General features: G+C 42.8%; 3 protein-coding genes across 3 annotated transcripts in view; 2 read left to right on the forward strand and 1 right to left on the reverse strand.

The window, feature by feature from the left end:
- LOC310862944 (kinesin-like protein KIF21B) overlaps window positions 1-3,099 on the forward strand; it is a gene marked incomplete at its 3' end in the record, with an annotated part of 131,202 nt that extends 128,103 nt beyond the window's left edge. Inside the window, 2 exon segments of the mRNA XM_083771067.1 lie at window positions 2,158-2,289; window positions 3,010-3,099. Coding sequence (XP_083627193.1) covers window positions 2,158-2,289; window positions 3,010-3,099 — 222 coding nt within the window.
- A 25,547-nt stretch (window positions 3,100-28,646) lies between these two features.
- LOC310862945 (acidic mammalian chitinase-like) lies at window positions 28,647-34,977 on the reverse strand (the record flags this gene model as incomplete). Its single annotated transcript, XM_083771068.1, has 7 exons — window positions 28,647-28,876; window positions 29,596-29,737; window positions 30,958-31,077; window positions 31,988-32,173; window positions 32,313-32,439; window positions 33,233-33,357; window positions 34,837-34,977. 7 exons carry the CDS (start codon window positions 34,975-34,977, stop codon window positions 28,647-28,649), a joined length of 1,071 nt encoding a protein of 356 aa, XP_083627194.1.
- Window positions 34,978-70,540: 35,563 nt separating this feature from the next.
- LOC310863414 (copine-8-like) overlaps window positions 70,541-72,089 on the forward strand; it is a gene marked incomplete at both ends in the record, with an annotated part of 239,759 nt that continues 238,210 nt past the window's right edge. The window contains 1 exon segment of the mRNA XM_083771725.1: window positions 70,541-70,662. Coding sequence (XP_083627851.1) covers window positions 70,541-70,662 — 122 coding nt within the window.

A 72,089-nucleotide genomic window follows, 5' to 3' on the forward strand; every position in this document is an offset into this window, starting at 1 on the left:
TATGTCAGTGGTTCTCACAGGGTTAAAACCTCATGTTTCTATGTCAGTGGTTCTCACAGGGTTAAAACCTCATGTTTCTATGTCAGTGGTTCTCACAGGGTTAAAACCTCATGTTTCTATGTCAGTGGTTCTCACAGGGTTAAAACCTCATGTTTCTATGTCAGTGGTTCTCACAGGGTTAAAACCTCATGTTTCTATGTCAGTGGTTCTCACAGGGTTAAAACCTCATGTTTCTATGTCAGTGGTTCTCACAGGGTTAAAACCTCATGTTTCTATGTCAGTGGTTCTCACAGGGTTAAAACCTCATGTTTCTATGTCAGTGGTTCTCACAGGGTTAAAACCTCATGTTTCTATGTCAGTGGTTCTCACAGGGTTAAAACCTCATGTTTCTATGTCAGTGGTTCTCACAGGGTTAAAACCTCATGTTTCTATGTCAGTGGTTCTCACAGGGTTAAAACCTCATGTTTCTATGTCAGTGGTGCTCAACCTTTTTCATGTCAAGGACCCCCAAAAACATCTGGATTTGGTCGCCGACCCCCATCTGAAAATATGTTGTTCCATATATTCAAAGATTTGCGCCACATTTTCACGATTTTTGAAAAATAGCAGACCTATACAAGCTCGTAGCGTGGCACTCGGTGTCGTGCTATGAGCTTGTAGATCTGCTATTTTAACACAATGCTTAAAACACCAAAAGGGGTTCCTGTAAAGAATGGATTAACTGGTTAAACGTCTGATTTTAATGGCATGTCCTATAAAACCTCTGACTCATTACATGGGCCGCTCGACACACTTCATAAAGCCACTCCTTTATGATCGGGACGTGATAATAAGGCTGCTAGATTATGCTTGACAGATACTGTATAGAAAAAGCAAATTACAGCAATTTGGGTAATGTTGGCGTTTAAAATAAATCACTCTTGGCTTCCATTGTCTAATAATCCTTTAACCCATTCTGGGCGGGGAACCCTTTTGGTGTTCTGTTATATACTTTAGCTATTGAAAAATAGCAGATCTACAAGCTCATAGCACGGCACTGAGTGCCGCGCTACGAGCTTGTAGGTCTGCTATTTTTTGAAAAACCGCGGAAATGTGGCACAAATTTTGGAATATATATTCTTCAGAGCAAACGTTTTTAACTCCAATATTTGCTTCTGGGGAGGTGAGGTCCCTGGAACTACATATTTTCAGATGGGCGGTCGGCGGCCAAATACAGATATTTTTGGGGCTCCTTGGCCTGAAAATGATGATGAATAAGTTAATTTGCATTCATCTTTGGGTCATCATGGAACCATGGCAAAAATACACACTGACATGGAAAAGAAAACCATACTTCACTTTGTGGAAATAATGAGATTCCAAATGCAGTTCTCAGTTCTACTTTGGTGCTTTGAAGTGCTAAAGAACTGAAATGTCGCTGTTCCGATTTGGCCGAGAATGTCCTTATAAAACCGTCCGTCTGCTGCTCAGAGTGGCTCTCAGAGGGTGCTATCAAAGTCCCTAAAGCCAGAGCAGGGTCTATGCAGCACACAGTACTGTATAGAGCCATGGATGAGTGGAACAAACTGCCAGCTATATTCACAAAAGAAAAAACTAAATCAAGTTTCAAGAGACAATTTATTGAAGAGGCATCTTGAAACCCAAAAACGAAAACAAATGGAAACTAAATGAAAACTAAGCTACGATGACTAAACTAAGACTAAATATACTGACAATTTCGTAGACAAATAAAAACTAGACTAAAATGGTTAGGAAGGGACTAGTGGACAAGAGATCCAGTATCAAGTCATTTTACACTTGGTTGCATGCTGAAAATAAAGTGTAAAAACACTCATTACGACGGCATCAAGGCCCGCCAAAACACATTTAGTCGACTAAATCAACTGTAGATTTAGTCGACTAAAATCTTATGACATTTAGTCGACTAAAACTAGACTAACACTAAGACATTCCAGGTGACTAAATGTGACTTCAACTAAATGAAGTTTCAGTCCAAAGACTATGACTAAACTAAAATAGGAATTTGCTGCCAAAGACAACACTGTTTCCAAATCACCCGAATCACTGAATGCTCCTTTAACGTGATAACCCCCCCCCCCCCCCTCCTCTCTCTCCTCTCTCTCTCTCTCTCTCTCTCTCTCTCTCTCCCTCCCACAGCAAATCCCCAACGCCCACAAGGACTGGGTGTGTGCGCTGGCGTTCGTCCCCGGCCGTCCCATGCTGCTGAGCGGGTGTCGCGGCGGCGTGCTCAAGGTGTGGAACGTGGACAACTTCACGCCCATCGGAGAGGTCAGGGGTCACGACAGGCCCCATAAATGCCATCTGCACCAACTCCAGACACGTGTTCACCCGCGTCCAGGTAAACCAACGACGCAACGCAACGGTCTCGCCTCTTCTCTTAATGCCTTCTTTCTCCACTGTCCATTTCTGTCCTTGTCTGCCTTAACCTCTCGATGCCTCTCTCCTGCTTTTTGTCCCTGTGCCTCTTCTCTTCTCTTCTCTTCTCTTCTCTTCTCTTCTCTCTCTTCTCTTCTCTTCTCTTCTCTTCTCTTCTCTCTCTTCTCTTCTCTTCTCTTCTCTTCTCTTCTCTTCTCTGCTCTGCTCTGCTCTGCTCTGCTCTGCTCTGCTCTTCTCTTCTCTTCTCTTCTCTTCTCTTCTCTTCTCTTCTCTTCTCTTCTCTTCTCTTCTCTTCTCTTCTCTTCCTCTTCTCTTCTCTTCTCTTCTCTTCTCTTCTCTTCTCTTCTCTTCTCTACTCTGCTCTGCTCTGCTCTGCTCTGCTCTGCTCTTCTCTTCTCTTCTCTTCTCTTCTCTTCTCCTTCTCTTCTCTTCTCTTCTCTGCTCTTCTCTTCTCTTCTCTGCTCTGCTCTGCTCTGCTCTGCTCTGCTCTGCTCTGCTCTGCTCTTCTCTTCTCTTCTCTTCTCTTCTCTTCTCTTCTCTTCTCTGCTCTGCCCTGCCCTGCTCTGCTCTGCTCCTCCTCTCCTCTCCTCCTCCCTCCTCCAGTGACTGCAGAGTGAAGTTGTGGAGCTATGTTCGGGTTTAACCCCGTGTCTGCCGCGCCGCGTCCTGGCCATCAAGGGCCGCGCCACCAGCCTGCCTTGACCTCTGACCTCTGCTCCGCTCACCAACCCCACCCTCCTCCACACCCTCGGGTACTCTCTCTGTCTCCTCTCTCTCTCTCTCTCTCTCCTCTCTCTCTCTCTCTCTCTCTCTCTCTCTCACCAACCCCACCCTCCTCCACCCCTCGGGTACTCTCTCTCTCTCTCTCTGTCTCTCTCTCTCTCTCTCTCTCTCTCTCTCTCTCTCTCTCTCTCTCACCAACCTCCTCCACCCATAGGGTTCTCTCTCTCTCTCTCTCTCTCTCTCTCCTCTCTCTCTCTCTCTCTCTCTCTCTATCTCTCCTCTCTGTCTCTCTCTCTCTCTCTCTCTCTCACCACCCTCCTCCACCCATAGGGTACCCTCCTCTCTCTCTCTGTCTCTCTCTCTCTCTCTCTCTCTCTCTCTCTCTCTCTCTCTCTCTCTCTCTCTCTCTCTCTCCCACCCATCCAACTAACAACTAACTAACATGGGCCTTGATATGAAAAGGGATGAAAACCATTGACTTAATTTGACGCATCCATTGACGTCTTAATAGCCTTAATGGCGAGTTATTCTGGGTATTTTAACAGAGTTTTGGTCTGACTCAGAGTCACGTCGTAAAGTACTTACTGTCTGTGTGTCTGTCTGGTTTATAATAAATGTATCGCAAAGCTCCTAATAACGCAATTATGCTTCTTTGTACCTTTTCTGAAAGAGACTGCTCGTCATGGAGAGAACAGAATGGGCGTTTGATGTGTGTGTGTGTGTGTGCGTGTGTGTGTGTGTGTGTGTGCGTGTGAGACGGGGAACAGTGTGTTTGATCTTATTCCTTTGATGTGTACAATTGGATACAAGACATGCATTTATTTATGTATTTATATATATCTTTCTTCCGTGACAATCCTATTTTCCTCGTCTTTATGTATTTATTGCCTTTGGTTTTCCTTTTGTCTCGATTCTCATTTCCCCCACCCCCGACATCCATCATGTTCATGTACTTTTTATTTGCATTTGCATTTAGATCGCCAGAACTGTGTTTGAAAAACAAACAAATCATTCCAGGCCGCTTCACTCATATGGATATGAAGAATCAACTGACTGAGAGAAAACGCTATTGTTACTGCTGCTGAATTAGTTACATTTTCGCTATAGAAACAGACTGTATCATAATATGAGTGACTGACTGTCGCAAACGATACAGAGACACCTCCCGACAATATAACGACACAGAGACACCTCCCTGACAATAACGCAGAGACAGCTTGTTTATTTTTGACACAACGCTTATATGAAACGATTTTAAGGGGGCTCACCTCTCTATGGAGAAAAACAATTCTCCATAGACAAATGACTTCCGTGAACCAGGGGGGGATGAGAGAGTGACGTCAGGACTTTAGACCAGGGGATGAGGCGAGTGACGTCAGGACTTTAGAACCAGGGGATGAGCGAGTGACGTCAGGACTTTAGAACCAGGGGATGAGAGAGTGACGTCAGGACTTTAGAACAGGGGATGAGCGAGTGACGTCAGGACTTTAGAACCAGGGGATGAGCGAGTGACGTCAGGACTTTAGAACCAGGGGATGAGAGAGTGACGTCAGGACTTTAGAACCAGGGGATGAGAGAGTGATGTCAGGACTTTAGAACCAGGGATGAGAGAGTGATGTCAGGACTTTAGAACCAGGGGATGAGAGAGTGACGTCAGTGACTTTAGAACCAGGGATGAGAGAGTGACGTCAGGACTTTATAACCAGGGGATGAGCGAGTGACGTCAGGACTTTAGAACCAGGGGATGAGCGAGTGACGTCAGGACTTTAGAACCAGGGGATGAGAGAGTGACGTCAGAGACTTTAGAACCAGGGGATGAGAGAGTGACGTCAGGACTTTAGAACCAGGGGTGAGAGAGTGATGTCAGGACTTTGGCGCTCTATAGACTAGCTTTCAATCCTAATTTCTCTTGATTGTCTCCTACTGATTGTGATTTTTTTCTGCCTTAGCTTCTTACTATTTTTGTACGGAATTTCTGAATTATGTTCTTGCGTTGTTTTTTAAATTTGGCTGTTTTGTGTGCTGTTCACTTTTATTGTATCATTTTGTAAAGCACTTTGTAACGCTGTTTGAAAGGTGCTACATACAGTTAACCCATTTTGGTGTTAGCATTACGTTATGCTTTAGCTATTGAAAAATAGCAGATCTACAAGCTCGTAGCGCGCCACTCGGTGGCTGTCAGGATTTAAGACATTTTTTAGAATCTGGTCTCAGGTCAGAATGCCTTAAAGAACCACCATTCTTCTGTGTGTTAGAATCTGGTCTCAGGTCAGAATGGGTTAATATAATTATTATTATCCTTATCATCCATTATGCAGTGACATGACGGTGAAGATCTGGCAGGCCAAAGTGTGGAAGAAGAGGTGATGAAAGGAGAGCGTCTCTCTGCCACTACTGACCCCCGGAGACGCTGACCCCTGGAGACACTTGACCTCCGACCTCCACGCTGACCCCTCCACGGTCACCTCCGACCTCCACGCCACAGTCGCCGACGTCCTGAAGGCCACCACTACGGCGTCCTGAAGGCCACCAGTACGGAGGGGAGGTGGGGGGAGACACGTCGACACACTGGAGTGAAATCTTGCTAAAAACAAAAAGGCGAATGACTACTCAACTTTTTCTTCTTTTTTCTCCACTGCCAATCTGAAAGTGCCATTTTTCGATGCGATCATAATTGGACAGATTCCCCTCCTCCCCCCCCCCCCCCCCGCCCCTCCTTTAAATAATTAATAACAATTAGCTGTTGAAAAATATCAGATCTACAAGCTCGTAGCGCGCCACCAAGTGGCGCGCTACGAGCTTGTAGATCTGCTATTTTTTTTAAATCGAAGAACGACTGACATAGAAACATGGCTTTTTTCAGAAAACTGTCAGGATGTAGAAGAACATTTTTAGAATCTGATCTGAATTAAAAGTGGTATTATACCACTTTTTGTATACACTCGTATACCAAAGACCACTTTTTAGAGCTCGCCCATCCCTCCTTTTTGGGGCTGGCGGGGGGGGGGGGGGACAGGACAGGACGCCAGGGACAGAAAGTCCCGTCGTCATCAGTGTGGTGAACAATGACCCCCATGTACAGTTTGCTCAATTCGTTTTAAAATAGTCGTATATTGTTATTATTCATGTTGACGAAGGAAAAACGATCAGAACACGGAGAGGACTTCTTCTCTTCTTCTTCTGACGCGCTATCAATCAATCATCGGGCCGGTTCTGTTCTGTGTGTTTCTCCAGCCCAGGAAGGACCGCTTCATGGCGTTGTCGAGCATCATTCGTTCATCGGGCCGGGCCGGGCCGTTTCAGACATCAGAGGAGAGGACCATATTATTTATTAGTTTAAAATCTGCACTTTGGTGAATCACTCATTGGACCCTTGACTCATTGTGGGGGGGGGGGGGGTTTAGGGTTAGGTGGGGGGGGGGGGGGGGGTTTCTTTGTTTGTGTCACTGGAGTATAACATGTTTACCCTGCTGGTGTCTCTGCTGTATTATTATACAACGCTTACTGGTTTATTGACATTTTCACGACCGGCTGTGTGTTTGTTTGTTTGTTGGTTCTTGTAACCTCAAGCGGCCCCCCCCACAACCCCTCACCAACCCCCACAACCCCTCACAACCCCTCACCAACCCCCACCCCTCCGGAGGTCTCTTATATTCCATTCATCAAGTCCCCTTTTCCTTTTTTTCCTCCTACCTCAGTGTACACACACAACACCTGGTGCTTTGACATTTTGACGTGTGTGTGTGTGTGTGTGTGGTGTGGTGTCCGTTCATCTCTGGAATTGCGTCCGTCCGTCGTCTGTTTTCGCGCCGTGGTTTGTTGTTGACGACGCACCACTCCTCCTCCTCCTCTCCCTCCTCATCCTCCTCCTCCTCCTCCCTCCTCCACCTCCTCCTCCTCGTCCTCCTCCCTCTCCTCTTCCTCCTCCACCCTCTCCTCCCTCTCCTCCCTCTCCTCCTCCTCCTCCTCCCTCTCCTCCTCCTCCCTCTCCTCCCCCTCCTCCCTCTCCTCCTCCTCCCTCTCCTCCTCCTCCTCCTCCTCCTCCTCCCTCTCCTCCTCCTCCTCTCCTCCCTCTCCTCCTCCTCTCCTCTCCTCCTCCCACTCCTCCCCCCTCCTCCCTCTCCTCCTCCTCCCCTCTCCTCCTCCCTCTCCTCCTCCCTCTCCTCCTCCTCCTCCTCCTCCTCCTCCTCCTCCCTCTCCTCCTCCTCCTCCCCTCTCCTCCTCCTCCTCCCCTCTCCTCCTCCCTCTCCTCCTCCTCCTCCCTCCTCCTCCTCCTCCTCCTCCTCCTCCTCCTCCTCCTCCTCCTCCTCCTCCTCCTCCTCCTCCCTCTCCCCTCCTCTCCCTCCTCTCCCTCCTCCCTCTCCCCTCCTCCTCCTCCTCTTCCTCCTCTTCCATATCTGCTGACGGTGCGCTCGGGGGGAGAATAAATAAAAAGCCCCGGGCCGTTCCAACGATAATAACGGCGGGGTTGAAATAGCGCTGTGGTCTAAAGGCCCGTTGGGTCGGAGCGCTCGTATAGCTTGTCTGGTCTCGTCTCGTCCGTTGCTGACGTGTTTATCTCTGGACTGTGGAGTGAAGTGCTTACTGTAGCAGGAATAAGAAACACCCCCCTGGCTCTGCACGCACGCACGCACGCACACACATATGCACGTACACACACACACGCACACACAGACACACAGACCTCTCCCTACTGCCATTGTGAGACATCATGCTCCACCGGGGCTAAAGTGCCAGATATTATCTGTAAGATAGCACCAGGGTCCACACACACACACACACACACACACACACACACACACACACATACACGCACGCACACACATATTGGACACAGCCGGCGACATCACAACATCGAGCCGAGGTTTCTCCAAGCGTTGCGTGTTCTCCACGCACGCACGCGCACGAGCGCGCGCGCACACACACACACACACACACACACACACACCTCTCTCTCTCTCTCTCTCTCTCTCTCTCTCTGGGAGGCCAGTTTTAATTAGAGTTTATATGGTAGCCTCGCTTTTCTGTTTCATCCTTTTTTCATGAAATGCTTCTTTTCTACAACAGCCAACGAGACCTGCCTTTGTGTCGCTTACCTAAGACTGGAGCGGGTTATGGTGTGTGTGTGTGTGTGTGGCGACGCACGCACGCACGCACACATGCACGTGCACGGAGTAGACAGACGGCCACTATAACAGGCAACAGGAATAAGCCCATGCAGGACTTAAACGCCCAGGTCCATTATTATCTCTTGACATTCACCTCCTTTTATATAAATCCTTTTATATTGATTTCAATTTCAGTCTTTCAGCGCTTTTAAAGTGAAGGATCACCCGTAATTGATTGTTAAAGGAAAAAAACCCTTCCGTGCGTCTCCCAGTTATGTACTGTACTGTACTGTACTGTACTGTACTGTACTGTACTGTACTGTACTGTACTGTACTGTACTGTACTGTACTGTACGTACTGTACTGTACTGTACTGTACTGTACTGTACTGTACTGTACTGTACTGTACTGTACTGTACTGTACAGACAGACAGACAGACAGACAGACAGACAGACAGAGCTGCGTAATGGAGTGGAGACACCGCTCAAAACTGTTTGAACATGAAGACTGAAGATTATGCAAAAAAAACTATTGCGAATCATCTCAAATAATTGCGATTAGACGATGAAGTCATACACTTGACCTCACTGACCTCTAGTGAGGAGTTGGTCCCATAGCCTGAGAGTGACTGACTGACCTCTAGTGAGGAGTTGGTCCCATAGCCTGAGAGTGACTGACTGACCTCTCGTGAGGAGGTGGTCCCATAGCCTGAGAGTGACTGACTGACCTCTCGTGAGGAGGTGGTCCCATAGCCTGAGAGTGACTGACTGACCTCTAGTGAGGAGTTGGTCCCACAGCCTGAGAGTGACTGACTGACCTCTAGTGAGGAGTTGGTCCCAGCCTGACAGTGTCCTAGTGTCTGCTCTGTTCCTTTGTTTAATGATATTATTATAACCACTAGCATTTGTGACCAAATTTGACTGAGGGACTGCATTGGACTTTTTTGAATTTTAGTTTTTTTCACGTCATATGAAAGCAGGGAATCATGGCTTCAAATTGACATATTGGTTGTTCAGTTTGATCCACCAGTTTTAGAGATATGGCTTATAGGAGTAATGTCTGGCAGAGAAACAGAGTTGAGAAATCAGTCTTGAAAGGTTCACTTCTGTGGTCTAAGGTCTTTTACATTACACCTAGCTACATGTTTAAGCATTTATTTCATATTTACATGTCTTCTGTGGTCTCTAACATTACACCTATAGCTACATGTTTGGGCATTTATTTCATATTTACATGTCTTCTGTGGTCTCTAACATTACACCTATAGCTACATGTTTAAGCATTTATTTCATATTAACATGTCTTCTGTGGTCTCTAACATTACACCTAGCTACATGTTTGGACCTTTATTTCATATTTACATGTCAATTTCAGCTCTGACACTTATTTCAGACATGCTCTAGTTACTAGTATGTGAAGTGTCTGCCTGTGCTATTAACTCTTTTTTTTTTTTAAGGAAAAAAAAATCTCCTTTGGTGAAAAGCTGTAATTTGCACGATGGCAGTCTCTTGGTCAAATCTGGTCACATTTACTCTGAAGCTGTGCTTACTGTCCACTGCAGAACACCCATGTGACAATGTTCTGGGGGGGTCCTCCATTTCAAGTGTGTGTGCTTGTGTGTGCGTGTGCGTGTGTGTGTGTTATCAGTGCGTGCGTGCGTGTGTGTGTGTGTGTGTGTGTGTGTGGGGGGGGGGGGGGGGGGGGGGGGTTGAATTAATAACTCAGGTAGGGGTTGCAGGATAATTGTAGTCATACCCGTTTCGACAACTGGACCCTATGAATCTTTACGACTGGACCCTATGAATCTTTACGACTGGACCCTATGAATCTTTACGACTGGACCCTATGAATCTTTACCACTGGACCCTATGAATCTTTACGACTGGACCCTATGAATCTTTACGACTGGACCCTATGAATCTTTACGACTGGACCCTATGAATCTTTACGACTGGACCCTATGAATCTTTACCACTGGACCCTATGAATCTTTACGACTGGACCCTATGAATCTTTACGACTGGACCCTATGAATCTTTACGACTGGACCCTATATGAATCTTTACGACTGGACCCTATGAATCTTTACGACTGGACCCTATATGAATCTTTACGACTGGACCCTATGAATCTTTACGACTGGACCCTATGAATCTTTACGACTGGACCCTATGAATCTTTATGACTGGACCCTATGAATCTTTACGACTGGACCCTATGAATCTTTACCACTGGACCCTATGAATCTTTACGACTGGACCCTATGAATCTTTACTACTGGACCCTATGAATCTTTACTACTGGACCCTATGAATCTTTACGACTGGACCCTATGAATCTTTATGACTGGACCCTATGAATCTTTATGACTGGACCCTATGAATCTTTAGGACTGGACCCTATGAATCTTTACGACTGGACCCTATGAATCTTTACGACTGGACCCTATGAATCTTTACGACTGGACCCTATGAATCTTTACGACTGGACCCTATGAATCTTTATGACTGGACCCTATGAATCTTTACGACTGGACCCTATGAATCTTTACGACTGGACCCTATGAATCTTTACCACTGGACCCTATGAATCTTTATGACTGGACCCTATGAATCTTTACGACTGGACCCTATGAATCTTTACGACTGGACCCTATGAATCTTTACCACTGGACCCTATGAATCTTTACCACTGGACCCTATGAATCTTTACGACTGGACCCTATGAATCTTTATGACTGGACCCTATGAATCTTTAGGACTGGACCCTATGAATCTTTACGACTGGACCCTATGAATCTTTATGACTGGACCCTATGAATCTTTACGACTGGACCCTATGAATCTTTACGACTGGACCCTATGAATCTTTACCACTGGACCCTATGAATCTTTATGACTGGACCCTATGAATCTTTACGACTGGACCCTATGAATCTTTACGACTGGACCCTATGAATCTTTACCACTGGACCCTATGAATCTTTACGACTGGACCCTATGAATCTTTATGACTGGACCCTATGAATCTTTACCACTGGACCCTATGAATCTTTACCACTGGACCCTATGAATCTTTACGACTGGACCCTATGAATCTTTACCACTGGACCCTATGAATCTTTTGTATGTAGCTCATGAATTTGACCAAATGATTTGTGAAAGATTTTTTTTTTTCTTTCATGTTTTTCTTTGTTTTTTTTCCATTTGTAGAAAATGACTTGAAGGTACCAATTAATCTGCGTTCATTTCCTCCTGTATATCTTTGTTAATTTATCTTTGTCTATACTGCAGTTTTATGCACATATTTTTGTCTTAATATCATAACTATTTTGGCCCTATAAAACGGCGCTAAAATAAGGTCTCTGAGAAAAGATGCACTGAAATTGTATGACATGTGAAAATTGTTCTAAAAAAAATGTCTTCAGAGTAAAATGAGTGTGAATCTGATGATGTATGATATGTGTGGATTGACATAAAAAAATCATTGCCAGCCCATAAAACAATAACAGTGTGATCTTTTGTCCAAAAGTGGCATTTCAGCCCTCGCCTCTCTGAGGCTCTCCATGCAGACATGGCACATTTTCACCTACAATAATAATAATATAACATGTCCAAATAAAACACACGCTCAAAACGATGCACCTGAAGTCCTGACCCTGCCGTGCCATCAATCATCATTCAGTGTGTGAATTTAATTATATAAGGATTATTGTGGCCGTCTCAATTCTGTCAAATTCTGTGAAGTTCAATGGCTTTACACAGAATTATACCTGACGTTGTCTTAGCTCCAGGTGTGTGTGTGTGTGTGTGTGCATGCATGCATGCGTGCGTGCGTAATGTACTCTTGTCATAACATGAATGCAGGGTCAACAACTGTCATCTGTGCCTTTTATTGCACAGAGACTACAACTCCCATGATCCTTTTATTGCCCAGAGACTACAACTACCATGATCCTGTTATTGCACAGAGACTACAACTCCCATGATCCTTTTATTGCACAGAGACTACAACTCCCATGATCCTTTTATTGCACAGAGACTACAACTCCCATGATCCTTCAGCGACTGTAAAAGTGTGTACAGCGTTTGTTTTTCTATTGTCTGTTTTTAATTTTTTACATCGTGCATGTAAACCAAATCATGTAAAATAATATCTCTCGAGTGTAAAATAGTGTGATGTAAATATTTAATGACGGATCGACGGAATAAAAAAAGAAGGAAACTCGAAACACTTTCTGGAGTGTTTATTGTTGCACGCACGCACGCACGCACGCACGCGTGAATTAAAAGTAGTAGTAGTAGAATGAATAATTAAAAAAACGGCAGGTTACAAGACTTTTTTTTGTTGTTTTTCTTCTTTGCAATTATTTGTTTAGTCCAAAATATTGTGTGTGTTGTCATGATTTGTCACGACAAGAGTTGGCTTCGTACGACGCTTAAAAGGTCTTTAAATAAATACGTTTTGAAATGTCTATGAGGAAAAATGCATTGGGATTAATTTCCTGGGCCACTCGTCGTTCTGAAAGGGGGAGGGACTGCGATGCTCTATAGTGGTCCTCTGGAGTGAGTGTGGAACTATAGTGGGCCTCTGGAGTGAGTGTGGAACTATAGTGGCCCTCTGGAGTGAGTGTGGAACTATAGTGGCCCTCTGGAGTGAGTGTGGAACTATAGTGGCCGTCTGGAGTGAGTGTGGAACTATAGTGGCCCTCTGGAGTGAGTGTGGAACTATAGTGGCCCTCTGTAGTGAGTTTGGAACTAATAGTGTCCCTCTGGAGTGAGTATGGAACTATAGTGGCCCTCTGGAGTGAGTGTGGAACTATAGTGTCCCTCTGGAGTGAGTGTGGAACTATAGTGGCCCTCTGGAGTGAGTGTGGAACTATAGTGGCCCTCTGGAGTGAGTGTGGAACTATAGTGGCCCTCTGGAGTGAGTGTGGAACTATAGTGGCCCTCTGGAGTGAGTGTGGAACTATAGTGGCCCTCTGGAGTGAGTGTGGAACTATAGTGGCCCTCTGGAGTGAGTGTGGAACTACAGTGGCCCTCTGGAGTGAGTTTGGAACTAATAGTGTCCCTCTGGAGTGAGTGTGGAACTATAGTGGCCCTCTGGAGTGAGTGTGGAACTATAGTGGCCCTCTGGAGTGAGTGTGGAACTATAGTGGCCCTCTGGAGTGAGTGTGGAACTATAGTGGCCCTCTGGAGTGCAGTGTGGAACTATAGTGGCCCTCTGGAGTGAGTGTGGAACTATAGTGGCCCTCTGGAGTGAGTGTGGAACTATAGTGGCCCTCTGGAGTGAGTGTGGAACTATAGTGGCCCTCTGGAGTGAGTGTGGCCTGAAAAAGGTTGAAAACGCCTGCCGTATAGGCGCCATTTGGGCATTTCCTGTGACAGGACAATCGCGAGAAAGGTCGTTCTTTTCACCATGCACAGCGGAGGCTCATTAAACTTTAGTGTGACGGCATGATGCAAATCGAATCGTGGCATAGGGTACTAGCCGGAGGGGGGTTGAGTGATGATGAAAAAAAGACCATCAGCCAAAGATTAAATCTCCAAAGCTCTGCTCATACTGTGTGTGTGTCTGTCTGTGTGTCCTCCTGATGATTGCGTTGTTGAGGTGAAACACCGTTTGAAAATTGCGGGAGCCTTATTTTCTCTCCCCCGGCCGTTACAAATGTCATCAACCACATAGCTCTTCATCTGTTCTGACAGCCTGTGGGGGGGAGAGAGAGAGAGAGAGAGAGAGAGAGAGAGAGAGAGAGAGAGAGAGAGAGAGAGAGAGAGAGAGAGAGAGAGAGGGAGAAGTCGGAGTCGATGAGCGGAGGGAACGGGCAATTACCTCTCCTCACGTGGAGCAGCAGTTTATTGACTGTTTAGAGGAGACGGGAAAACAGACTGAAGACGCCTGGCGGTCGGACACAGGGAGACGCTTCTGTATTCTCTCTCATCTCTCTCTCTGTGTGTGTGTGTGTGTGTGTGTGTGTGTGTGTGTGTGTGTGTGTGTGTGTGTGTGTGTGTGTGTGTGTGTGTGTGTGTGTGCGCGCCTCGGACGCACGCACACACACACACAACCATCTCATAAATCACTTCCTTTGCAAACTGTGATCATTAATGCCTCAGAGCCCTTTGGAAACGGCAATCATCAACTGGCAAACACTCACATGCATGTGCATGCATGCACACATACGCATGTGCATGCATGCACACATACGCATGTGCATGCACACACACGCACATGCACACGCAAACACACACACACACACACACACACACCATCCCGGATGAGCGTGCATGCTGCCGCGCACCTGTCCTCTCCATCTGATACGCTCAGATGATGTTGTGTTATTTCTCTACGTGTGTTTGTTTTCATAATGACTCGTGATTCCATCACTCTGTCCACAAACACTGCATGGTAAGAGGAGTATATACATTATGTATCTGTCCCTGGGTCTGTCCCTGGGTCTGTCCCTGGGTCTGTCCCTTGGTCTGTCCCTGGGTCTGTCCCTGGTTCTGTCCCTGGGTCCCTGGGTCTGTCCCTGGGTCTGTCCCTGGGTCTGTCCCTTGGTCTGTCCCTGGGTCTGTCCCTGGGTCTGTCCCTGGGTCCCTGGGTCTGTCCCTGGGTCTGTCCCTGGGTCTGTCCCTGGGTCCCTGGGTCTGTCCCTGGGTCTGTCCCTGGGTCTGTCCCTGGGTCTGTCCCTGGGTCTGTCTCTGGGTCTGTCCCTGGGTCTGTCCCTGGGTCTGTCTCTGGGTCTGTCCCTGGGTCTGTCTCTGGGTCTGTCCCTGGGTCCCTGGGTCTGTCCCTGGGTCTGTCCCTGGGTCTGTCCCTGGGTCTGTCTCTGGGTCTGTCCCTGGGTCCCTGGGTCTGTCTCTGGGTCTGTCCCTGGGTCTGTCTCTGGGTCTGTCCCTGGGTCTGTCCCTGGGTCTGTCTCTGGGTCTGTCCCTGGGTCTGTCTCTGGGTCTGTCCCTGGGTCTGTCTCTGGGTCTGTCCCTGGGTCTGTCTCTGGGTCTGTCCCTGGGTCCCTGGGTCTGTCCCTGGGTCTGTCCCTGGGTCTGTCTCTGGGTCTGTCCCTGGGTCTGTCCCTGGGTCTGTCTCTGGGTCTGTCCCTGGGTCCCTGGGTCTGTCCCTGGGTCTGTCCCTGGGTCTGTCCCTGGGTCTGTCCTTGGGTCTGTCCCTGGGTCCCTGGGTCTGTCCCTGGGTCTGTCCCTGGGTCTGTCCCTGGGTCTGTCCCTGGGTCTGTCCTTGGGTCTGTCCCTGGGTCTGTCCCTGGGTCTGTCCCTGGGTCCCTGGGTCTGTCCCTGAGTCCCTGGGTCTGTCCCTGGGTCTGTCCCTGGGTCTGTCCCTGGGTCTGTCCCTGAGTCCCTGGGTCTGTCCCTGGGTCTGTCCCTGGGTCTGTCCCTGGGTCCCTGGGTCTGTCCCTGGGTCCCTGGGTCTGTCCCTGGGTCTGTCCCTGGGTCTGTCCCTGGGTCTGTCCTTGGGTCTGTCCCTGGGTCTGTCCCTGGGTCTGTCCCTGGGTCCCTGGGTCTGTCCCTGGGTCTGTCCTTGGGTCTGTCCCTGGGTCTGTCCCTGGGTCTGTCCCTGGGTCTGTCCCTGGTTCTGTCCCTGGGTCTGTCCCTGGGTCTGTCCCTGGGTCTGTCCCTGGGTCTGTCCCTGGGTCCCTGGGTCTGTCCCTGGTTCTGTCCTTGGGTCTGTCCCTGGGTCTGTCCCTGGGTCTGTCCCTGGGTCCCTGGGTCTGTCCCTGGGTCTGTCCTTGGGTCTGTCCCTGGGTCTGTCCCTGGGTCCCTGGGTCTGTCCCTGGTTCTGTCCCTGGGTCTGTCCCTGGGTCTGTCCCTGGGTCTGTCCCTGGGTCCCTGGGTCTGTCCCTGGGTCTGTCCTTGGGTCTGTCCCTGGGTCTGTCCCTGGGTCCCTGGGTCTGTCCCTGGTTCTGTCCCTGGGTCTGTCCCTGGGTCTGTCCCTGGGTCTGTCCCTGGGTCTGTCCCTGGGTCCCTGGGTCTGTCCCTGGGTCTGTCCCTGGGTCTGTCCCTGGGTCTGTCCCTGGGTCTGTCCCTGGCTGGGTCTGTCCGAGCACGGAAATAGCGTTATAGTGTTTGTTCACCACCAAGTGTCACTCTTGCACAGTCAGACACAAACACAGACACACACAGGTCAGGGAGGAGGGCTTGTACAGTACAGTACAGTACAGTACAGTACAGTACAGTACAGTACAGTACAATACAGTACAGTACAGTACAGTACAGTACAGTACAGTACAGTACAGTACAGTACAGTACAGTACAGTACAGTACAGTACAGTACAGTGCTGGAAACATTGCTAAAAAAGGACAGTTCTTTTGGACAAAAGATATCTTTCCTCCAAGTTGTACTGCTTCTCAAGGTGTAAATTGTAGACTTGAAAAATGGTGAAAAATGTAATCGTTTATTTGCTGAGCAAGGCAGTTTTGTTGTTGTTGTTGTTGTTTTGTTGTGTTTATTTTAGTTTCCAGTGACAATGCGGTCTTTCCTGCTCTTCAGAAAAACATAAAATACATTTTTCCAAAGAGCTCCAGATCCAGAAGTGTTCCACTTCACATTTTGTCAACACATCTTTTTTTCCCCCTGTTTGCGTTTCATCAGTTCCAATTCAATCTGTGACCATGCAGTATATAACGTCTAGCTCCCGATTGGATCAAATTGGTTTCCTGTGCGGAAAAGCCTATTTTCTTTTTTAATAATGGGCTGACGGAGGAGACCCCATTTACTGAACAAACACTCTATAGCAGGGTCTTCAACGGTTTAGAGGCCACGGACCCCCTCAGACCAGAGACAGATTAACCCATTCTGACCTGAGATCAGATTCTATAAATGTCATTCTACATCCCGACAGTTTTCTGAAAAAGCTATGTTTCTATGTCAGTCGTTCTTCGATTTTTCAAAAAATAGCAGACCTACAAGCTCGTAGCGCGACACTCGGTGGCGCGCTATGAGCTTGTAGGTCTGCTATTTTTCAATAGCTAAAGCATATAACATAATGCTAACACCGAAAGGGGTTCCCGGCTCCCGACCGAAAAGGATTAAGCAGGGACCCCCCACAGTGTACATTTTTAAAGACTCAAATACTAAAAGATTTAGGGTTTTTTTAGCTTCAAATTATGTTTCCTCAGAGCTGGACATAAATGTACTCGAGTTAAAAGTACAAAAGCATCGGCATCAAAATGCACTTAAAGTATACTAAAAGTTAAATTACTCATATTGAATGTCCCTTTTCACAAGTTCAAAAATGTGTACTACAAAATCTTTTGAAAATACATGTTTAAGCATTTCTTTCATATTTACATGTCTTCTGTGGTCTCTAACATTACACCTATAGCTACATGTTTAAGCATTTATTTCATATTTACATGTCTTCTGTGGTCTCTAACATTACACCTATAGCTACATGTTTAAGCATTTATTTCATATTTACATGTCTTCTGTGGTCTCTAACATTACACCTATAGCTACATGTTTAAGCATTTATTTCATCAATAAATAGTCCTTGGTCCTTTTCTCCAAGTTGTCTTCACATCAGTACCTCTGTGACTATTCGTCATTACGTCGCCTCACGCCTTCACAGTAACCATCTCCATGAAGGCCCGTATACACAGCCGTCCTGGTCCGTTTGGCTTCATGTCCGTCACAAAACGACATGCCCTGCTGTGGTCACAGAGGCCTTAACGAGACATTAACGAGACCTTAATGAGACCTTAATGAGACCTTAGTGAGACCTTAATGAGACCTTAGTGGCCTTAACAGGATAAGTGCCAGGGACGTAATCCCGTATCTAATCCAACTATGCACTGGTTGCCATGCCCGTAAAGACGTAATTAAAAAAAAATATATATATATATATATAGTTTTTTAAACGCCCTCTCTTTTTTATAATGGGAGAATTGGCACTCAGAGCCTAAACTGGTGACCACCCGGTGGCCCATCGCCCCCCCCCCCCCCCCCCCCGCATGCCACTGCTCATTTCATCATTGTCTCCGATGTGGATTTTAGACACCCGCAACGTTTAAAATGATATGTGATCATGTGCCATATCGCTCACATTCCAGCTTTTCACCAGAGGAGAAAAACTTTTATTTATTTAATGAGTTAATAGTACAGTCATGCAGACTCTTTACATACTATAGACTCTAGGGCATGTCTGAAATAAGTGTCAGAGCTGAAATCGAAAAAAAATGTAAATATGAAATAAATGCTAAAACATGTAGCTATAGGTGTAATGTTAGAGACCAAAGAAGACATGTAAATATGAAATAAATGCTTAAACATGTAGCTAGGTGTAATATTAGAGGCCACAGAAGACATGTAAATATGAAATAAATGCTTAAACATGTAGCTAGGTGTAATGTTAGAGACCACAGAAGACATGTAAATATGAAATAAATGCTTAAACATGTAGCTAGGTGTAATGTTAGAGACCGCAGAAGACATGTAAATATGAAATAAATGCTTAAACATGTAGCTAGGTGTAATGTTAGAGACCGCAGAAGACATGTAAATATGAAATAAATGCTAAAACATGTAGCTAGGTGTAATGTTAGAGTCCACAGAAGACATGTAAATATGAAATAAATGCTTAAACATGTAGCTAGGTGTAATGTTAGAGACCACAGAAGACATGTAAATATAAAATAAACGTTTAAACATGTAGCTATAGGTGTAATGTTAGAGTCCACAGAAGACATGTAAATATGAAATAAATGCTTAAACATGTAGCTAGGTGTAATGTTAGAGACCACAGAAGACATGTAAATATGAAATAAATGCTTAAACATGTAGCTATAGGTGTAATGTTAGAGACCACAGAAGACATGTACATATGAAATAAATGCTTAAACATGTAGCTAGGTGTAATGTTAGAGACCACAGAAGACATGTAAATATGAAATAAATGCTAAAACATGTAGCTAGGTGTAATGTTAGAGACCACAGAAGACATGTAAATATGAAATAAATGCTTAAACATGTAGCTAGGTGTAATGTTAGAGACCACAGAAGACATGTAAATATGAAAGAAATGCTTAAACATGTAGCTATAGGTGTAATGTTAGAGACCACAGAAGACATGTAAATGTGAAATAAATGCTTAAACATGTAGCTATAGGTGTAATGTTAGAGTCCACAGAAGACATGTAAATATGAAATAAATGCTTAAACATGTAGCTATAGGTGTAATGTTAGAGTCCACAGAAGACATGTAAATATGAAATAAATGCTTAAACATGTAGCTAGGTGTAATGTTAGAGACCACAGAAGACATGTAAATATGAAATAAATGCTTAAACATGTAGCTATAGGTGTAATGTTGAGACCACAGAAGACATGTAAATATGAAATAAATGCTTAAACATGTAGCTAGGTGTAATGTTAGAGACCACAGAAGACATGTAAATATGAAATAAATGCTAAAACATGTAGCTAGGTGTAATGTTAGAGTAGAAAGTAGCCTACTAATTATGCAGAAAGTCACTGTTTCACAAGTTTTCAATAACGTATAACATCTTTTGAAAATTAGCAGATCTACAAGCTCAAAATGTGTCGCATATAGTGATGCATTGTTAGCTTGTAGGTCGGCTATTTATGTAGCCGGAATGTATATACTGGGTTGGGTTATCTATGTTTTATTTAAATCACACCCTTGTGAAGTGAGGGGCACTAATATATTACAGTCTAACTCATGTTGATATGGTGATGTAATGGTGTAATATATTAAAGTCTAACTCATATTGATATGGTGATGTAATGGTGATGTAAAACACTAATATAATAAAGTCTAAATCATGTTGATTAGGTGATGTAATGGTGATTTAAATCAAACGGTGCCAACACAATCATTAACATTCTCTCTATTGTTAATGGCATTAAATGTTTGTGTTTATAGGGACAAGATGACGTATACATTTTCCCTTCGTTATCAACGGCGTTTATTAAAACAAAGATTGAACTAAAAACAAACATTGAGAACCATGAGGTAATGCACTACACCTCTGATATGTGTGTATAAAGCCTCGGAAACACAGACGTTTTTTTTTTCCAGGGAGAATTAAAAAAAAGTCTGGGTCTGAGTCCACTTCAATTCGGCATAGAGTAGTGCAAACGTTGCTCACTCTCTGCTGATTTCTGATTGTCTGCGCCTTTGTTAAATTGACGCACACACGTATACAGTGCGTCGTGGAACCGTCCGGTTGCCTTAATAGTGTGATATTTATAGTTTTTGGGTCCCCAAATAATATATTACAAGCTTTTCTTTTTGATCAAGAATTGATCAATGTCACTATGGTCCACATACTATACAGTGTACACTGTAAAAATTTTTACTCCAGAGCGCACTAGTGTCATGTGCACACCACTGCGTACACACACACACACACACACACACACACACACACACACACACACACACACACACACACACACACACACACACACACACACACACACACACACACACACACACACACACACACACACACACACACACACACACACACACACACACTCCTCTCTCTCTCTCTCTCTCTCTCTCTCTCTCTCTCTCTCTCTCTCTCTTGTTAATTATGTTGCAGCAGCTGAACTGGGTATATGAACCCTTATCTATGTGGGTCTCTTTCAGAGTTAGACAAACAGTCTGAGAAGTGACTGTTTTTGTACTCAGGCTTTATCAGTAAGTGTAGACTGTATTATTCAGTATATAATATATATATATATATATATATATATATATATATATACTGTAAACTACAGCACCCTCTTGAACTGAAAAGGAAGCACTTTTTTAGAAAAGTGCGGGTCTGAGAATAGGATTTTAGTGAGCTCACATGAAGAGACATCTGTAATACCAGTGACGGTACACTTAAACATTATCTTCAAACGTTTCCCACAGTCGTCAGACGGTCTTCAGACACAGATGTTGCACAATGGGCATCCGTAGGGCAACGGAACAAAGCCTTGTCTATCAGCTGGGCGTCGCTCTTTAATCCATTCTGACCTGAGATCAGATTATAAAAAATGTCTTCTACATCCTGACAGTTTTCATTCTGACCTGAGATCAGATTCTAAAAAATGTCTTCTACATCCTGACAGTTTTCATTCTGACCTGAGATCAGATTCTAAAAAATGTCTTCTACATCCTGACATTTTTCTGAAAAAGCTATGTTTCTGTGTCAGTCGTTCTTCAATTCTTCAAAAATAGCAGACCTACAAGCTCGTAGCTATGAGCTTGTAGATCTGCTATTTTTCAATAGCTAAAGTATAACACCAAAAGGGGTTCCCGCCCAAAATGGATTAAGCCCGTTGTACAAAAAGCCGCTCCGATGGAGACTATATAAGGATTTACCAACCATGAATCCACCGCATTTGTGCACACTAAATGAAGTGGAAACCGAGCTACACTTCCTAACCATCTGTCCATTGTATACCAAGACATCAGACACACATACTTCCCACAGATTACAACCACACACGGAGATTCTGAAAACAGGACCAATGACAAAAAACTCCCATATCCGCTGGGCGAATTAGTACAACAATGTGCAAAACACAGCAGCAAGATGTGTGAGTTGCTGTGACAGGAGAAGGATATCAAATGGAACACAACCACCCTAAAGACTATAATCATTGTGTATGTTCCTGCACTATACCTGCTTCGAATGACCTTGGTACATAGAAGTTGATCTATTGAAGATTCTGACCTTCAAATGTACATCATTTTTGTTTTGATTGTATTTCTGTATTGTTGTGTTGTTCTTTCTGCTTTGGCAATGTAAACGTATGTTTTCTCATGCCAATAAAGCCCTTTGAATTGAATTGAATTGCTATCTCAGAGATATACACATGTTAAATACAAAAGTATATATAGGCCAATATACAGACAGTGGAATCATGGATTTGTTTTCCCCTCGCAATTTATTTCTTTATTGTAAAATTCATGTTTTGCAGGGAACCAGTTCTTATTTGTATTATTATTTATTTTATTTGGACGGGGACAGAGCATATTATCGATGAACATTTACATATAAATGTAGTCGTAAGTACACTTTAGGGATTCAGCAGTGATGCTAATTTTCCATCCGTAGTCTCCATACAGGTATTAACCCATTCTGAACGGGAACCCCTTTTGGTGTTAGCATTACGTTATGCTTTAAGCTATTGAAAAATAGCAGATCTACAAGCTCGTAGCGCGCCACCAGAGTGGCGCGCTACGAGCTTGTAGGTCTGCTATTTTTTTTTAAATCGAAGAACGACTGACATAGAAACATGGCTTTTTCAGAAAACTATGAGCTTGTAGATCTGCTGTTTTTCAATAGCTAAAGCATAACATAATGCTAACATCGAAAGGGGTTCCCGCCCCAAATGAGTGAATGTAACGCACGCCTTGGTTTAAAGTCAATATATATAAATGCATCATTTATCTTATTTTATCTTCTTTGATTCTTCGCCTGTTTCGGAGCTCCTCCCCGAGGCGGCTGTGACGGCGGCGGGCGCTGCCCCCCTTGGCTCCTCCTCCTCCTTGTCGGTCTCCTCCTCTCTCCTCCTCCAGGGCATGAAGGCGTAGGAGACCGCGGCGGTCAGCAGGTAGGCGGCCATGCCGGCGTAGCCTCCGATGACCAGGCACAGCGGCTGGGCCAGCACGAAGAGGAGGAAGACGTTGAGCGACGCGCGCTCGTCCAGCTCCACGCGGTCCTCCTGGGTGGCGCGCTGCACGCCGAAGAAATACAGCAGAGCCACGGCCGGGTAGAAGGCCAGTTCCACCATGACGGGGCTGTATATGGATGACATGATGAGATATACTTTATTGTCCCACGAGGGGAAACTTGTCTTGGGCAAAAGTGCATGAGTACATCAACGCTTTTTAAAACAGACAGACAAATAAACAAAAGACAATACACAGTAGCAGCAAAGTACAAGTCACAAGTATCACAAGAAAAGTGCAAATTGCAATGAGAGAAGGTATATAATATAAAAAAGTGCTAGAGTATTCACAATTTATAGTATCACAATCACAGTAAAGTGCATTAAATAACTGATGAAGGTCAAGAAGTCCCTTCCCCACTAAGAACTATGAACTATGTGGCGGGTGTTTAGTAGAACAATTGAAGTGGGAAGAAAATAAATTTTGAAGCGGTTGCTCTTGCAACGACACGCTCTGTAGCGTACTGTACACACGAAAAAATGGCTGGGTCAAAATAACCCATATTGGGTTATTTTTAACCCCCCTCCTGGGTTACAAAGGGTCCTATTCAACCCCTGGGTTATTTTGACGCAACAAAATGGGTTATTAATTTTCGCCCATAACTTGGGTTATAACTTGGGTTATTTGGGTTATAAAAATAACCCATTCAGAGGGTCAGCATAACCCAACTTCCAAGTTATTTTGACCCATAATGTCGGTTATGAATGAAGCATTATTGGTTCACTCAATCAGTCAATCAATCAATCAATCAATCAATCAATCAATTCCAACTCTCTGAGCCAACAATAAGGTTACTCTCAGAAAAATAACCCAGGAATCTTATAACCCATGAATTGGGTCCCTCTATCCCAGGAAATGGATATGGCTGGAATGGGTTACATAAATACCCCAGTGTTTTTACTGTGTATAGTTGCCTGCAAGAGGCATGAAAACTCTTTGCTGGAGCGACCATCAACAACAAACCCTTTCCAACAGATACTATACATAATATGAATGGAAAAAGGGGAGAGAGACTGACCAAACAAACAGACATTTCCATTCATGGTTTTGCTAACAAATCACATAAAACAACATATCACCAAATAATACCATAACAAAACACTAAACACAACGACCCATAACATACACATTCTAATATTCAAATAATAACACATATGAGAACAATAACACACGGTCCTTGGCACCCCAGTGTATGCTGGGAAATGGACTTCCTCTAACCACTCCCATGGGGTGTGACCTATCCGACCCAACAATGGGGTTACCCTCAGAAAAATAACCCAGAAATCTTAACCCACTTTAAAAACCCATGAATTGGGTCCCTATAACCCAGGAAATGGTTATGGCTCTGGAAAATAACCCAGAAATATAACTCAACGCAAGTAACCCAGGAATTGAGTTACAGAAATTATCCACATGTTTTTAGTGTGTACGATATACTGTACGTGCCCCGAGCCGGACCGTCCGTTGAGACGAGAGAACGTATACGGTTGACGGTTTGCGGGAGCCCTTGGAACTTTTATCAGGTTATTCTGTCTGTTGTCCGATGAGATCTGTCAAAGTTCTTATCTTATTTTTGTTGTTTGCTTTTTTTTCAGCCAGGTCGTTCCGTCAATTCAGTGGATCTGGTCCTGTAGCTGTCTCCTTAATCAGACCAGTGTGTGTCCAGTGGAAACCTCGTATGAATCTGATCTCAGGTCAGCATGGGTTAAGATGTGTTTGTACAAACACACGATCTGGTCCTGTAGCTGTCTCCTTCAGATGTGTTTGTACAAACACACACACGCCAGAGTGAAACATGTCATCCAGGAAGGAGCGGCCAGCCAGTGGCAGCACCAGAGAACTGGACTTTTGATCCCATTAAGCAGGTAATTATACTTTCAGTCAAACATTATCCATCTCGTCCACGATCCGAAGGTCACTTAGTTATGCGGTCCTTATCAGTGCCATTATACAACCACTTAACATGACTATAAGGGGAGGGTATACACACACACACACACACACACACACACACACACACACACACACACACACACACACACACACACACACACACACACACACACACACACACACACACACACACACACACACACACACACACGCACACGCATACACCGATCTGAAAAGCTACCTTTAATGTTTGTAAAGTCTCAGATTGACCTTTTTTTTAAGCTCTGGGGAATTGGGAAATTCCTTTTAATTAATGGCAAAAATAGAGTTGAGAAATGAAAGGTTTCATAATTATAAACCAGGGGGCGGTGCTGGCTCAGAGGTAGATCTATAGCCGTAAGGTTCCCGGTTGGATCCCTACCTGTGGGCTCCCCCAGAGTTAGTGTGGAAGTGTCCTTGAGCAAGACTCACTGAACCTCTGATTGCTCCCGATGTGCTGGTTGGTGCCTTGCATGGTTTCCTCCGCCATCGGTGTGTGAATGTGTGTGTGAATGTAATGCACAATGTAAAGCGCCTTGGATGAAGGCCCTATACTGTATAAATACACCATTTACCATAATTACCCTCTTAAATTCATTCAAATCTTTGCTGATAAAGAACGTGGTCCTATACTGTAGTAGATTGGTGAACACGAACATAATGTTCCTCCCTGAAATTAAATTATAACCGTGCACATAATGAGCCTTTTTGCCTCGCAGTTGCGAGAGGTTTGTTGACTGAGAAGGACGGTGTTTGGTCACTTCAGGACACATTGTGAGGGGGGTCTGTGAGTGTGAGTATGGGCACGGCCTGTGAGTGTGAGTATGGGCACGGAGCAGTGTTGTTTTTGGCAGCAAATTTCGATTTTAGTTTAGTCATACTGTAGTCTTTGGACTGAAACTTCATTTAGTTTTAGTGCACCTGGAAATGTCTTAGTGTTAGTCTAGTTTTAGTCGACTAAATGTCATAAGATTTCAGACTAAAATGTGTTTTGGTGGGCCTTGATGCCGTCGTAATGAGTGTTTTATTGCTGAAAATAGCCGATCTACAAGCTCACAACTTGCGACGCGTTGTGAGCTTGTAGATCGGCTATTTTCAGCATGCAACCAAGAGTAAAATGACTTATAGTGGATCTCTAGTCCACTAGTCCCTTCCTAACATTTTAGTCTAGTTTGTCGACGAAATTGTCAGTATTTTTAGTGCGTGGTGCGTGCGTGCGTGCGTGTGTGCGTGTAACCATGTCTCAGAGTAATTACTCCATAAAAGGCGTGGTCTCTGTGGTGGTGTTCAACAACACCAGGGGTGGATTATAGAGACCACATGAACCTCAGCCGGAGCTGGATTAGATTCCTGCACCTCCTCTGGGGAGGAGATAAGGCACACATGGTTCTGCTGTTTGAACAGAGCTCTGTAGAACCCGCCATGCTTCTGGAGAGAACTGGGTAAACCCGCGGGCAGGCAGGCAGCAGGCAGACAGACAGGCAGACAGACAGGCAGACAGGCAGGCAGGCAGGCAGGCAGGCAGACAGGCAGGCAGGCAGGCAGGCAGGCAGACAGGCAGGCAGGCAGGCAGGCAGACAGACAGGCAGGCAGGCAGGCAGGCAGACAGGCAGGCAGGCAGGCAGGCAGGCAGGCAGGCAGGCAGGCAGGCAGGCAGGCAGGCAGGCAGGCAGGCAGACAGGCAGGCAGACAGGCAGCAGGCAGACAGGCAGACAGGCAGCAGGCAGGCAGGCAGGCGTGCAGACAGGCAGGCAGGCAGACAGGCAGACTGACTGACTGACTGACACGTAGAGATATACACATATTTTTGCCTGAGCACCAGAGATCCAGGATTACTGCATACAGGTGTATGACCTTTCTCATCCTTTCTCATTTTCTACCTGCTGTTTGTTTTCATATCATACTTGCACAGAATGGTGTGACTCCGTACATCCCAAAACAATCAGAATGCCAATATTTTCTTTGTGAATCAGCAGCCTATATATTATAGAAGGGTACAATAGTGAATCAGCAGCCTATATATTATAGAAGGGTACAATAGTGAATCAGCAGCCTATATATTATAGAAGGGTACAATAGTGAATCAGCAGCCTATATATTATAGAAGGGTACAATAGTGAATCAGCAGCCTATATATTATAGAAGGGTACAATAGTGAATCAGCAGCCTATATATTATAGAAGGGTACAATAGTGAATCAGCAGCCTATTATAGAAGAGAAAGTTTTTTGAGTGGTGCTTGTCACTCCTATAGACAGCTGTGTGTGTCCATATGTATGCGTGTCACACTGTCACTGTATGTACTGTACGTACATACGTAATAGCGTTGGTTGACCACCAAGTGTCACTGTTGTGCAGCCTAACACAAATGCACGCACGCACTGAGGCCAGGGTGGAGGGCTTGTACAGTACAGTACAGTACAGTACAGTACAGTACAGTACAGTACAGTACAGTACAGTACAGTACAGTACAGTACAGTACAGTACAGTACAGTACAGTACAGTACAGTACCACTCACTTCAGACTGGTCTGATTGGCCATGGTGGCTGTCTGTCTGTCAATACTGTACGATGGAAGATAATTATGATGATTAGTATTGTACTCTCTTCTTCGTATTCACCTTTGCACTGTTTCATACTTGATAGAATTGATCGATAAGTGGAGACACAACAGAGTCCCTGAATGTTGCTTTGAATGTCATCGTTTATTTCTTTTTCCAATCAGTGATCTGGCTTTATAGACAGATAAATGTCACAGAGCCGGTCTCACATGGGTCGTTAGCAGCGTGGTTTAATTTGCATTTAACTCATTAAGACCTGGAACTATGTCACTTTATAGCGTTTACCATTATTTAAAAAAAATAGCAGATCTACAGTACTGACACCGGGCGAAACTAGGCATTAACGGGAATTTATGGCAAATGCATTTGCCCAGTTAATTGCCTATTTTCTGGGTATACCATTATGGACATCTTTGGACATCTACCGGTTAAACAATCTACTGCAGATCTGTGTGTATCTGTGTCTTGTAGCTTGTAGATCTGCTTTTTTTTTATCTTGAAAATGTGGCACAAATCTTTGAATATATATATTCTTTCACATGCAGCACGTTTTTAAGATCTTTGCTTCTGTGGGGGGAGAGGGGGGGGGGGTGTCCCTGAAACAACATATTTTCAGATGGAGGGTCCGGTGGTCAAATACATATAATATTTGGGGTCGTTTTGAGCACCACTGATTATAGAAATATAGTTTTTATTTTTTTTCCAGGAAACTTGTCAGGATTTAGAATAAATTTTCTAGAATCAGGTCTCGGGTCTTAACCCATTTTGGGGCGCGAACCCCTCTTTGTGTTTTAAACATTATGTTATAATTTAGCTATTGAAAAATAGCAGATCTACAAGCTCATATGGGTCTGCTATTTTTGAAACAAATGAACACCTGCACTAATACAGAAACATGTCAGAAAACTGTCAGAATTTAGAAGATTTTTTATTATTTCGATGAAAGGGCTCCAACACACCTATAAAGAAGGACCACTGTGTACCCCTTTTGGCGTTAGCATTATGTTATGATTTAGCTATTGAAAAATATCAGATGTACAAGCTCATAGCGTGCCACCGAGTGGCGCGCTACGAGCTTGTAGGTCTGCTATTTTTTGAAAAATCGAAGAACGACTGACATAGAAACATAGCTTTTCCAGAAAACTGTCGGGATGTAGAAGACATTTTTTAGAATCTGATCTCAGGCCAGTTGGGGGTAGGTACCCCTATGTTTCCTCTTCATTGAGGGATCCCGTGAGGCCAGTTGCAGCAGGTGCAGGCAACGTCGAACACCGTGGGGACGGGACAGGTTCCCGTGATGGTGTTCCCGGAGTCACACTGCCAGTACTTGTTCTTGGCGTGCGGGTCCGGGTAGAGACCGTCTGCCCGGCCGGCGCAGAACGGAGAGCCCGGAGGTGGTGGCATGGGCGTGACCGGGGGCAGAGGGTGGGCGCGGGGCGTGCAGGCCGCTGATGCGCCACATATAGAAGACAAAGAGGAGGATGGATGTGTGTCAGTATGTTGAACTTTTTTTTCTTTTCCTATTTTCTTTTCTTTTTTTATCCCACGATTTTGTAACCCTTTTTTTTCCACCCAGTGTTTTTCGGCCACCCCTCTCCCACAGTTTTTTTTTTTTTTTTTTTTTTTTATAATTTTCATCCCACGATTTTGTAACCCATTTCTCACCCCTGTGTCAATCATCTAATGTGATCCTGGGCTCTACACACCCTCCACCAACCTAGTCCCCATATATGGAGGACAAGGGGAGAGCAACGGACTTGAACTCATGCTTCCTTCATGCCTGAGTGTCCAAGTTGCTCCTTTACACCTGACAGGGGGAGTTTCCCTGGTTGGACGTAGCGCGTGGAAGGAACACGTTATTCCAACCAGTTCCTTTCCCCTCCATCAGGCGCCCCGGCTGGCCAGGGGGAGGCAGTTTAGAGACCAGGATTGGCACCCCATCTTTAAAAGCATGCATGTTGTTTTGTACAATGCGTGTGTGTGTGTGTGTGTGTGTGTGTGTGTGTGTGTGTGTGTGTGTGTGTGTGTGTGTGTTGTGTGTGTGTGTGTGTGTGTGTGTGTGTGTGTGTGTGTGTTGTGTGTGTGTGTGTGTGTGTGTGTGTGTGTGTGTGTGTGTGTGTGTGTGTGTGTGTGTGTGTGGGGGGGTGGGTGTGAGAGTGCATGTTACCAGCTCCGGGCCCATGCAGGCCGTCCTTCAGGACGCTGATCAGAGGGTATTTTCCCTGACCACAGAAGGTTCCGCTGAAGTCGTCCATGGCCACGGTCCAGACGAACGCTCCACCGAAGCCACTCTTCTTCAGCCAGTCAGTCTGGACTCATGCAGGGGCGAGTACACGTGGTTTAAAATCACACCCATGTGAACCGAGTGGTGCAACTCCCCTCTCTCCCCCCCCCCCCCCTCCTCTCTCTCTCTCTCTCTCTCTGTCTCTCATTAGCAGGCAACAGTGTCTGTCAACAGCGCCCCTACTGGTCTGGTACTCATCCTGGTGCTCATACATAGGTGAACACATAGGTGTACGTACAGGGACATTGCTGGTTGTAGGAGTGGTTGCACCACTCAAAAAACAATAAAGAGAAGAGAGCGTCGCAGTCCCTCCCCAATATATTTTTCCCACAGGCTTTTCTTAAAGTATTTATTTAAAGACGGTTACGCCGCGGACAAAGCCAACTCGGATCGTGACTAATCATGACAATGAACGCTATGTTTTCATAATTTATGAGAAGAAAAACAAAACCTGCCTTTATTTTCTTCTTTCTAATGATTTGATCGGCCCAAAGTATTGTGTTGGCGTAACCGTCTTTAAATAAATACTTTAAGAAAAGCCTGTGGGAAAAATGCATTGGGATTCATTTCCTGGGCCACTCGTCGTTCTGAAAGGGGAAGGCACTGCGACGCTCTATAGAGCGCCGCAGCCCCGCCCCCGTACCAGGGCCCAGGACATGATTCCCCCTTCATTTTCCTCGTAGACTTTTCAAAAAGTATTTATTTAAAGACCCTTTTAAGCCTCGTACGAAGCCAACTCGAGTTGTGACAAATCATGACAACACACACAATTGTTTTGGGCCGAACAAAGAATTGTACAACACTTTTTTTGTTGTTTTTTCTTCTTTGTAATTATTTGTTTGGTCCAAAATAGTGTGTTTATTGTCATGATTTGTCACGACTCGAATTGGCTTTGTCCGCGGTGTAGCCGTTGCTGTTCCTTGGCGTGTTTGCACCACTCAAAAATAAATAACTAAACGTGGCACCTTGATCTGGAAGCTCTTGACGTTGTCGCGTAATGTCGTGTTAGCATCACGTAATGCTTTAGCTATTGAAAAATAGCAGATCTACAAGCTCGTAGCGCGCCACTCGGTGGCGCGCTATGAGCTTGTAGGTCTGCTATTTTTGAAAAATCGAAGAACGACTGACATTTTTAGAATCTGATCTCAGGTCAGAATGGGTTAATCAGACCAGTGTGTGTCCAGTGGAAAACTCGTATGAATCTGATCTCAGGTCAGAATGGGTTAAATAACTAAATGTTGGCACCTTGATCTGGAAGCTCTTGACGTTGTCGTATCCCAGCCAGACGTCTCCCTTGTAGGCGTACGGGACCTGCTGGGGGGCGTTCCACGCCTCCACACCGCCGCTCTTCAGGAAGTCGCAGATCTGATCGAAGGCAGAGATATAGATTTTAGGTCTTTTAAAAAATATATATATATATCCCACAATTTTGTAACCCATTTTTCACCCCTGTGTCAATCATCTAATGTAATCCTGGGCTCTACACACCCTCCGCCAACCTAGTCCCCATATATGGGGGACAAGGGGAGACCAACCTAGTCCCCATATATGGGGGACAAGGGGAGAGCAACCTAGTCCCCATATATGGGGGACAAGGGGAGACCAACCTAGTCCCCATATATGGGGGACAAGGGGAGAGCAACGGACTTGAACTCATGCTTCCTTCATGCCTGAGTGTCCAAGTTGCTCCTTTACACCTGACAGGGGGGAGTTTCCCTGGTTGGACGTAGCGCGTGGAAGGAACACGTTATTCCAACCAGTTCCTTTCCCCTCCATCAGGCGGTCTGCTATTTTTGAAAAATCAACAAAAAATGTGGGACAAATCTTTTAATATATATATTCTTTCAGAGCGAATGTTTTTAACTCATATCTTTGCTTCTGGGGGGGGGGGGGGGGTCCCTGGAACAACATATTTTCAGATGGGGGTCAGCGTCCAAATTACATTATAATTGTTGGGGACCTTGACATGAAATATTGAGCACCACTGATATAGAAACATGACGTTTTTTCAGAAAATTGTCATGATTTCGAAGACTTTTTTTTTTTTTGTCCTCAGGCCTAAATGGGTTAATATGAAATAGGTTAAAAACCAAACCACTGGACTAGGCTGTGTGTGTGTGTGTGTGTGTGTGTGTGTGTGTGTGTGTGTGTGTGTGTGTGTGTGTGTGTGTGTGTGTGTGTGTGTGTGTGTGTGTGTGTGTGTGTGTGTGTGTGTGTGTGTGTGTGTGTGTGTGTGTGTTAGTGTGTGTGTGTGTGCGTGTGTGTGTGTGTGTACCTCATAGTAGGCCATGAACCCAGCCATGCGGGTGAACGGGGCTTCGGGCGCCGGTCCACCGCTCGGCGCACCACAGGCGTGGTCGCCGGCGTTGGTCAGGTTGAAGCTGTGGCCGTAGGTGGCGAAACCGACCAGCAGCTTCTCCCCCGGGGCGCCCATGGTCCGCCAGTAGTTCATGGTCCAGTTCTGTGGACAAGGGGGAAAACACTTCAATACCCATGATGCTTCATGGTCCAGTTCTGTGGACAAGGAGGGAAACACCTCAACATTGTGCTTTTACTGTAGCCTATAGTACACAAAGGCAGAGAGCAGCTTCCTCACTCACCACGTTGAACTGCTGCTGCCAGAACTTCTTGTCGGACGGGCCCTTGAACAGAGGGCTGTTCTCTCCGGTGGCATCGGAGAACCCTCCGTGGTAGTCGTAGGTCATCACATGGAAGAAGTCCAGGGTTCTGGTGGTGAAAGGGTTTGCTGGTTAATTATTATTATTTTTATATATTTTTTATTCCACAATTTTGTAACCCATTTTTCACCCCTGTGTCAATCATCTAATGTGATCCTGGGCTCTACACACCCTCCACCAACCTAGTCCCCATATATGGGGGACAAGGGGAGAGCAACAGACTTGAACTCATGCTTCCTTCATGCCTGAGTGTCCAAGTTGCTCCTTTACACCTGACAGGGGGGAGTTTCCCTGGTTGGACGTAGCGTGTGGAAGGAACACGTTATTCCAACCAGTTCCTTTCCCCTCCATCAGGCGCCCCGGCTGGCCAGGGGGAGGCAGTTTAGTGACCAGGATTACTGCATGTTTTTGTGAGGGTACCTACCCTAGGGGACACGGGGAGAACATGTGAGAGTACCTACCCTAGGGGACACGGGGAGAACATGTGAGGGTACCTACCCTAGGGGACACGGGGAGAACATGCAAACTCCACACAGAAAGGCCCTTTCGCCAACCCCGCCTTCGGGTATGGGCACTGATGACACGGAGGAGGAAACACGCCGCCAGCACCCACAGCGCCCCGAGCGGGAATCGAACCCAGGACCTTCTTTGCTGGTTCATTTATAAGCAAGTGTTTCTCTCTCTTGGTGCTTGATGTGTGTGTGTGTGTGTGTGTGTGTGTGTGTGTGTGTGTGTGTGTGTGTGTGTGTGTGTGTGTGTGTGTGTGTGTGTGTGTGTGTGTGTGTGTGTGTGTGTGTGTGTGTGTGTGTGTGCGGTGCTTTATGTGTGTGCGTGGTACTGACGCTCCCAGCTGCGGGACCTGGTATCCGGGGTCGATGTTTCCCTGGCCAGCGGAGACGGCAGCGGTCAGCAGCAGACGAGGACGGCTGGTCTTCTGAGCTTCAGCCTCGAAGGCAGCCACCGCCTCCTGCAGAGAGAGAGAGACCGGTAGAGAGACATAGAGTTATACTGGAGAGAGAGAGGTAGAGAGACCGCTTCCTGCAGAGAGAGAGACCGGATGGAATGAATTTTATAGCACTCAAACATAGACTGTAAAATGAAGCCTGTCAGTCATTGAATTGTAAATCGCCATCTTTCTAGATCCGTTTGGGCCCATCTGGCCCATTGGCAGGCCCAGACAACGAGACGGGACTTCCCCCCTTCTTCTCCCGATCATAGACTGTAACGGTAGCCATGCCCCTCAGAACATACGCGACTTTATGGTCACTTTTTTTAAATACATGGGACCATAATTTTCCCAAAAGAATATTATGACATGAGAAATGAGACTTTAAACTAGTGACTGGAAGCAGAAAGTATTCATGACCATGTTTATTAAGGTAATACAGTCTAGGTGAAGTTGGGCCCAAATACATGGACCTCTATGGGGCTATGGGTTTTTCTGGGTCCAATGACAGCGCCACAACAGGCCATTATAAGAACTTTCAGGAAATCCCGATTTCCTTAGTGGCTTCACAAAATATCTGTCTGACTGCCCCCCTGCACTCAAAGCGCTTTACAATCATTCATACGTTGGGAGGTGAAGGTTCATTCATTCATACATTGGGAGGTGAAGGTTCATTCATTCATACATTGGGAGGTGAAGGTTCATTCATTCATACATTGGGAGGTGAAGGTTCATTCATTCATACATTGGGAGGTGAAGGTTCATTCATTCATACATTGGGAGGTGAAGGTTCATTCATTCATACATTGGGAGGTGAAGCGGCGAACAGTCGACGCCAGCGTCATCACTTCACACATTCACACACCGACGGTGGCGAGCTCACACCGACCGACTCACTGCAGGCAATGTAGGGTTCAGTGTCTTGCCCAAGGACACTTTGACATGTGGACAGGAGGAGGAGGAGGAGCCGGGATTTGAACCGCCGACCCATGGATCATTGGACGACCTGCTCTACCTCCTGAGCCACAGCTGCCCGTAGTGACGGAGAACCATGAGGGTGTCAGTATTTATTACTAAAGGATGACTTTGTATTGTTGCAACCTTTTAGCGATGTCTGTTTTTACCAATTATTGTTATGACACCTATTTCAATAATGGGATAAGCCTGAAGGGGCCGATGGTCCCTTATTGGTTTCGTACTGATTCTTCTTCTTCCGCCACATATTGCCGTTCTGGCTGAACTATGTCGGCTTTCGTGAAACTCTGCAATAATTATGGTAGAGGACTATACCAAACGGTGAAGACGCGAAGCCCACTACCATTGGCCAAAGGGTGGCGCTATAGCACTCAATTAAAGATGCAAACTATAGCTCACTATAGCTCATGAACCGTTTGACCTTCAATAAACATAATGAGTCTCGCAACGCATGAGTCATGACTCATGCAACCAAGTGTAAAATGACTTATAGTGGATCTCTTGTCCTCCCCATAGGATACTGACCTGACAGAACACAGTGAAGGCCTCCTTGCTCGGTCCGATAGGATACTCCCAGTCGATGTCCAGACCGTCAAACTCGTAGCCGCGCAGGAAGCGGATCACACTGTCGATGAACGTCTTACGGTTAGCAGCGGACGACGTCATGGTTACGAACCTGGGGAGAGAGAGAGAGAGAGAGAGAGAGAGAGAGAGAGAGAGAGAGAGAGAGAGAGAGAGAGAGAGAGAGAGAGAGAGAGAGAGAGAGAGAGAGCGAGAGAGAGAGCGAGAGAGAGAGAGAGAGAGAGAGATAAACAAATACAAGAGCTTTAAAACCCATTCTGACCTGAGATCAGATTCTAAAAATGTCTTCTACATCCTGACAGTTTTCTGAAAAAGCTATGTTTCTGTTTCAGTCGTTCCAGAAGCTAGACCTAATATAGCCCCCATGAGCTGAGTATAGGAATGGAAGCTGCCCTTTACGTTCACGAAAATACATTTTAAAATATCTTTAGAGCAAATTTTTTATTTCCTTTTCTGCTAAGCAACAAGCTATATACATGTTTAGATGTTTTCTATTTATATTAGGATAAATGTACGTGACTGTAAAGACGAAACGGAAGTGGCGAGGAGGCTCCACTTCCGCTTTATAGTTGAGTCATTACAGCTCTTCCGTTGCTCCAGACTGTATGATGGAAGCATTTATATTTTACTCATGATCAGAGCTTCCGTTGCTCCAGACTGTATGATGGAAGCATTTATATTTTACTCATGACAGCTCTTCCGTTGCTCCAGACTGTATGATGGAAGCATTTATATTTTACTCATGATCAGAGCTTCCGTTGCTCCAGACTGTATGATGGAAGCATTTATATTTTACTCATGACAGCTCTTCCGTTGCTCCAGACTGTATGACGGAAGCATTTATATTTTACTCATGATCAGAGCTTCCGTTGCTCCAGACTGTATGATGGAAGCATTTATATTTTACTCATGATCAGAGCTTCCGTTGCTCCAGACTGTATGATGGAAGCATTTATATTTTACTCATGATCAGAGCTTCCGTTGCTCCAGACTGTATGATGGAAGCATTTATATTTTACTCATGACAGCTCTTCCGTTGCTCCAGACTGTATGATGGAAGCATTTATATTTTACTCATGATCAGAGCTTCCGTTGCTCCAGACTGTATGACGGAAGCATTTATATTTTACTCATGATCAGAGCTTCCGTTGCTCCAGACTGTATGATGAAAGCATTTATATTTTACTCATGATCAGAGCTTCCGTTGCTCCAGACTGTATGATGGAAGCATTTATATTTTACTCATGATCAGAGCTTCCGTTGCTCCAGACTGTATGATGGAAGCATTTATATTTTTACTCATGACAGCTCTTCCGTTGCTCCAGACTGTATGATGGAAGCATTTATATTTTACTCATGACAGCTCTTCCGTTGCTCCAGACTGTATGATGGAAGCATTTATATTTTACTCATGACAGCTCTTCCGTTGCTCCAGACTGTATGATGGAAGCGTTTGGAAATTGCGTTAGGCAACAGTCTGTTAACGCCAGACCACCTAGAGAGAGACACATGGGAGTTATTGATGATATAATAACACATTGTTTCTATTGGTTAATACTCACTTTGCGGTGCCAAAGTTCCATCCACCAATGGACAGGATGGTCCTCAGTTCGCTGTTCCTGAAAGGGCGAAAAGTACAAATAAAGATTATATTTATATAATAATAATAATAATAATAATCTTTATTGTCCCGAAGGATATTTGTCTTCACAAGCTCAACACCCACATCAAAAACAACACAGAGCACATAACACCAAGACAATACAAAAAAACAAAAACAAAACATGAGGTCCCCACTGTGTACAGAACCATCCTATCGGCGGGGCAGTGTGTTTAATGCCGCGATGGCTGAGGCGACAAAACTCCTACTAAAACGGACCTTTTTCCAGGGTAAGATTCTGTATATCTTTGTCCAGATGGCATGAGGTTAAAGAAACGATTCAGAGGGATGGTCAGTGTCATTTGATATCGAGAGTGCTAGTCGTGTGATGGCGTTATTATTCATATCAGAAAGTGTGGGTGTAGGAAGTCCGATGATTTTGGAAGCAATACTGAAAAGTTAAATAGACAATGAGTTGAGCCAGCGTCCTCACTTCCCACATTCACACACCGACGGTGGCGAGCTCACACCGACCGACTCATTGGAGGCGATGTGCGGTTCAGTGTCTTGCCCAAGGACTCTTCGACATGTGGACAGGAGGAGGAGGAGCCGGGATTCGAACCGCCGACCCACGGATCATTGGACGACCTGCTCTACCTCCTGAGACACAGCCGCCCTTTACTTACTGGGTCCTGAGAGCCTACACCTGGGCGTCACAGTATACTTACTGGGTCCTGAGAGCCTACACCTGGGCGTCACAGTATACTTACTGGGTCCTGAGAGCCTACACCTGTCCATACATCTCCAGGGCGTCACAGTATTGTCTGCTGTGTTCTAGTGTTCCTTGTTCCTATAGTTTGTGTGTTTTAGTGTGTACTTTTATTTTGTAGTCTTGTTCTTGTGTTTCCTGTCTGCCTTGTTTGATGTCACCTGCCTTGTCTCACCTCCCTGTTTTAGTGTAACCCTAGTCACCTGTGTCCTGTTTGCCTGTTAGCCTATCCTATAGTGTTGATTGTCAGTTGTGTTCACCTGTGTCCTCTTTTTCCCCTGCCCTTATACACTCCCCTGTTCTGTCAGTTCCTTTAACAGATTATTATTGTAAGTCCCGGTGTGTTCTCTTCCTGAATCTTTATCAAATACATGTGTTGCATTTGAGATCTTCTGCCTCTGCCTTGCCGTCTACCCTCTTGCCCCGCATGCACACGTGACATGTTTACCTACTGCTTCTTGAGAGCCTGCACCTGTCATCTCCAGGTCGTCCCAGACAGTGTTGTTTTTGGCAGCAAATTTCTATTTTAGTTTTAGTCATAGTCTCTTGAATAGTTTTCACTTAGTTTTAGTCACATTTTAGTCACCTGGAATGTTCTAGTGTTTAGTCTAGTTTACGTCGACTAAATGTCATGATATTTTAGTCGACTAAATCTACAGTTGATTGAGTCGACTAAAATCTGTTTTGACAGGCCTTGATGTCGTTGTAATGACATATTTTACACTTGCATGCTGAAAGTGTAAAACTTGCATGCTGAAAATAGCAGATCTACAATCTCACAACGCGTCGCGCTAGATTGTAGATCTGCTATTTTCAGCATGCAACCCAGCATAAAACTGGATCTCTTGTCCACTAGTCCCTTACTAACATTTTAGTCTAGTTTTTATTTGTCGACGGAATTGTCAGTATATTTAGTCTTAGTTTTAGTCATCATAGATTCGTTTTCATTTAGTTTCCATTTGTTTTTGTCAGTGAAAAAAGGTAGTCGACGAACATTTTCCGTCTTAGTTTTAGTCGACGAAAACAACACTGGTCCCAGTATCGTCCCAGTACTTACTGGTTCTTTAGAGCCTGCACCTGTCCATACATCTTCAGGTGGTCCCAGACCAGTATACTTACTGGTTCTTTAGAGCCTGCACCTGTCCATACATCTTCAGGTGGTCCCAGACCAGTATACTTAACTTACTGGTTCTTGAGAGCCTGCACCTGTCCGTACATCTTCAGGTCGTCCCAGTCGAAGGTGGTGATCTGTATAGCATGGTAGTATATATGTATGGTTTATATGTATAGTTTCATTATATAGATATTCCACTGTCACTTTCTTAGCTTACGCATGCTTCATGATAAATGTTTTTATGTGATGTATTCCCATTCTTTTTTGTTCTTGCTTAATGTAAATCGCTCTGGATTAAGAGCATCTGCTAAATGCCTAAATTGTAAATTGTAAATTGTAATCTTGTTGTGGTTTCTATGTCAGTGGTTCTTCGATTTTTCAAAAATAGCAGACCTACAAGCTCGTAGCGCGCCACTCGGTGGCGCGCTATGAGTTTTTATATCTGCTATTTTTCAATAGCTAAAGCATAACGTGATGCTAACACCAAAAGGGGTTCCTGCCCAAAATGTTGTCAACAACCTTGTTGTCCTTCATGGTGGCGAAGGCGTAGACGATGATGTCACAGAGACACGGGTCCAGGTCGGTGACCAGGTACTTCCCAGCACCGGGACGGTATTGTGCCCAGCTGGTGAAATAACACGAGAGGATGTAGGAGGACCCTATACGAACACACGTGCACGCACACACACACACACACACACACACACACACACACACACACACACACACACACACACACACACACACACACACACACACACACACACACACACACACACACACACACACACACACACACACGCGACACGACACCATAATGAGACACAGTTATAACTGTCAGCTTGTTGTTGTCGTCATAATATAATTTTTGCCTTTTTCACACAGTATCACACCATGTCTTACCTAGCTGAGCATGCAGCAGGAGAGCCAGACCTGCAGAGAGAGAGAGAGAGAGAGAGAGAGAGAGAGAGAGAGAGAGAGAGAGAGAGAGAGAGAGAGAGAGAGAGAGAGAGAGAGAGAGAGAGGATTACAGGTGGTATAATAATAGCCTACATCAGCGGTGCCCAAAAGGTAGGTCGTGATCACAAAGACTGTGCAGTAGGCCTACACATGACATGCCCCTAAAGAATATTTAATTTAAAATCTAAAAACTATTTTTGGCATCTGCCACTTGAATAAAGTTGACTTGATTGATTGACTGACATAAAAAAGGGTCTGTCAGCTCAATGCAAAACTTTGTTTTCAAGAGTGTTGCTGCGCACAAATGTCAGTAGATTACAAATGAAATACAAAGAAAACGCTATACCTTAATTTCATAGCTCATAGCTCATAGCGCGCCACCGAGTGGCGCGCTATGAGCTTGTAGATCTGCTATTTTTGAAAAATCAAAGAACGACTGACATAGAAACATAGCTTTTTCAGAAAACTGTCAGGATGTAGAAGACATTTTTAGAATCTGATCTCAGGTTTATGGGTTTTAAGTTATGCGGGAACGCCTACCGAGTGTCACAAAACTACTTCCTGGCCTTGACAGCCCATTCATCCACACACAGAAGACTATTATGTATTAAACAATGTTAAACAACATTAAACACACTTTGCATTCATCATTTAGTTTTAGTCACATATAGTAACCTGGAATGTTTTCGTGTTAGTCTACAGTTTAGTCGACTAAATATCACAAGATTTTACTCTACAGTTGATTTAGTCGACTAAAATGCATCTTGGCGGCCCTTGTTGCCGTTGTCATGACTCATTGCTGAAAATAGCCGATCTACAAGTTCACAACGCGACACATTGGCCCCTTTTCCACCGGTTGGTTCCCAATGGGAACCGGTTCAGTTCTTTTTGGTTCTTAAAGATGGAGTGCCACAATTTTTGTATTTTTCCAGCTTTTCATGTGTCTATGGGGTGACAGTACTTCATTAGACACCCTGGAGTCGTTTTTATGTCCAATGGTGTAATAACTTTGTATTTAGGGTTTCTTCCTGGAGGCTGAACCCTTGACGGTCAAACGGGCCAATGAAGTAAACACGGATAGTGTGACAGTAGTTAGGAAGGACACCCTATATCCCTCCCACCCTTTTTATTTAGGGGGGATTTTTATTCCCCAGGGACCACGAGGTCCGATTTCGGTATTCTCAGCCTGAGGACACTTTGTGGGCGTGGCCTAACCCTTTTTTCCGATGACGTCATTATATTGATTTTGCTGATTGGAGTTTGCCAGTTTGGCAGTTAGTGTCATCATGATTCTAGTTCTGCTTTTGTGTGAGGATCTCATCATATTGATTGTGTTTGGGTGGACTTTGCCAGTTTGGCAATCAGTGGTCATTAATTCAAACTATTTCGCAATTACAGTGGTACTGTGTACATGCCAGTGAAACTAATTTTAAACCGACCTCTGTGACAGTTGGTTCTGCAAAGACTGTGTGTGTGTGTATGGTATTGATTCTATCTGGGTGTGTGGGCCTGGGATCAATAGTTCGTATATGGATCCGATGCCAATTGTGTCTGGGACAATATCACATCTCTTACGTACCATGATCTCACTGAAATATTTACCCAGCTCAGCAGCGGCCGCAGACCTGACTGTAACTCCGCATTTTAACTATAGGTTATGTGGTCGTGGATGTATGTGTATATAGTGTCAGGGATGTAATTAGGTTTCCAATGTAATGAGTCCCAGGATGCAGGGATGGTCTTGTAGATGAGTCCCAGGGACGTTTGATGAGTCCCAATTTAGCGACGTTTTGTCAGTCACATTTTGTCAAAATAGGGCAGCATGGTCCCCCGACCCCCAACTCATGTCCAGCTCCAGAGACTAGTGATGTTCCTCATATGTAATGTTGGGAGTTAAGCTGTGTGTGGTGTGGTGTGTGAGTATTGATTATCTATGCTTGGATCGAAATGAGCTGATCGTATTGATTTCACCTCTGGTGGCTGACTCTCTCTCTCTCTCTCTGACAAATAATGTCATGTATTCTGGCTCTCACCAAGAACCATGGAGCCGCTGAACTAAAAGAGTTACAGCTTAGATTATTTCCAATATGCTTATAAAAAGTCGGGGAGGAACTGATGATGCAACTGTCAGCCTGCTTAACCCCTTGGCAAACCATCTCTAACTCCCCATCTTACTAGGCCAGCTTTTTATTGATTTTACGTTTCCTTTCAACCGCAAGCAGTGGTCTCAGTTGTCTTACTGAGGAAGGGGGGACAGTGGGGAGGAAGCACACAGAGCATATCTATTATCTCTTCAGAACTGGTGCAAGCTCAACTCCTTTAGAGTGAGCAAGCATATCGTGGAAACAGTCTATAAAAACCTGATAGAGGGAGTCTTGTGTTTTAACATGGCATTGTGGTTTGGCAATCTAAAGGTCAAAGGAAGAAGCAAGCTGCAGCGAATAGTAAATCTAGCCTCAAAAATAATTGGGAAGAGACACCAGCAATTAGGCTGTATCTACAATGAGATACTTCGTAAAAAAAAAAAAACTATCAAGATAGCAAACGACCCCGTCTCATCCACCCTGCACCGACTTCCAGCTACTTCCCTCTGGTAGACGGTACAAACTAGGCATGCCATGGTATGAGATTTTACAGTACGGTACGATGCCAATATTGATAATCTATACCTCGGTATTCCAAGGTATTTATATTTATAAAAATAAAATAAAAAGATTGGCCCCCTGACCTATGTCTAGTGACTACCTTCACATCCTTATAAGCCCTTCTTTGTTCCCCAACATGCAGGCCTACACATATATATATATATATATATATATATCATAATATATGCCATGATTTTGATTTGATTACCCTGGACCGAATGGAAACAAGACAGCAAGGACTTTTATCAGTGATCCCTTTGGATATGTGGTTGACTGTATCCTGTACTGATTACACTTCTGCCAATAATGTATTCAGTCAGTGAATCAATAGCTATTCCCCAGTCCCCATTGTATTTCATTGTACTATGGCTCCCCCTAATGGCCGTTTTGTCCCCAGTATGGTGGAGCAGAGGTGATGCAATCTGCGCATGATCACAATTGTCAATGTGTGCCTCCGTGTTGACAGTCCACACTTAGTTAGTACATATGGAAATATGGAATATACATTTGGATCTGGGTGTTTTTCAGCAACACTAACTCAAAGGTAGGAAGCAACTTCTCAATCTACTGCATCTGTGGGGTGAAAATATTTGTGTTAAGTGTTGTTGATGTTGTTGTAACAGTTTGTTTTTTACTGTTTGGTAAAGTTTTGCATGGTTCAGGTTGTCTTAAGGTTTTGTTTTAATGTATGACTTGGATTATTTTGGTACGTGGTGTGGTGTTTTGTGACAGTTGCATGGATCATGATGTCTTAATGTTTTGGTTTAATGTATGACTTGGGTTATTTTGTGGTATCTGATGTGGGGTTTTGTGACATTTGCATGGTTCAGGGTGTCTTAAGGTTTTGTTTTAATGTATGACTTGGATTATTTTGGTACGTGGTGGCGTATTTTGTGACAGTTGCATGGTTCATGATGTCTTAATGTTTTGTTTTAATGTATGACTTGGATTATTTTTGGTAAGTGGTGTGGTGTTTTGTGACATTTGCATGGTTCAGCTTGTCTTAAGGTTTTGTTTAATGTATGACTGGGGTTATTTTGGTACGTGATGGTGTATTTTGGGACATTTGCACGGTTCAGTTTGTTTTAAGGTTTTGTTTTAATGTATAACTTGGGTTATTTTTGGTATGTGGTGTGGTGTTTTGTGACATTTGCACGGTTCATGATGTCTTAATGTTTTGGTTTAATGTATGACTTGGGTTATTTTTTTTTGGTAGATGGTGGTGTATTTTGTGACATTTGCATGGGTCAGGGTGTCTTAATGTTTTGTTTTATTGCATGACATGGGTTATTTTTGGTACGTGGTGATGTATTTTTGGTATGTGGGTATGTGGTTGGGGAATTTTTACATGGTTCATGATGTCTTAATGATTTGTTTAAGGTATGAGTTGTATTATTTTGGTAAGTGATTGTATGTTTTGTGGCATTTGCATGGTTCAGGTTGGCTTAATGGTTTATTTTAATGTATGACTTGGATTATTTTTGGTACATGGGGGTGTATTTTGTGGCGTTTGCATGGTGCATGGTTCAGGCATGCCGCGGGCATGTCTGTGGCCGTTTGAGCTGTGAGGTTGGGGGTTAATACTGACTAATGTATGGTTAGTTCATGCTAGTAGGGTACATTTAAAGTAATCATGTATATCATATTGGCATAACTAAATTTGAAATGAGTTGAGTGGACTATGTATTTTTAGATGAACACACTATGTTGTTCACCTACAATTATAGGGATCGATGACTAGAGTAGATTGACGGCATTTTACAATAGCTACTATTACGTATTATTGACATTTAAAGTTAGATAGACTATAGTCTATACTACATGGTGGTATAGGCATCCATGGATTTCCAGGGAATTCAACCCGAATCTGTAGACGGGGTCTGTACACAAAACACAATGTTTTGTGTTGACAATAACTATGAGGCAATAACAGCCATCATACTACTAAATATTATGTATACTAGTTAAATTATCTAAACTCTGTGATTTGGCATAGACATTTTTTCACGACACATAGGAAGAGTCTAAACTACATGCATAATAATAAAATATGGTTGAATGTTTCAAATACTGGATAGTTAGAATGGGTCATGCATGTTTTTAATACAAGCACCTTAACATCACCATGTCTGATGGTGCAGTGTGTAAATGTAACAGGTTATCTACATGGTGTATACTAAACCATATAATACTGATGTACCGATGTTTTTCCAAGAGTTCAGATCGTATAGTTTAGAAAATTGTGTAAGTCTATACTATACGAGGTCTTTAGATCATGGTCAGCACCAAATATCATACCAAAAGTCTGTATCTTATGTTTATCAGGTTTTATTTTGATCAGAAAATAGACAATTATGCAGATGAACATACACTGTAGCACAACATGGAGCAAAATGTACAAGACAATGAATTCACCAGGACATCAAATATACTCAGTCATCAACTATTTATAATGTATGTATATATATATATATATATATATATATATATATATATATATATATATATATATATATATATATATACAACGATGCAATCACGTCATTCATAGTGGCATTAGTTATGTCTTTGATTATTATTTTTTGGATCATATCAGGGTAAATCCTTCCAGTAATGCAAATAAGATGTACATAGCCTATGGATTCTTGACATTGGCAGTGGTCCTACCTCAATACCGCTAGTTCTCAATACCTTAATAACCCCCGATATAAAATCATCAGTCCACAACTTGTTCATTAAATCTTTAAAATGATTGTAGAAGTAATATCGGGGCGTAATATTCAAACATGTGTGCTCGGTTTGACTAGAATGGTCTATGCGGCAGCCGTTGCAATCATCCTTCATCTGTTCGGTTAGAGCGTTTGCGAGTAGTTGACCAACATGTATTTTCAGAATATCTGTAAGATTTGTGGGGTTTGTCCCGGCAAACTCATCCAAAGTCAGTGGCCAATTCAGGGGGTATGGCAGCGAAAGCATTGGTGTGGCGGAGGCTGGAGGGTCATGGGGAGCAGTTGAATTTGGGGGTGATAGGTCTACCCTCTCAAATTACTCTGTGCCCCCCCCCCCCCGCACCATAGCCCCAAAATGCCCTCTCAAAATGTTCATCGTTCTCCGGATCATAGTCGCAAAATGCCCGGGCATCATCATATTCATCGCTGTCCGTATCTGCAGTACTGATGTTATGCCACCACGGGGGGGTGTATACATGGTCCATTGCGGGTCCATCCACCATGAGAGGTCCCTTCATTCGAGTTTGTTTCTCCCAATGAAGAAGTAGAATCCTCCATGGTGCGTGAATGGCGCAATATACCGGCAATAAGGATATTATCTACATCTATGCATCTACTCTATATAGCCTATGCCGTGGACTCTCCAAGCTTAATTTATAAAGTATATTGATCAATATTGTTCAAAATCGTATGGCTAATAATTAACAAAAATTGATACATGTACATGTAGAAACATGCATTATTTTTTAGATACTGGTTTGAAACTGCTGACGACAACATAAGTTAATAGCCTAGTTGAAATGTATCAGTGTAATTGTATTGTAGACACTACCATGAATAATCACTGGGAGGGGTGGAGCCTAAAGAATAACTGCCATACTAATCATGGCCGACCTTTGAGGTCAAACAGGGTTTTGTATACAGTACCGGATACGTTACACCCCCAACAAAAGAAGGAAGGATCATCACCAATGCATAATCCTGATTAGTTACAATAGTCGCAAAGTTTAGTATACTACCACCGTAAGAACCTAAATAGAATCTAACACCAGTAATAGTGTAAATATATATATATATATATATATATATATATATATATATATATGAAATAAAAACAACAATGAAGATATGTTGATTTTTTTTTCTTTTTATTACTGAGAAACATAGCACGTATTTACACAAGTATGTTACACATTACATTTAATAGACATGTTCAGTTCATTCCCATTCGCTTTGGGGTTTCAACCAGGTAGAGATGGGTTTCAACCATCTAGTTTTTAGGTGAAGCAGACGCTGAGATCGTCGACATGCCTTGGGTGCAGACAGAGGGGAGGGTACGTCCTCATCACCAGAGTCTGCAGGGGATGGTGGTGGATTGGAGTAGTTCTCTGGTTCAGAGTTCGGTGGTCGGGAGGACGGGGTTGTAAGGGAGAGGTATACAAATTCCGCATTTTCGGACAGTCCAGGAGTTTTCTTGCTCGTAGTCATGTCCAATGGTTCAATGCTAGCAAAATATTCCTCATCCGTATCGATTATTAACCCGTCCGACTCGAAGTCCTGCTCATCAATTCTCGACATATGGTTACTTAGCAGCTCCGCGGCCATGATCTCGTCCTCAGCCCTCTCTTTGTATAATTCAAAATCACGGGTATAGACAAATCTACCTCGTGTTGAATTATATTCCTCTAGTCTGAGAGGGGTAATATACGGGCTATATGACTGGTACTCCACAGGTTCAACGGGGTTACGTGGTTTACCCATAGCCTCCATGACTAATAGTGAGAGGAGATAGTTAATGACAATTGGTGTTTCCTGAGAAATTATCTCCTATAGCCTTATCCTCTGGTGTGAATAAGCCTTATCCTCTGGTGTGAATAAGCCTAACTCTCTTTGCTCTATACATACATCTAGATCTAAGCCCTCCCTTTTAATTAGTTTGTTCCTTACCTATACACCCCACCCCTCCCAGTGATTATTCATGGTAGTGTCTACAATACATTTACACTGATACATTTCAACTAGGCTATTAACTTATGTTGTCGTCAGCAGTTTCAAACCAGTATCTAAAAAATAATGCATGTTTCTACATGTACATGTATCAATTTTTGTTAATTATTAGCCATACGATTTTGAACAATATTGATCAATATACTTTATAAATTAAGCTTGGAGAGTCCACGGCATAGGCTATATAGAGTAGATGCATAGATGTAGATAATATCCTTATTGCCGGTATATTGCGCCATTCACGCACCATGGAGGATTCTACTTCTTCATTGGGAGAAACAAACTCGAATGAAGGGACCTCTCATGGTGGATGGACCCGCAATGGACCATGTATACACCCCCCCGTGGTGGCATAACATCAGTACTGCAGATACGGACAGCGATGAATATGATGATGCCCGGGCATTTTGCGACTATGATCCGGAGAACGATGAACATTTTGAGAGGGCATTTTGGGGCTATGGTGCGGGGGGGGGGGGGCACAGAGTAATTTGAGAGGGTAGACCTATCACCCCCAAATTCAACTGCTCCCCATGACCCTCCAGCCTCCGCCACACCAATGCTTTCGCTGCCATACCCCCTGAATTGGCCACTGACTTTGGATGAGTTTGCCGGGACAAACCCCACAAATCTTACAGATATTCTGAAAATACATGTTGGTCAACTACTCGCAAACGCTCTAACCGAACAGATGAAGGATGATTGCAACGGCTGCCGCATAGACCATTCTAGTCAAACCGAGCACACATGTTTGAATATTACGCCCCGATATTACTTCTACAATCATTTTAAAGATTTAATGAACAAGTTGTGGACTGATGATTTTATATCGGGGGTTATTAAGGTATTGAGAACTAGCGGTATTGAGGTAGGACCACTGCCAATGTCAAGAATCCATAGGCTATGTACATCTTATTTGCATTACTGGAAGGATTTACCCTGATATGATCCAAAAAATAATAATCAAAGACATAACTAATGCCACTATGAATGACGTGATTGCATCGTTGTATATATATATATATATATATATATATATATATATATATATATATATATATATACATACATTATAAATAGTTGATGACTGAGTATATTTGATGTCCTGGTGAATTCATTGTCTTGTACATTTTGCTCCATGTTGTGCTACAGTGTATGTTCATCTGCATAATTGTCTATTTTCTGATCAAAATAAAACCTGATAAACATAAGATACAGACTTTTGGTATGATATTTGGTGCTGACCATGATCTAAAGACCTCGTATAGTATAGACTTACACAATTTTCTAAACTATACGATCTGAACTCTTGGAAAAACATCGGTACATCAGTATTATATGGTTTAGTATACACCATGTAGATAACCTGTTACATTTACACACTGCACCATCAGACATGGTGATGTTAAGGTGCTTGTATTAAAAACATGCATGACCCATTCTAACTATCCAGTATTTGAAACATTCAACCATATTTTATTATTATGCATGTAGTTTAGACTCTTCCTATGTGTCGTGAAAAAATGTCTATGCCAAATCACAGAGTTTAGATAATTTAACTAGTATACATAATATTTAGTAGTATGATGGCTGTTATTGCCTCATAGTTATTGTCAACACAAAACATTGTGTTTTGTGTACAGACCCCGTCTACAGATTCGGGTTGAATTCCCTGGAAATCCATGGATGCCTATACCACCATGTAGTATAGACTATAGTCTATCTAACTTTAAATGTCAATAATACGTAATAGTAGCTATTGTAAAATGCCGTCAATCTACTCTAGTCATCGATCCCTATAATTGTAGGTGAACAACATAGTGTGTTCATCTAAAAATACATAGTCCACTCAACTCATTTCAAATTTAGTTATGCCAATATGATATACATGATTACTTTAAATGTACCCTACTAGCATGAACTAACCATACATTAGTCAGTATTAACCCCCAACCTCACAGCTCAAACGGCCACAGACATGCCCGCGGCATGCCTGAACCATGCACCATGCAAACGCCACAAAATACACCCCCATGTACCAAAAATAATCCAAGTCATACATTAAAATAAACCATTAAGCCAACCTGAACCATGCAAATGCCACAAAACATACAATCACTTACCAAAATAATACAACTCATACCTTAAACAAATCATTAAGACATCATGAACCATGTAAAAATTCCCCAACCACATACCCACATACCAAAAATACATCACCACGTACCAAAAATAACCCATGTCATGCAATAAAACAAAACATTAAGACACCCTGACCCATGCAAATGTCACAAAATACACCACCATCTACCAAAAAAAAATAACCCAAGTCATACATTAAACCAAAACATTAAGACATCATGAACCGTGCAAATGTCACAAAACACCACACCACATACCAAAAATAACCCAAGTTATACATTAAAACAAAACCTTAAAACAAACTGAACCGTGCAAATGTCCCAAAATACACCATCACGTACCAAAATAACCCCAGTCATACATTAAACAAAACCTTAAGACAAGCTGAACCATGCAAATGTCACAAAACACCACACCACATACCAAAAATAATCCAAGTCATACATTAAAACAAAACATTAAGACATCATGAACCATGCAACTGTCACAAAATACGCCACCACGTACCAAAATAATCCAAGTCATACATTAAAACAAAACCTTAAGACAACCTGAACCATGCAAATGTCACAAAACCCCACATCAGATACCACAAAATAACCCAAGTCATACATTAAACCAAAACATTAAGACATCATGATCCATGCAACTGTCACAAAACACCACACCACATACCAAAAATAATCCAAGTCATACATTAAAATAAAACCTTAAGACACCGTGAACCATGCAAAACTCACAAAACACCACACCACATACCAAAAATAACCCAAGTCATACATTAAAATAAAACCTTAAGACAACCTGAACCATGCAAATGTCACAAAATACACCACCACTTACCAAAAATAACCCAAGTCATACATTAAAACAAAACGTTAAGACACCCTGAACCATGCAGATGTCACAAAACACCACATCACATACCAAAAATAACCCATGTCATACATTAAAACAAAACCTTAAGACACCCTGAACCATGCAAATGTCACAAAATACGCCACCACGTACCAAAATAATCCAAGTCATACATTAAAACAAGACCTTAAGACACCCTGAACCATGCAAATGTCACAAAATACGCCACCACGTACCAAAATAATCCAAGTCATACATTAAAACAAAACCTTAAGACAACCTGAACCATGCAAAACTTTACCAAACAGTAAAAAACAAACTGTTACAACAACATCAACAACACTTAACACAAATATTTTCACCCCACAGATGCAGTAGATTGAGAAGTTGCTTCCTACCTTTGAGTTAGTGTTGCTGAAAAACACCCAGATCCAAATGTATATTCCATATTTCCATATGTACTAACTAAGTGTGGACTGTCAACACGGAGGCACACATTGACAATTGTGATCATGCGCAGATTGCATCACCTCTGCTCCACCATACTGGGGACAAAACGGCCATTAGGGGGAGCCATAGTACAATGAAATACAATGGGGACTGGGGAATAGCTATTGATTCACTGACTGAATACATTATTGGCAGAAGTGTAATCAGTACAGGATACAGTCAACCACATATCCAAAGGGATCACTGATAAAAGTCCTTGCTGTCTTGTTTCCATTCGGTCCAGGGTAATCAAATCAAAATCATGGCATATATTATGATATATATATATATATATATATATATGTGTAGGCCTGCATGTTGGGGAACAAAGAAGGGCTTATAAGGATGTGAAGGTAGTCACTAGACATAGGTCAGGGGGCCAATCTTTTTATTTTATTTTTATAAATATAAATACCTTGGAATACCGAGGTATAGATTATCAATATTGGCATCGTACCGTACTGTAAAATCTCATACCATGGCATGCCTAGTTTGTACCGTCTACCAGAGGGAAGTAGCTGGAAGTCGGTGCAGGGTGGATGAGACGGGGTCGTTTGCTATCTTGATAGTTTTTTTTTTTTTACGAAGTATCTCATTGTAGATACAGCCTAATTGCTGGTGTCTCTTCCCAATTATTTTTGAGGCTAGATTTACTATTCGCTGCAGCTTGCTTCTTCCTTTGACCTTTAGATTGCCAAACCACAATGCCATGTTAAAACACAAGACTCCCTCTATCAGGTTTTTATAGACTGTTTCCACGATATGCTTGCTCACTCTAAAGGAGTTGAGCTTGCACCAGTTCTGAAGAGATAATAGATATGCTCTGTGTGCTTCCTCCCCACTGTCCCCCCTTCCTCAGTAAGACAACTGAGACCACTGCTTGCGGTTGAAAGGAAACGTAAAATCAATAAAAAGCTGGCCTAGTAAGATGGGGAGTTAGAGATGGTTTGCCAAGGGGTTAAGCAGGCTGACAGTTGCATCATCAGTTCCTCCCCGACTTTTTATAAGCATATTGGAAATAATCTAAGCTGTAACTCTTTTAGTTCAGCGGCTCCATGGTTCTTGGTGAGAGCCAGAATACATGACATTATTTGTCAGAGAGAGAGAGAGAGAGTCAGCCACCAGAGGTGAAATCAATACGATCAGCTCATTTCGATCCAAGCATAGATAATCAATACTCACACACCACACCACACACAGCTTAACTCCCAACATTACATATGAGGAACATCACTAGTCTCTGGAGCTGGACATGAGTTGGGGGTCGGGGGACCATGCTGCCCTATTTTGACAAAATGTGACTGACAAAACGTCGCTAAATTGGGACTCATCAAACGTCCCTGGGACTCATCTACAAGACCATCCCTGCATCCTGGGACTCATTACATTGGAAACCTAATTACATCCCTGACACTATATACACATACATCCACGACCACATAACCTATAGTTAAAATGCGGAGTTACAGTCAGGTCTGCGGCCGCTGCTGAGCTGGGTAAATATTTCAGTGAGATCATGGTACGTAAGAGATGTGATATTGTCCCAGACACAATTGGCATCGGATCCATATACGAACTATTGATCCCAGGCCCACACACCCAGATAGAATCAATACCATACACACACACACAGTCTTTGCAGAACCAACTGTCACAGAGGTCGGTTTAAAATTAGTTTCACTGGCATGTACACAGTACCACTGTAATTGCGAAATAGTTTGAATTAATGACCACTGATTGCCAAACTGGCAAAGTCCACCCAAACACAATCAATATGATGAGATCCTCACACAAAAGCAGAACTAGAATCATGATGACACTAACTGCCAAACTGGCAAACTCCAATCAGCAAAATCAATATAATGACGTCATCGGAAAAAAGGGTTAGGCCACGCCCACAAAGTGTCCTCAGGCTGAGAATACCGAAATCGGACCTCGTGGTCCCTGGGGAATAAAAATCCCCCCTAAATAAAAAGGGTGGGAGGGATATAGGGTGTCCTTCCTAACTACTTGTGACGTAAAAATATTGCACGCACACACGCACCTCCCCCTCTATACATATTTTTTAAATACGACAACCTCTGTGGGCGGAGCTGCCTGCCACATACACACGTGTGAACTGAACAGCGCAGCCAGTTTGCTTTTGCTGCTCTGTGTGTGTCTAACTGTGTGGCAGATTTTCAAACAGTCATTTCACACATTACCAGTTCACAGCAGAGCAGACTGTTTTTCGTTAGATTGGAAGCAAGTAAATGTTCACGTCGGGTCCTCAGGAAGGAAACCACAACAAACCAGTCTTATAGCCTACCTGCTCTGCTGTATAGTTGCTCTTGTTGTTCTCAAGGAGTAGGTTGTTTCTTTTATAATCACAGTGGTCGGGCTTTGATACAGAGTGTAGTGTCACAGTGTGCATTCTTGTTGGCTGTTGTAGTCAATATGTATGTAGGTCCTAATACTTATACGAGGCTGTAAAGTCAAGAATTAGAAGTATGTTGTGTCGCGCTGGATGTCATGTTGCCATGTCTGGCTATTACAAGCGACTTGGGCTTGTTTTCATATAAGTAACTTTCAGGGGAGATGTGGTTGACTTGACCAATGATTCATGTGAAGGACCCTCAGATTAATATGTTGTTAAAAGGATTGGTGTTGTTGAAACGTTTTCATAAATATTCACGGCAATTTCTGTGACTTATTTTTGTGGACCTGGCCGCTTGTTTCTTTAAATCTGGCGACTTTTGCTGAAACTCAACGCAGTCAGATAAAGGACAGTTTTAATGCCAGGGTGCTTAGCTGGAGGAAATCAATAGCCTACAATATATTGTAGGCTAAATGATCTATCAAACTAATTGTTTCTGCTGTTAAACTATGATCGAATTGGATGATGAGCTGAGCTGATTGCGACAATAGGGTCAATATAATTGGAGGAAATAAATAAATGATTATAAAAAATCATAAAAAACAGATCTGATATGGTATGGATGCATGGATTATATGCCTATACATGGATGGTGGCAGTATAAGTGCATAATGGTGCCTATACGATATCTCAGAAATATTGGAAGTGTTCACTTCTAACATTCACAAAAACATGAGTTTTTGTTACATTACAGACACCAATTTGCCATTTTGTAAACAAAAGGGCAGAGCCATGGGCTGTCCTTTTATAAGGAGGGGGAGGGACTAGGACAAGTGGGTGGTCTTAAAGGAGGAGGCGGAGGGACTGGATTAGGTGGGTGGTGCTATGGTTAAACTCACGCATACCTAATGAACTGGTGGGTGTGTCCACATAAAACCATCATTTTAACAAATACTGTACACTTTTTTGAAAAAATTATACCTCATATACACCTAAATACACCTGATGATCATGTTTAAGTGTGGAAAAAAATCACGGCACTCCATCTTTAAGTCCATGAGCCAGAGCTCCAAACTTGAAATGTTAATTATTAATTGAGTGTGCAAAACCATACCTATATTAGATTGTTATCACCATTAAACTTCCCCAATTGAGTACTTACACGAAGACAATGATTTATTGTATTACAAATTTTACATTTTTAAATATGCAAATGAGGCATTATGTAGGAAAATATGCAAAATAATCAAAAACATGAAAAAGCTACTACTGTGGAAGGGTTATCATGTATTAATTTACTTGTATTGATCCTATAAACAATTTAATAGCACCAATTTTGGAGCTCTGGGTCTAAGAACCAAAAGAACTGCAACCAAATGTATAAAAATGACTAATAGGCCTATAGGATCTCTTGTCCACTAGTCCCTTAATTTCACAGGTAATCTTTAAAGTTATTGCAAATTTTAGAGTATATTTTGTTGTCAACAACAATTCCTTATAGCTTACCGAGGAAGAGAAGTTTGCCCATGGTGCCTCAGCTGCTCGTACGAAACGAACTGAATTAAGGCCTTAAGGCTCGACTGTATATCACATTCAGGACTGGGAACAGATTCTGTCCGAGAAATGTCTTCTAAATCAGGAGAGCTTTCTGAAAAGTCTATGTTTTCTATATATCAGTGGTGCTAAAGTCTATGTTTTCTATATATCAGTGGTGCTCACACTATATTTCATGTCAAGGACCCTCAAAATTATATGTAATTTGCCGCCGACCTCCATCTGAAAATATGTTGTTCCAGGAACCCCCCAGATTTGAGTTAAAACGTTCGCTCTGAAAGAACATATATATTCAATGATTTGCGTCAAGAAATAGCAGATCTACAAGCTCGTAGCACGATAGATCTGCTATTTTTCAATAGCTAAAAGTATAACATAAAAGCTTCAAACACCAGAAGGGGGTTCCCGCCGTCCTCAATGGGATATATAGGCCTTCTCCATATCACTAAAGCATGTTTGATCTGGCCTTATTATTTTTGATAAGGCCAGCAGTTCATTCTGCATGCTTGGCAGAACGTTGCATGCACTTCTTTATTTTCCGCTGGCTTTGCTATAATAATTGTGCTGATAACTTTCAAGTGCCATTCAGTCACGATATGATTTGCTGACAATCAGAAGTCAAATAAAGGTTACATTTTTATTTAACAATGTTTTAAACTGCTTTTTCAAGAAAACAGTCAGGATTTAGAAGACATTTGCATAATCGTTCCCCGGTCAAAATGGGTTAATTTTTAAACGTATAACAATATTTCTCTACATTATAATAGTTTAGTTATATCTATGAATGCATCATATATAGTTATGTTTAGGGATGTGCCCATGAGACGTTTTGGCCGATATCGATATCCGATATAATTGATTGCTGTTATGGTCGATAACCGATAATACCGATATGGACTCAGACAAACACACACACACACACACACACACACACACACACACACACACACACACACACACACACACACACACACACACACACACACACACTTCACAAGTGTAAATAATGTATTTGTTGTTGTTTTTGTTTTTGTTATTTTCCATACCTATGTTGGATTACTTTGTCTTACTATTTGTATAATTATTATCTTTGGTGAGAACCACATATAAGCCTTCCCTGGGTTTCTTTTCTCACCAGCACACACTTTTTTGTACTGTTTTATTGTGCCAATAAACTAAACTAAACTAAAAAATAAATCAAAACTACCGATGTCGATATGATCTCATTCTGTATTGAGAAATGATAATAGTGTCCATTCTGAATAATACATGTGACACTATAGGGTCTATCTGCACTGCAGGCTTAGGCAAGTCAGATTTAACTTAAATACCTTCATATTTAATATTGTGAGCTTGTAGATCTGTTCGAGCTATTACTTTGGGCTTGTTCATCTCTAAAGACAGACCAATTCATCGGACCGATTAATTAATCCGTCTGATTGATTAATCAAACCGATGCCGATTAATCTGAAAGCAACTGAAATCGTCTGATATACCGATGTGTTTGCTGATTAATCTCCCATCACTAGTTATGATTCAATAGCCAGATATTGTTAAATTATTAGCCATCTGAGGATATGAAACATAACATACTGGGTGATAACAAGGGAATCAGTGGCGTGCACAGACATTTAGAGGGGCAGGTGCTCAAGTGAAAAAAGGGCACCTTGTGCAGCGCGTTTTGGGGCGGGAACCCATTTTGGTGCTTTAGCTATTGAAAAATAGCAGATCTACAAGCTCATAGCGCGCCACCGAGTGGCGCGCTACGAGCTTGTAGGTCTGCTATTTTTCTTTAATCGAAGAACCACTGACATAGAAACATAGCTTTAGATTGTGGGGGCCTAAATAATATAGTAGAAGCGTTTTTTATCAAGATTTGATCAATGTCACCGCATGGTCCACACACTACAAATTAAGAAAAAAAAAAAAACTTTTTATTTATACATTTCTTTTTTAAGAGCAAAATTGCCAAAAGGGCAGGGGGTGCTCTAGCACCCCCTAGTGTCTATCTGTGCACGCCACTGAAGGGAATCCATGACCTCTCTTGGTCGCTTCTCCAAACAACCTGTTCATGCTTCTAGGAAGTATATCCTCTCAATACATTATTTTTTTTGATGCAGCAATGAATAAACATATGTGTACATTTTGTTGTGTATCCACATTTAAATTCCCCCCCCCCCCCCCCCCAATCAAGGTCAGAACAAGACAAATAAAACAAAGACAGACAGTACAAGACAGTAAAAGTAATTACCGGTAGTAAACTAGTTTTGAAAGTACTAATGAACATAGTAAGAAAATAAATTAATAATAATAAAATAAACAGCATTTTCCATCAGGTTACATACTGTACATTGTATCCCTCTCAATACAATTCTGACAAACATATTGGTTAAAATCTGGTTGAATATTTAACCCATTTAGGACTGAGACCAGATTCTATAAATATCTGACATTTCTCTAAACAAAAAACAATGTTTCTATATCAGTGGTTCTCAAACTAAGGGAGGACCCCCAGACATTATATGAAACTGTTATCATGAGTTGTTTTGTTGTGTGTGCAGTATATAGTCAGTCATGCATTTTCTGTTGACAAGGTTTGACCATAAGGGGGCGCTGTGGGGGAAACAAAAGCATGTTAGCCAGTTGTTGTTCCAGGAAGTCTAGGTACCTGTAACAGCTTTAAAACTACAGGAAGTGAGATACCAGGAACAGCTATAAAACTACAGGAAGTGAGGCGCCCCTTGGGGTTCCATTTTAGGTATCAAAAAGAGTGTGTGGTGGTGGTTTGTCAAAGACTAGACTAACTATTAAGGACAACAGTAAGCCAAAAGAGACGACTAGCTAACTACTAGCTAACTACTAGACTAACTATTAAGGGCAAGGCCAACACTAAACCATAATCATATACATTGATAAACCACAGAGTAGTGGGGGTGGAAAACTTTGAGATCTGAAGAAGAAATGTTTGCTCAAGGAACATTTCTTAGGGTTTAGCTCTTAATCCACTCAGAGCTTTTGGACCTGCTGTGGCCTCCTGACTTGAAGGTAGGTGAGGAATAATACTTGTTGAGTGGTGCAACCACTCCTATATATAGACACAGCTATCTGTGTCCTAGCCGCAATTTGCAACTCTAGATTTTTTTTACAATGGCATGAATCTAGCCCCTCTCGGAACCCTCCATAAAGCTTTTCTGAAATGTTGATGTCGCTTTGTGTATAGGGTCCCTGTTCATATTTATATTTTCGTATGGGAATTTTGGAACGCGGACATAAATATGCTCACTAACATCGTATCTGCGCCGTTTGACGGCCTGTTTTCCTTTGAGGGCTTCTGAAATCGTGAACTATAAGTACCTATACAAACCGCTGCGAATATCTCCTGTGGCGCGGAAGCCGTTAAGTATTTTTAATCTATGTTTGACCGATTTGGTCGCTTTTATTCTTCTTGTTTGTTTACCGTTTATTGTACCGCCTCCCGGTGTGCGGTTGGCTTGTGCGGCTACGTCCCTGCCTCTGATCTGCTCTGTCATAGCTATAGCGCCACTAGCTAGCCAGATAGGCGGTACAACGAGGTGTCAATAAACAAGGAAGGAAGGAAGAGAAGAATCAAAGCGACCAAATCGGTCAAACAAAGATGAAAAATACTTAACGGCTTCCGCGCCACAGGAGATATTCGCAGCGGCATGTATAGGTACTTATAGTTCACAGATTCAGAAGCCCTCACACGAAAAAAAGTTGTCAAAGAGCGCAGTCAGGCGTTATCCACGTTGTTTATGGTTTTTTTTATGTCCAGGTGGCAGGATACTGCTGGAACAGGACCCCATGGTCTGTGTCGTCAAAAATGTCAGAAACTTCAGTACCATTGGGTTCTGCTTGGAGGGCTAGGTCTGTCCGAGCCTGAAAATAGTATGGTTTTCACAACCAAGTGTTGCTGTTGTGCAGCCTAACACACAAACAAACTGTTGATGATTTGGGATGTTACAGTACAGTACAGTACAGTACAGTACAGTACAGTACAGTACAGTACAGTACAGTACAGTACAGTACAGTACAGTACAGTACAGTAACTCTGTCATTTCTCGACCGTTTCGGACGCGGGGCGACTCGGAGTCAATGCATTGCCTTTTTATTTGATTTTATGGATATACTTGATTTTGGGAAAATACAAGATCTACAATACTTATTGTTGGAGTGGAGCGGAGTGGAGTGGAACCACATCTTATGACTGTAGTCTTGTTCTAGAACAGTGGTTTTCAACCAGCGGTCTGGGGCCCACCAGTGGTCCTTGAGGGGGTTCCTGGTGGTCCCCTGCAGTTAAATGCTTTGGAGAGGTGGTAACCAAACACACTTGAGAGTGTAAACATGAAACCAAGTTTGTTGTGAGCATGTTGTGAGCTTGTAGATTAGCTATTTTCATTGGCTATTTTCAGCATGCAACTAATTGTAAAAAATGACTTATACTGGATCTCTTGTCCACTAGTCCCTTCCTGACATTTTAGATTAGTTTTTATTTGTTGACGAAATTGTCAGTATATTTGTATAGTCTCAGTTTTAGTCATCGTATATAGCTTAGTTTTCATTTAGTTTCCATGTAGTTCCGGTGAGTGTGTGTGTGTGTGTGTGTGTGTGTGTGTGGGGGGGGGGGGGGTCACATCCCTTATCACAATGAGCTTTAACAGGGTTTTTTTTTCCTTTTTATTTTATTTTTTTGCATAATTGCTTCCAGAAAGGCGATATTCTTGGTCAGCGTGACGCATGGCGAACATAAACACAGTCATTAATGCGTTGCAGGAAAGCAGCAGGGAGCCGATGTTAGAGAGAGGAGGGAAGGATGAGAGAAGGAAGGAGAGGGACTCATTTAGATGTTATAGAGAGGAGGGAAGGAGAGGGAGGATGAGAGACACTTAGTTTCTCCTCACCGTGTCATTACTGTCAACCAGCTCTACAATACACTGACCACCTGCTCCGTTAGTTAACACGCCCATGGGGAATAGAAAGACCATCTTGTTGGCCACTAATTAAACCAAAATCACAATTGCTTTTTTTACATCAGTACATGTGTACATACTGAACCAAAGACATCCATCCATCCATCTTCAACCGTGCAGTGTTGTTTTTATGTGGATAAAATGTGGTTTTTATGTGGACAACATGCCCACCAGTTCATTAAGTATGCATGGTTTGACTGTCAAGGGTTCAGCCTCCAGGAAGAAACCCTAAATACAAAGTTAATACACCATCGCACATAAAAACGACTCCAGGGTGTCTAATGAAGTATACTGTCACCTCATAGACACATACAGTAGACTCCAGGGTGTCTAATGAAGTATACTGTCACCTCATAGACACATACAGTAGACTCCAGGGTGTCTAATGAAGTATTGTCACCTCATAGACACATACAGTAGACTCCAGGGTGTCTAATGAAGTACTGTCACCTCATAGACACATACAGTAGACTCCAGGGTGTCTAATGAAGTACTGTCACCTCATAGACACATACAGTAGACTCCAGGGTGTCTAATGAAGTACTGTCACCTCATAGACACATACAGTAGGCTCCAGGGTGTCTAATGAAGTACTGTCACCTCATAGACACATACAGTAGACTCCAGGGTGTCTAATGAAGTGCTGTCACCTCATAGACACATACAGTAGACTCCAGGGTGTCTAATGAAGTACTGTCACCTCATAGACACATACAGTAGACTCCAGGGTGTCTAATGAAGTACTGTCACCTCATAGACACATACAGTAGACTCCAGGGTGTCTAATGAAGTAATGTCACCTCATAGACACGTACAGTAGACTCCAGGGTGTCTAATGAAGTACTGTCACCTCATAGACACAGTAGACTCCAGGGTGTCTAATGAAGTACTGTCACCTCATAGACACATACAGTAGACTCCAGGGTGTCTAATGAAGTACTGTCACCTCATAGACACATATAGTAGACTCCAGGGTGTCTAATGAAGTACTGTCACCTCATAGACACATACAGTAGACTCCAGAGTGTCTAATGAAGTACTGTCACCTCATAGACACATACAGTAGACTCCAGGGTGTCTAATGAAGTATACTGTCACCTCATAGACACATAAAAACTGGAAAAATACCAAAGATGTGGCACTCCATCTTTATTATTGCCAGTTGCCAGTTATAGCGAATACCAATTTCAGAGCCATTGGAGAGGAGAAAATTATTATAATTGGTATTATGAACTTTAATTGAGTGACATGTTTCACGGAACGGAACTGAAATGTCGTCTATACTTCATTACAGTGCCTGCTTGGGGAAAGTCTGCTTCCTCAGTCCTTGCACATTGCAAAAGATGGTCAATTACTGTATACGTCCATGTGCAATTTGATATGGATTGGGCACTGATGTAAGGAGGAGAAGAGATCACCAAGGACTCTTTTCTTCGGGGGACGGCCATTTAAAGGTATATTCAGTGATTTCACTCAAAAAACCGTAGGTTTCGTTTTTGGCTGGGACCTAAGCCTTTCATCCAATCAGGATAGAGAGCCAAAAACGAAACCTAAGGTTTTTTGACCCCCAGGGGTTAACTGGTGACAGGGAGGAACTCCTTATATGGTCAGCACACTATAGTAGAGAGGATTATCACAACAAAACAAAAAAATAAGTGATATTTGAATTAAGTGAAATCACTGAATATACCTTTAAAAAAGCTTGAAGAAGCTATGTTTCTATGTCAGTCGTTCTTCGATTTTTCAAAAATAGCAGACCTACAAGCTCTCATTAGCTAAAGCACTACATGATGCTAACACCAAAATGGGTTAATTCCTGCAGACATTCAGGTCCTCAGTGATGTGTTCCACGTGTCCTTGAGCAAGACGCTTGAACCCCTTTTGGTGTTTCAAGCATCGTGTTATACTTTAGCTATTGAAAAAATAGCTGCTATATAACACCTCTCAGGATCAATGACAGCATTTTCCCTTTTGTTTATTAGAAATCCTTTTTTCACAATTATTATTTGTGGTAAATACGTTTCCGTTGTCGTCAAAAATGAGGGAGTCATTCAGCCTTTTGTGTTTTTAATATTTTATTTTAACGTGTGGGAAAAGAGAGAAAGGAGACAGACCTTATTTTGTTTCCTCACCCAGAATTTCAATAAATGGAAAAGCTGATGTTTATCTGCAGAAATATGAGAAAACACTCAGATGCCCTTCTGAGCCACATCAGTGCAGATACCGATTCAAATTGAATTGTCTTTCTTTCTTTCTTTCTTGATGAATGGTTTAAAAACTGGGGTAAAAATAGTCTAAAATGAAAGTTTTTTTTAGAAGTCTATAGGCTTAGATTAGACGTTGAAACAACGTATAATCTAATAAAACACCATATTTTCAACGTCTATATATACTGTCTAAATGTAGACTATATATAGACGTTGAAACGACGGTGTTTCAACGTCTATAATCTAAGCCTAATAATTTATTTGCCATGTCAACAAGTTGATAGGAATTTGTCTTGGTTCATACTCAACATATACAGACAACCATACTGTAGATACACAAACAAGAAGGACATTACAATACAAGAACCAGCAGCATAGGAAATTACATTCAGTTTTTTTTAAAGTGCTATATGCATATTTCTACGAGTTCAGATGTCTAATGGCTACGGGGTAAGTGCTATCCCTGAAGCGACATGTTGAGCTCTGGATACTTCTATATCTCCTGCCTGATGGGAGGAGATTGAAGAGGTGATGTGCAGGATGGGAGTTGTCTGCAATGATTTTATTTGCCTTCCTAATTATTCTGGTGGAATAGAGTGAGGAAAGTGTAGGAAGGCTATACATCCTATGTTTTTTGATGCACGTACTACTCTTTCCAGCTTTGATTTGTCTTGAGAGGTTGTGTGACCAAACCAGACCAGCATGGAGAAGGTGAGAACACTTTCAATAGTGGCCCTGTAGAAGTGAGTCATGGCTGCTTGGCTATATAGTAACACTTGTCTGGAACAGCCACACGTGTCACGGTGACATCTGTGAAGGTCTCGGTTCCACCCCGGGCCCGGTGGGTCTATCTCAGTCCTCTGGCCCGCTGCCAGTCCACGCAGAACATCTGCAACACGTGTCCGCCCACATAAGTCTAATCACATGACTCACACTGTGTGCGTGTGCGTGTGCATGTGCATGTGTGTGAGTGTGCGCGCGTCATCAAATGTTCCGATGAATTGAAAATCATCTTAGCAGACGGGTCGTATTTTAACTACTTTCCTCAAACGTACTCGAATCAATTAGTCAATCAATCAATCAATCAATCTTTTTAATTTGGATGATTATTGACAGTGTCCGCTGTCAATAATTATTAATCAAACAAACAAACAAACAAGTTGTGAGATATTAATTTTTTTGCTTTATAATAGCCATCATTTTGAGTCCTCTATTAAAAAATAAAAACATATAGCCATCATGTCTCCAGTTTTAGCTCAGTGGGCACGCGTTTAGGTTATAAATGTTATAAACACATATTTGTAACACTTTTTAAACGTGTCGCAGTGTTTAGATTATAAACAGAAGAACATGTAACACTTTTTAAACACATAAACGTGTTTAGTTTTTACAATCAAAGTCAGTCATATAGGTGTTTAGAATTTGAACACTAAGTGTTCTCGTGAGGTGTTTGAGTGAACTCGTGTTCTACTGTATTTTATGACCATTAATAAACACTTGGCATTTTATTATTACACACTGGTGTTTAGGTTTAAACGCGTCACATGTTCCAGGGATTTACAGTGTAGAGTTCCATATACTGTAGTTTTTCCCCATTACAACAACCGACCACAATACCATGTCCAAATGCAGTGCGAATGCTCCAAGCTTCTGTTGGAGTGATGGTGTGTGTGTGTGTGTGTGTGTGTGTGTGTGTGTGTGTGTGTGTGTATGTATATATATATATATATATATATATATATATATATATATATATATATACCTACCAGCTACGAGCTGCTATTTTTGAAAAATCGTCAGGATGTAGAAAACATTTTTTGAATCTGATCTCAGGTCAAAATGGGATATACATATATATATATATATATATGGGGGGAGGGGGGGCTGCGTGGGCTGAAGCACATCCGCTGCCGATGGAAATGGATTTCCAGACAAAAGAAGAAGCTTCATTCACTCACTGTATACATCCTCTGGATGGCACAGTCCTTTATGACAGAACCCAAGGTGTGTGTGCGTGTGTGCGTGTGTGCGTGTGTGCGTGTGTGTGTGTGCGTGTGTGTGTGTGTGTGTGTGTGTGTGTGTGTGTGTGTGTGTGTGTGTGTGTGTGTGTGTGTGTGTGTGTGTGTGAGAGAGAGAGTGTGCGAGTGTGTGAGAGTGTGTTTGTGCGCTCTTGTGCTCAGGAATTGGGTGGATTGCAAAAAAACAAATGCAAAAAAGCTGGCTAAATACTAGCTATTCTGTCTCAGCTATGGGCAGTCTGTCTATCTGGAGAAGGCGTTGTTTCATTTATCCCTAGGTGGCTTAAAGAAAAACCCAAAACAAACATCCTGTCTAGTATAGTGTCAAGTAATAGTATGTCAACAATGTGCTATATATATATATATATATATATATATATATATATATATATATATATATATAGGGTATTTATTTTTTCTTCTTTTCCCTCTGTGTGTTAAGCAGCATGTGCAGCAGCTATATCTGGTTGGACCATATAATGTATAACCTAATTCTGATCAGTGTTTGGGTCTATTGTATTATTACGCCTCTTGTGCAGATCCAAATAAAATAATTCAAATGTGTGTGGTAAGCTTGTCAGGGCCAAATCTCTCGGCTTGATTACTGCAATGCACTTTTTCTGGCCATGATTTACAACTTGTCCTAAATGTGGTTTTCATAGCTAGAGTTTTAACTAAAATGAAAAGATTGACTGTGAGAACAAATCACTCCAGTTTTCAGCGTCACTGCATTCAGGCTCCCCCGGTGGCTTTTTAGGATTGATGTGAACATGATTTGTGTTTGTCTATCCCATTCTGAACGGGAACCCTGCATTTTGGTGTTAGCATCATGTTATGTTGAAAAATAGCAGATCTACAAGCTCATAGCACGCCACCGAGTGGCGCGCTACGAGCTTGTAGGTCTGCTATTTTTGAAAAATCAAAGAACGACTGACATTTTTTAGAATCTGATCTCAGGTCAGAATGGGTTAATCAGACCAGTGTGTGTCCAGTGGAAACCTCGTATGAATCTGATCTCAGGTCAGAATGGGTTAATCAGACCAGTGTGTGTCCAGTGGAAACCTCGTATGAATCTGATCTCGGGTCAGAATGGGTTATAGAGCTTGCGATGCTCTCACTCACACCTTCCTATACCTAACCCATGCCTGCTATAGGGCATTCACGTCTAGTGACTTTCACTAGTTGACTAGTTTACTATAGTCGACTAGTTGTTTTATTTATTTGTAAAGAAAAATCACACACGTGTGAACTGAGTGTTGCAATTCCCCCTCCCCCCTCTCTCTCTCTCTCTCTCTCTCTCTCTCTCTCTCTCTCTCTCTCTCTCTCTCTCTCATTAGCAGGGTCAGCAGACACAGCACTACCCCTCTCTCTGTTTCTGGCGCCCCCTACTGGTATTAATAAGTCACACACTCGTGCTCATGACCACTGATACAGGTACACAGGTACACGGACGTTGCTGGTTGTAGGAGTAGTTGCACCACTCAGAAACTAAAATAAAACTACTGACTGTGATCTATAGCATTCTATAGGTGATCTTTATTTTTCTTCTTATCAACTATTCAACTAGTAACAACAAGATCAACTAGTGGATTTACTAGTTGATTAGTCGACTAGTTGCTTAACTCATTCTGACCTGAGATCAGATTCATACGACGTTTCCACTGGACACACACTGGTCTGATGAACTGATTTTTTTTTCAAAAATAGCAGACCTACAAGCTCTATGAGCTTGTAGATCTGCTACTCGCTGTTGTGCTATTAACCCATTTTGGGCTGGAACCCCTTTTGGTGTTTTAAACATTATGTTATAATTTAGCTATTGAAAAATAGCAGATCTATAAAGCTCATGGGTTAGGGTTAGAGGAGGCGTGTGTCACTGGAGTGGGATGTTCTGAAGCCGGATTGGAATTCGTACATTTGTTGTTTTCTGTTTGTTTGTGGTAGAAAGATACTTTTCAACCTCTTTTTTCCATCACGTTGGAGGTGGAGCTTAGAATAGAAATAGGTTTGTATAGTTGCAATCTAATTTACTGCCTTTCTTGTGAAGGGGGGGTTACTTTGGCAAGGTTTAAATCTCGAGGGACCTGTCGCTGTTTGATGGACAGGTTTATTATGAATTGCATTGTATGTAGTCATATAGCACTTCATAGTAGATACAGTATGTATAGCATATAGTATAGTATTTATAGTTTCATTACATATATATTCCACTGTTACGTTCTTTGCTTACGTATGTTTCATGATAACTACTTTTTATTTATGCGATGTATTCCCATGCTTTTTTTGTTCTTGCTTTAATGTAAGTCGCTCTGAATTAAGAACGTCTGCTAAATGCCTAAATTGTAATTGTAATTATGTGGGTGATGTTTGGATACGGTTGCAAGGCCCTCGTACCTGGTGGTTGTTTAAAGATGTTTAAGGCCCTCGTACCTGGTGGTTGTTTAAAGATGTTTAAGGCCCTCGTACCTGGTGGTTGTTTAAAGATGTTTAAGGCCCTCGTACCTGGTGGTTGTTTAAAGGTGTTTAAGGCCCTCGTACCTGGTGGTTGTTTAAAGGTGTTTAAGGCCCTCGTACCTGGTGGTTGTTTAAAGGTGTTTTAGGCCCTCATACCTGGTGGTTGTTTAAAGATGTTTAAGGCCCTCGTACCTGGTGGTTGTTTAAAGATGTTTAAGGCCCTCGTACCTGGTGGTTGTTTAAAGATGTTTAAGGCCCTCGTACCTGGTGGTTGTTTAAAGGTGTTTAAGGCCCTCGTACCTGGTGGTTGTTTAAAGATGTTTAAGGCCCTCGTACCTGGTGGTTGTTTAAAGGTGTTTAAGGCCCTCGTACCTGGTGGTTGTTTAAAGATGTTTAAGGCCCTCGTACCTGGTGGTTGTTTAAAGACGTTTAAGGCCCTCGTACCTGGTGGTTGTTTAAAGATGTTTAAGGCCCTCGTACCTGGTGGTTGTTTAAAGACGTTTAAGGCCCTCGTACCTGGTGGTTGTTTAAAGATGTTTAAGGCCCTCGTACCTGGTGGTTGTTTAAAGATGTTTAAGGCCCTCGTACCTGGTGGTTGTTTAAAGATGTTTAGCCTTGCAGTTTGTGAAACAGTTCAACAGTACATGGTTGACGATACGATACATAGTTGATATTGGTTCATTATGGCGATACGATACGATTCAATGATTTGAAATCGATACATAACTATTTACATAACTATTTCAAATACATTGACATTATTTTAAATTAACTAATTAAACCCCCTTTTCTTCTAAAATTTGCTAAATATTAATCACGCACAAAAATGTAGTATTGATACAATCGATTAATCGCATAGCAAAACGATTCGATATACTGATTATTTCATTGCAAAACAATACGTAGTCAATGTTTCTGTTTTCATTTTGATATACTTATGTATGCAGTTGCTATATCGTACACCCCTAGTGAACAGTATAGAAAATAAATCACACCCGTGTGAAGTGAGGTGCGTTTACACAATGTCTGTGTTTACACAATGTTTAAACACAATGTCTGTGTTTACACAATGTCTGTGTTTACACAATGTCTGTGTTTACACAATGTCTGTGTTTACACAATGTTTAAACACAATGTCTGCGTTTACACAATGTCTGTGTTTACATAACGTCTGTGTTTACACAATGTTTAAACACAATGTCTGTGTTTACACAATGTTTAAACACAATGTCTGTGTTTACACAATGTTTAAACACAATGTCTGTGTTTACACAATGTTTAAACACAATGTCTGTGTTTACATAATGTCTGTGTTTACACAATGTCTGTGTTTACACAATGTCTGTGTTTACATAATGTCTGTGTTTACACAATGTTTAAACACAATGTCTGTGTTTACACAATGTTTAAACACAATGTCTGTGTTTACACAATGTCTGTGTTTACATAATGTCTGTGTTTACACAATGTCTGTGTTTACACAATGTCTGTGTTTACATAATGTCTGTGTTTACACAATGTCTGTGTTTACACAATGTCTGTGTTTACACAATGTCTGTGTTTACATAATGTCTGTGTTTACACAATGTCTGTGTTTACACAATGTCTGTGTTTACATAATGTCTGTGTTTACACAATGTCTGTGTTTACATAATGTCTGTGTTTACACAATGTCTGTGTTTACACAATGTCTGTGTTTACATAATGTCTGTGTTTACACAATGTCTGTGTTTACATAATGTCTGTGTTTACACAATGTCTGTGTTTACACAATGTCTGTGTTTACACAATGTCTGTGTTTACACAATGTCTGTGTTTACATAATGTCTGTGTTTACACAATGTCTGTGTTTACACAATGTCTGTGTTTACATAATGTCTGTGTTTACACAATGTCTGTGTTTACACAATGTCTGTGTTTACATAATGTCTGTGTTTACACAATGTCTGTGTTTACACAATGTCTGTGTTTACACAATGTCTGCGTTTACACAATGTCTGTGTTTACACAATGTCTGTGTCAGGACAATGTCTGTGTCAGGACAATGTCTGTGTCAGGACAATGTCTGTGTTAGGACAATGTTTGTGTTAGGACAATGTTTGTGTTAGGACAATGTTTGTGTTAGGACAATGTTTGTGTTAGGACAATGTTTGTGTTAGGACAATGTTTGTGTTAGGACAATGTTTGTGTCAGGACAATGTTTGTGTCAGGACAATGTTTGTGTTAGGACAATGTTTGTGTCAGGACAATGTTTGTGTCAGGACAATGTTTGTGTTAGGACAATGTCTGTGTCAGGACAATGTTTGTGTTAGGACAATGTTTGTGTTAGGACAATGTTTGTGTTAGGACAATGTTTGTGTTATAGGACAATGTTTGTGTTATAGGACAATGTTTGTGTTATAGGACAATGTTTGTGTTATAGGACAATGTCTGTGTCAGGACAATGTTTGTGTTAGGACAATGTTTGTGTTAGGACAATGTTTGTGTTAGGACAATGTTTGTGTTAGGACAATGTTTGTGTTAGGACAATGTTTGTGTTAGGACAATGTTTGTGTTATAGGACAATGTCTGTGTTAGGACAATGTTTGTGTTAGGACAATGTTTGTGTTATAGGACAATGTCTGTGTCAGGACAATGTTTGTGTCAGGACAATGTCTGTGTTAGGACAATGTTTGTGTTAGGACAATGTTTGTGTTAGGACAATGTTTGTGTTATAGGACAATGTCTGTGTTAGGACAATGTTTGTGTTAGGACAATGTTTGTTTTAGGACAATGTTTGTGTTATAGGACAATGTTTGTGTCAGGACAATGTTTGTGTTATAGGACAATGTTTGTGTTATAGGACAATGTTTGTGTCAGGACAATGTTTGTGTTAGGACAATGTTTGTGTTAGGACAATGTTTGTTTTAGGACATTGTTTGTGTTTACACGAACCCTCAAAGCTGGACATAAATCGTGCGTGTGTGTGTTGAGAGACAGAGACGGAGAGACCATGATGGACATGGATAGCATGGACAGTGCATTTAGTTGTCAGTGAGTCCGTTTTCTGACAGTCTATATTTCTCCTTTAAGAATATTCATTTCACATCATGGAGGTTTTGATTGATTGATTGATTGATTGATTGAAATATATGTATTAACAGTTTGCAGAATTACAGTAGGCTACATTTCAAGCACAACTCAATACAAAGACTTAACTGTGAGTGGAGGACACCATAAAGCATTGTTCATAACAGATCGCCCATTAGACAACTTCCATAATTATTGTATAGGAATGGACACGGTGCACCCTCTTGTAAACAAGTGTAATGTTTTATTGGGTCATCCACTCATGAGTTAACAGTCTTTATTGAGTTTGTGCTTGAAATGTACTGTCAATCAATCGAAAACCTGCGCTTCGCTCTAATCTGTATTGATTCCAGACATGCAGCACGTTATTTTAAACTTAACCGTCAGAACGTTATAAGATCACCTCTTCTTTCCCACATCAATTCTAAAAGCACGCATTCAAGGAAATGAGCCTGAGAGACATTTATGGAAGGATCGATTTTTATTTTATTTATTTATGTATTTTTTCTTTGCAGTTTAATTTGAACGTCCGTGTCGAATCTAAATTGGTTTCAGACTTGGCAGTTTTGGGTCAAAATGCATCTCTGTTGTTTTACTGCCAAAATTGTAAGTCTAAGAGGGGAATTATTGAATGATCATTTTTGCAGAGCTTGCCTTAATTTGCGCTTAATAACGCCACAGCTCGGGGAGCTGTCCATGCATGTGGTGCTGAAATCATCGGACTATACAGTATTATTATAGCCGACTGTGATTTCACATGTAGTTACATTTGAGAGCGTAAAATGCAACCACCATTTGTCTCACCAGCTGTGTGTGTGAAGGTGTATGAGTTTCCAGTGGAACAGCAAAGCGGATAAACCCATTTTATTTCCCCTCTGGCAAACTGAAAGCTATAGAATTTCCTGCAACAATTAAGAGCTTATAATTATATTGCATATTATACCAACAACATCCAAACAGCGAATGACAGTTACCATGCAGGGTGGGGGGAGGGGGCATGCAGGTCTGTCTGTCTGTCAACACAGTAGTTGTGCGTGGGAGGGGGCGCAGAATGGGTGTGTTTTAATGGAGACATACCTATAGTGCAACGCGCGCTCTCTCTCTTTTTTTCCCCATAGAGAGAGAGAGAGAGAGAGAGAGAGAGAGACCAGTCCAGTCCACTATAGTTTATCCGCTCACAGTTGCATGCAGGGATCGAACAAACGGGCTGCTATAAAACTCAAAACGCACGCTTTTTCTTAAGGCTTTTTTGTTTGGACACCGAGTTAAGAGAGTAGAGACTACTATAAGGTCTCTGTGTTGCTGCTGCGTTGGTTGAACAGCCCTTTCCCTCCTTCTCCTCCTCAATCTTTTACCCTTCCGAGGTTTCTGCGGTGGCTGCTGGCTCCTCTCCCGGTGCGTCCGGGCTCCGAGGCGGGGCTGCTGCTGGCTCCTCTCCCGGTGCGTCCGGGCTCCGAGGCGAGGAGGAAGCACCACCACCACCGCCGCCGGAGGAGGAGGAGGACGCCATAAGGAGCACCACCGGCACCGTGTCCTCCTGCGCCGCGGCGCGGCGCTCCGCGACCCCCCGCGGCGGACCCCCCAGGCTGCTGTGCGACTCCGCACGGATCGGCCCCGAGCCGCCGCCGCCGCCCGCCCCGTCGAACCGCCTTGGCCGCGGCGCGCCGGAGCCGGCGCCGCCGCCCCCCATGGAGGGAGACGTGATGGACGTAAATAAGCTGGACGGAGACGTGGCTTCCATGTACGAGTTCGACCCGGCCATCACGGGAGACATCCCGGCCACCCGAGTGGAGATCACCGTCTCATGCAGGTAGGCGACTGGCGTTGATTGATTGATTGAAATATGTATTCACAGTTTGCAGAATTACAGTACATTTCAAGCACAAACTCAATACAAAGACTGTTAACTGTGAGTGGACGACCCAATTAAGCATTACACTTGTTTACAACAGGGTCCACATTGTTCAATTCATCAAAACATTTAGAGACATACAGATAGACACTTCTATATAGTTAAAGGTATATTCAGTGATTTCACTTAATTCAAATATCACTTATTTTTTTGTTTTGTTGTGATAATCCTCCCTACTATAGAGTGTGCTGGCCATATAAGGAGTTCCTCCCTGTCCCCAGTTAACCCCTGGGGGTCAAAAAAACCTTAGGTTTCGTTTTTGACTCTCTATCCTGATTGGACGAAAGGCTGGGTCCCACAGCCAAAAACGAAACCTAAGGTTTTTTTAGTGAAATCACTGAATATACCTTTAAAGAACAGAACAGGAATTCATCATATAGGAAGCAAAAAGGGAAAAGATACATATACAGTGAGGGGAAATTAGCGTTCAATTGGCCAAAGAAAGTTAAGAGAAGCCCGGTTGGTTGGTTGATTGATTGATTAATTGATTCATTAATTTATTGGAGTATTTATCAACAGTGTGTATAGTATGTGTATATTATATGACATGACTGCATGTGGACGTGCACATGCACTGATAAAGCGTTATACACTTGTTTACAACAGGGTCCACCTTGTTCAATTCATCATAACATTTAGAGTCGTATACAGATATATACACACGTTATAAGAATGTGAAGAATGTGTGAAGAATATATTTCAATAAATATTTCATCCTGAAACAAAGTTGTGGCGGCGCCGTCCGTGTTTTTAGACCTGCATGTCTATACAGCACGTTGTCAAATCATGTTGGAAAGCTATGTGGTTTTGCATTAAAATGATGGACACTCACTCATAGTTACAAAGCGAGTGCAGGCTGCTGCTGTTCTGCTTGTAGACTATATAAGCCTATCCTATACTATTGGTGTCTTGTGTTGCGTTGACTGAACAGCCCTTCCCTCTACTCTCCTCTCCTCCTGAGCTGTAGTTAAAATACAACGTTATTGTAACCAACTACCCTCCTCTCCTCTCCTCTCCTCTCCTCTCCTCTCCTCTCCTCTCCTCTCCTCTCCTCTCCTCTCCTCTCCTCTCCTCTCCTCTCCTCTCCTCCTGAGCTGTAGTTAAAATACAACCTTATTGTAACCAACTACCCTCCTCTCCTCTCCTCTCCTCTCCTCTCCTCTCCTCTCCTCTCCTCTCCTCTCCTCTCCTCTCCTCTCCTCTCCTCTCCTCTCCTCCTGAGCTGTAGTTAAAATACAACGTTATTGTAACCCTCTCCTCTCCTCTCCTCTCCTCTCCTCTCCTCTCCTCTCCTCTCCTCTCCTCTCCTCTCCTCTCCTCTCCTC

Source organism: Protomyctophum parallelum, assembly GCF_964188405.1.
Source record: "Protomyctophum parallelum genome assembly, chromosome: 8".
Lineage (NCBI taxonomy): Eukaryota > Metazoa > Chordata > Actinopteri > Myctophiformes > Myctophidae > Protomyctophum > Protomyctophum parallelum.